The following is a 72,089-nucleotide window of genomic DNA, read 5'->3' on the forward strand; positions in this document are numbered from 1 at the left end:
AAGCAGATATAAAGTCAGCGTTTCGCCTATTGCCAGTGAGGAGCGAATCACAGAGGTGGTTATGCATGCACTGGGAGGGCAAATATTTTGTAGACAAATGTCTCCCTATGGGCTGCGCCATCTCTTGTGCATATTTTGAGAAAGTGAGCTCATTCTTACAATGGACTCTTACAAAGGAAATGAAGGGGGCACAGGTAGTCCATTACCTGGACGATTTTCTATTTGTAGGACCACAGGGTTCCGAGCTGTGTAAAAATACTTTGAAGAAATTCACGACATTAACAGAAGAGTGGGGTTTTCCGCTTGCAGAAGAAAAAACAATGGGGCCAACTCAAGTAATACAATTCTTAGTCATTGAAATTGACTCACGGGTCGGGGCGTGCAGGATCCCGGAAGAGAAGGTGGCGGACCTGCTAGGTACAATCACGGATCTGAAAGGGAGAAACAAGGCCACAGTAAGAGAGTTGCAATCACTAGCAGGAAAATTGAACTTTGCGAGGAGGGTCATACCGCAAGGCAGGATATTCCAGAGGAGGGTCGAACAAAGAACAAAGGGTGCTAAGGTGGGGCACCACAGGGTGCGGATCGGTGGAGCAATAAAGAAAGATTTGGAGGTATGGGCAGAATTTTTAAAGTCATTCAATGGTTCAGTGATCTGGCGCACACCGGTAAACGAAGAAAAAGAAAGGGTGTTGTTCACGGATTCAGCTGGGGGTTTTGGCTTTGGTGCAATATTGGGTACAGAATGGTGCGCAGAAAGATGGCCAGAGGCATGGCATGAGGCAGCATGGACAAGTAATATTACACTTTTAGAGCTATTTCCGATCTGGGTAGCACTGTGCGCATGGGAAACAGAGCTGAACAGCAAAGAGTTAAATGTGTGGTCAGATAACATGGCAGTAGTACATGTAATAAATAACGGAAACGCATCTTGCCCGCTGGTCTTGGAGTTAATGAGGGCAATAACGCTGGCTTGTCTGAATAATAATGTGAGCATAAGGGCGAGACATATCGCCGGAGAAGCAAATATGGTCGCTGACGCCTTGTCTCGTTTTCAGTGGAGCAGGTTCAGAGAACTGCGGCCGGATGCAAGAAGGATGAAAACGCCCACGCCAAAAAAGGCATGGGTACCGCTAGAAGCATGGGAAAAAGGTTGGTTAACAACAAGGTTGACTCAGAAGAGGAGGAAGACCCACGTGAACAAGTATTAGAAAGATTGGCCAGAAACGCCATAACATACAAAACTGGTGAGCAGTATAAAAAGCATGTGAATAATGTGTTGAGAGAAACAGGAGTGAAAGATGTGGGGGATATCACAGTCTCCAATTTGTGTGACTTTTTGGGGAGTGCATTTACACAAGGAAAGAGGAAAAGCTGGGCGGCAGCACATTTGGCCGCAGTAGCATATACGGCAAAGGTGGCCGGGTTGGCAGACCCAACAACGAGCCCACGGTTAAAATACGCAATGAAGGGGTGGGCTAGGTTAGAAGGTAGGAAACCAGACAGCAGGAGACCCCTGAATTTTTCGAAGGTAGTGAAATTGTTACAATTATTGCATAGCACATGTAGCGACAGTTATGAGAGTATGCTGTTCAGGGCAGCATTTGCATTGGCATACTATGGAGCATTCAGGATCGGGGAGCTAGTAGCGCGTAACACGATGGCAGGGGACGGGCTAGCAAAGAGCGACGTCAGCATAGGGTCTAAGGGTATGTCCATACTACTAAGGAGGTCAAAAACGGACCAAAGAGGGAAGGGGCGAACAATTGAGCTAAATTGTATTAAGGAAAGGGACCACTGCCCTAGGTGCATTACCGAACAATTTCTCAAGGTACGACCTGAAGTTGGGGGGCAGCTATTGATACTTAGGGACGGCAGAGCCCTCAGCAGATACCAATTCCAAGCAGTGCTGAAGAAAACCGTAGCGAAAGCAGGGTGGGATGCAGCTGAGTTTGGGACCCACTCCTTCAGGATAGGGGCAGCCACCTCTGCATGGGCAGAGGGCTTAGGGGCAAAAGGAGTAAAGAAAATTGGGGGGTGGAAGTCACAATGTTTCAAAAGGTATGTGCGAGAGTATTTGATATGATTCATCTCCCATCCACCCATGCAGGTGAGACCCCCTACAAGTCGGCATGGATAGTCGGCCATTCGTTCGTGACACGAGCAGGCAGGTGGATCGAGGAATTCAGAGAAGGATTGCATTTTAAACGGACAATAACATCCTGGTGGGGCCTCCCAGGAATGCATTGGGAGGACATCCACGATCGGCTATCGGATCTGATCGGGTTCAGGGATCCTCCTGAATACGTGGTCATCCACCTCGGGGGCAATGACTTGGTTAAAACAAATAGGGGCGAGCTGATGCGCAACATGTGCGAGTCCTTAAGGGCAATAGTACACTGCTGGTGGAAAACTGAAATTTTCATGTCTGAGATAATTACCCGCAGAATTTGGTATGGGGCACGCAGGAGGCAGGCTATTGAGACGGCACGGAAAAAACTAAACAAAGCTGTAGAAAAGTACTGTAGGAGCACGGGTCTCCATTTTATAAGGCATGGGCTATCACAGAATGACCCAGAGTGGTTTCACCAGGACGGGGTACACTTATCCAACAAAGGGATGGGCAGATTTACGGATAACATCTTTCAAGCATTAGCAGCACAGGGATGCAAATAGGGTCGCTGTTTGGGGGGACCTGAGCGGGTTAGGCAACACCCACTCAGGCGTGGCGGCACGTGTCCAGGAAGGGATGCCACAGGGTAACGAAAACTAACCCATGGGAAGGCTGGGCATCCATAACCCCTGGACACGAGGTGCCCAAAGCGATTGCTAATGTTTGGCTGTCATGATTATTGTGTGGCATTACTTTCTGTAGAAAATAAAAAGGCCTACGGCCACAATTTTTTCCACGAAACAAAAATATGGTCTGCACTATCATTTAGTTATCCCAGGTAACAGGTATCAGGTACAAGAGCAGGGGGGAGCCCACACTACTCAGCCTATGCCCCAGGCCCCGTGCCATACAAAGTATGACACGATGGAGGGCCTGGGGGGTTAGGCGCGGGGTGGGGGAGACGAACGGCGGGAAACAAAGAGGGAGGGGCAGCCAAAGCGGCGCCCCCACCCTCGGCGTTGCCAGAGGAACGCACCAAAAAGGTGCGAAAGAAAACAGCAGGGGGGCAGGAAGAAGCCCGGCCCCCAGCAACACAACAAAGGGGGCAGGGGGTATAAATAGCCCAGAAAAATCCAAGTAATGCACAAACAGGTCCGGAGCTCACCTCACTCGGGTAAGCTCCCCGGGCCTGGAAAAGGGGGATAAGGAAACGTTTTACCACCCAACCCACCCGGCAAACAAGAAGAAAGAACCAGGATCGGGAACGCCAAGTACTCTTCATCGGTACATGGTAGAAGAAAAGTCGTAGGCAGCGGCACGTGTCCAGGAAGGGATGCCACAGGGTAATGAAAACTAGCCTAAGGGAAGGCTGGGCATCCATAACCCCTGGACACGAGGTGCCCAAAAGCGATTGCTAATGTTTGGCTGTCATGATTATTGTGTGGCATTACTTTCTGTAGAAAATAAAAAGGCCTACGGCCACAATTTTTTCCACGAAACAAAAATATGGTCTGTACTATCATTTAGTTATCCCAGGTAACAGGTACAAGAGCAGGGGGGAGCCCACACTACTCAGCCTATGGTTTACTGGGGCCAGGGTAAGTTGCAGCCGGACAGGAGAGTTTGTGAATCTGCACGTATTGTTCCGGGGCGGCGGGAGGACGCATGTGTGGGCTGGCGATGCTTTCAATGTGGTAGACGGCTCAACATACAAGCATGCTGGTGCCACATACATCGCTCAGACCTCGGGGTCAAAGTCACGCCAGGGGTAGGGCCAGTTTCTGATATGGCTGCTGCAGCTCCTTACTTCCTTGGAAACTAATCCGCGCTCTTCGCGGTATAACCCGTTCCTCCGGCGCGCTGCCTGCCTGGCGAGGGTGGCACGGAGCCCGGTATGCGTGACTCTCATGGCCACGGCGGTGTGCGTCGCTGTGGGCGGGAAGCTGGCCGCGGTGGCATTCCTGGCTGTGGAGTTCACCTGGCTGAGCCCCGTGTGTGTCGAGGAGTGGTGCACGGACTGCATTCCCAGGGCAGCGTGGGCGCACTTTGCTCTCTGTGGGAAGAAGGCACGGGTCACCCCCGCGCATGAGCTACGGCACGAGAGGATTGAGCCGCCCCTCCCTCTGCTGGCTGCACAACTCCACACCAGACTCGCGCCGGCGCTCCACACGCTGGGTCTAGTTGAGATATTTTAGTCTCTGTGGGATGCACGAGGGCGGGAGTGACTGGGGCAGACACACCGTCTTGCTCCGTGCCACGTACCATGAGGGCGCGGCGAGACACTCTTGGACCCCCCCCCCCACCATACGTTCTGATCTTTTTTAAGCATCCTTCTCTTTAATTAAGGTTGCCCGCAGAGGGCCCTGCCCAGCAACCACAAACCCAGCCAGATGCCAGGGCATTGGGACCCAGCCATTCAAGGGTTCCCTGGGCCCCCAATGTACCGCCGGTGCTGGGCTTTGCCGGAGAGGGGGTGTCGGCGCCTGTCGCCCCCCTCCCTCCGCTAGGTATGTGTGCCCTTAAACTTGGGGCCTCGCCCAGTATTGGCCCTGGCGAGGCGAGGCGCCCCAGGCTGGCACAGCATACCTGCCGGGCCCGCCTGGGAGGCGTATATGCATTCCACACATAGAGCCTGCCTGAGTCAAGCTGACATCACCGGCTGCGGTGAGAGGCGGAGAACACTCCCCAAAAATAACCCAGGTGAGGAGACCGAGGCAGGTGGGGGCAGAGAGAGCCGAGGGCCTGGACTGGAGACCGCAGAGGCTGGCCACAGAGCAGAGGGAGCCTTTAAAAAGACCCTGAACCCGAGAGAGAGAGGCTGAGAGACGGCCGGAGAGTGACAGAGCCTCAGGAGGAGACCGAACAGAAAGGCCGAGGGACAGCGTGAGACTGACAGGAGGAAGCGAGAGCGAGCCTCGCATTCACACCAGCCGTGGTCCAAAAGAGGCAGGCGAACTCAGATGAGTCCGGGTCAGGGGTGGCAGAATAAGAGCCCAAAAGCCCGGAAGAGGCACTGGCCCCGGGGTCTGAGAGAACCCTCTGGAGAAATCCCCGGCTATTGCTCACTGGGCGCGAGTGCGTCACTCCCGGGGAGGCCGCCTTCGAGGATTTGCTTCGCGAACACTGATACCAGAGAGCTCCCTGGGCGGCTGCCATACCGAAAGCACGCCGGCGTCAGACGGGCGTCACGCTCGCGAGGCTGCACGAATCCCGGGACTGTGTCACTCACTCTCCAAAGATTGGATAGACACCCTTCAGGCATCCGGAGGCTCAGCCATCCACCAACCAGAACCGCGCGAGGGAAACCCTGACCAGAGGTAAGGAGTGCCCTCAGCAGACCCTCCACTGGGTGGATACCCAGACAATCAAACTGGACGAAAGAGAGGCAGGATCATACCAAGGGAGAGGGTACTTTATTTGTGGGGGCGTTGGCCAGGGCTCAGTCCTTCTTTTCTCAGACTCGTCAGATTATGAGGAGGCTTTTTGGAAACGTTATTATTTTAACTCTCTGTAGTTGTTGCACAACAAGGAACAACAGTGTGCACTTGGCACAGTCTCTTCATTCTGGGCTGGTTCATTGGTATTCCTGAACCTAATGACCTAGATGGGCAGGACAGTGCTAGTTTTCATCGATAACAAGTTGGAAGGTGACTCCTTGATCCTGGATCGACCCTCCCAGGTCCAACTTGGGTCCTTTCTCTTCACCACCCCTCTCTCCACGTGTGGTGTTCCCCAGGGCTCTAAACTCTCACCCTGACTTTTCAACCTTTACTTGGCCCCTTTGGCCCACCGCATCTCTACCTTCTCTTCTAACTTTCAGTGCTATGGTGATGACAGCTTTCCTTCAGGCTTCCCTCAGCCTCCTCCCTTCTCTCTCTCATTCCTGACAGTCTATCCGCTCGCTATTCAGAAATGGTGCGCCTCCAACGATCTCTGCCTTAATGGTAGTAAGACTGAGATACTCCTCATCGGGAACCCTGCTCCGGCTTTCCCTCTTTCACTCTGGCTGCCCTCTTTGAGCCATGTCTGTGCGCCTTCCTGTGACGCAAAAAACCCTGGTGTCATCTTCAACTCCACTCTATCCTTCTCTCCCCAGATCACAGACATCTCTAAGAAGTCCACTACCAGCTGCACCTCCTCAGAGGTATTCTTCCATTTCTCACTTTCCCCCAGAAGCTCACTGTCTCCAGAGCCCTGCTTCTTTCTAAGCTGGACTACCGCATCAGCCTCTTTCTAAATCTTCCTGCCTCTACTCTTTGCCTTCTGCAACTAATCCAGAACAGGACTGTGAGCCTTGGCCTCAAGCCCAGGGATTGTATCTCTTCAGCCCTGAAATCTGTCCACTGGCTCCCGGTGGCTGCAATGATCAAGTTCAAGACCCTCTGCATTGTCCACAAGGCTTTCAGGGGCCGGGGACCACACTACATCCAATTATCTCTCCCTAAGCACCTACCTTCTCGAGCTGTCCGCTCATCCACCTCAAACTCTCTGAGGGTCAGACGCTTCTCCAGGCAGAGAGTGGAGGGTAGATCTCTGTCCTCGGCTGGTGCCTCCCTCTGGAACGGCCTCCCTGCCTCTGACATACTTGAACAGGACCACCTAAAGTTCCAGAAGCAACACAAGAGCTTCCTTTTCGCTTCCATTTTCTCTCTCGAAGTACTTGGCTAACTGGTTACATGGCCTCTCTTTGAACCTTAATGGGCACCAGGCTCCTACACGACCATTAGCCCCTTGCACTGCCTCCGGGCTTACCATGCACTTATGGACTGTATCTGCAATCCTTCTGTCCCCTTCCTCCTTACACTTACTAGAGCTGGCTACCCCAGCAACACTTACTTGAGCTTTGCCTATTGCACTTCCCCCTCAGTCCCCTTGGAATTTCTCCGCTCCCTTGCACTTGCATGATCTGAATGACACAAGGCCTGGTCAGATTGTTTTGTCCTCCCTTTGTCTCCACTTCCTTGTTTTGTCGCACCTAGAAACACTTGTGTTTTTCCGGGCGCATTATAAATGATATATCATATCAATGCTGGGTGCTCCAGTCATCCTGCATGACATGGTGCAACTCTGCTACTGCAGTGTGGGTTGACAATAAGAGGACAGTCACCAGCCAGCAGCACTGCCATGGGGACAAAGCCTGGGGAAAGGCCACGGCCTAAGAGGAGAGGCTGCCATGAGCGCCAAACTATACACAACCATTTTACTGCAGTGTTTGAGAGGCAAATTCATCAGTTCAGGAAGGATTTTTCCTGCATTTGTCAAATAATTTACCACGTGGGGTAAGTATACTTACTTTGTTTTCTGTGGATAGATGAGCAACATGTTTCACCTGCCGCCTACTGAATCCGAGCAAAATGTTAACAATGATGATGTGTTTAAAGAATTACTCATTTGCCTTAAACTAATATGTTCTGTTTTATGTCGATTAGTATCTATAAATTGCACATCTGCCATGAGTAGCGCATCCATCACCCGCCATAGCCGCTAGGAGTTGCAGGTTATACCCTAAATATGCGGACACTTTGGGGCACAGCCGTGGATGGTGGCACCAGTGATCCGGGAGTTGCCTGCCCCGATGTGTCCCAGATGTGCTAGAAAATATTTGGGCCCTGGCACATACTTTTTAAAACAAATTAAGCACTGGAGAGGGACACAGGGCTGAGAATAAAATGGGGTGAGTGAGGGGGACTCCAGGGCGTTGGGACCAGAGACCACATGAATACGGGAGAGCTTGAGCAAGGGGATGGTGTAGAAAACAAAAACACTGACAATCCCCACATACCTTTTGCGTTCCTAGGATTCCTTTATCTCTTCTACTATAGATTTTCTCACTCATAATATATGTACTCTCACTTCTGTTACTTCTCCTGTTACATGTTGCATTCTGTTAATTATATTCCTTTCTCCTCTTTCTGATACATTTTCTATCATGTTTATAATTTCCTCTGCTTGCCCTGGCTGTTAATTGACTGTTCATTGAATGCGCATTTGATACCTTCTTCTCCCCATCGTGCCATCTCCCCTCGTCTAGTCCTTCCCTTCTTGTCTCTGAGCACTTCCTTTCTCTTTACATATCTTTTCCTTGAACTAGGTGACCATCTGACAGCATTATAAGGTGCTGGCCTCATTATATGTTGACCGGTGCAGTAATAACGTGCCAGTAATTACGTATAACGGCACGTTACCACACCAGCCAACTACGAGTTTGCCGGTGGGGTGGAGGAATTGCCTCCAGCTAAGAGCCAGAGGTCATTCCGTCATCCCACCAGAAAAAAATGTCAGTATTAAAGGCAGGGCCGGCCTGAGGCATGGGCAGTGTGTAGTCGCTCTGGACCCTGCGCTCTTGGGGGCCTTGCAGCTAGCTGGTGCCGTGAGTATAAGAAGTAACGAGGGCTGGGCTTCTTTCAGCCACAGGGCTTTTCTTTCCGCATGTTTTAGTGAGACTGTGCTGTCAGCTCCCAACCCCCTGTGACACACTTCTAGAGACAAATACCTCCCAGCGGCCTCCCCAGCAGCCAATCAGACCCGTGGGGCCTCACAGGGCATATCACGCTCTTTGTTTTAAATTAATGGTCCATTTAAAAACCTTTGTTTTGGACAAGGGGTTGAATGGTGGCATTTTATTCCAAAAGCACATGCATAAAAACGAATTGCCGTCCAAATCTGTCTTCTTTGAAGACAATTAAAATATAATGACACAACAGAGTTGTGCACTTTCTCGATAGAATTCATATGTCTGCATTTGGTGTGTTAAATACATTTTTTGGGGGGAAAATGTCACATTTCACTTACATCATATAAAGCATGCCTCTGTCAAATGATGCAAAATGTTAACATTTCACATTATCTTTTGTTATGCTTAGCTCTTGAAAGACAGGCTACAAGCCATTTTTTATAATTTTGTGGAGTTGCATTCTGGTATTTGTAGTCTTGAAGATGGGGTGAAAATAACGCAACATTTGTACTCTTTTTGTTTAACACATTTCTAAAAGGATTTGTATATTGCCGGAGTTCTATAATTATGATGTGTGTACTTAAGTCCGATTTATAAAGCAGAGTATTGTTGAAAACCAAATGTCATGGTGAGGAGGGGAAAGGATCAGAGGGCAAATTTGGGGTGATGATTTCCCAGGTCCCTGGATGGTACTACGTCTTTTTGTGGGGTTTTTTACTGCACATTTTTTGGTGAAAAAAATATCGCATTTTTTTGGGCGGGTTAGAAAAAAATATAAATTGGGTGTGGGTTTTCGGGAATATATAAAAAATTAAAAGGGATGGGGCATTGGGGGGACCCCCAAAAAGAAAAAAATGTGTTGAGTTTTTTCGTTAAAAAATGTGGTTAAAAACCCTGCGAAAAACATCCCGCGATGAAATGACATGGAACCCCCTAGATGTGGGAAGAGAGTTTGCTGGACTGAAGATGTACCCGGCCCTGTGCTGATTGTCAAGGGACAAGTTGAGATTACATGTGGTTTGACAGCACCCACCCACTTTTTTCACAGTGCTGACTCCATTCCCCTTGTGTGTTTTCTAGACCAGCATGCAAAAAAGCTGGTTTGCCCAAGTTTTCGCCCACCAGGATTTGAACCCGGGTCCTCAAACTTGCAGGGCACCCACAAAACCACATGAAAGTGCCTTCAAAGCACACGTTGTGTATTGTTATTTTGCTTTCCATATCATATTTCAATATAGATTCATGGGTTAAAAGGGTGCACACCCTTTATACTCTTCCAGCAGTGTTCTAGGAAAACCTCTCCTTGCTGTGGTTTTTCCGGGTATTGTTTCATTTTGTGAAAGGCAATAATAATTTCTATTTAGAATTTTTTTTTTATTAGGAAAGTCTAGTTGCATTAAAATGTGTTACTTCAGGATACGTTCATTCCCTGAAGACCTGCGGAATTACTTACTCTGACTGCCTCAGTATCTTGCTGGTAAATAGGCTTTGTTGCGATTGCACTATCCTGCAGCAAAAGCTCTTTGCCCTGTCTGGCCCAGGGCCAATCCCTTCCCTTACATCCTTAGAACGTGCAGTCAAATTAGGTATGTTTGGATTACTGACTGGTGATCTTCATTACTTTTTGTCCTTCTCTTCCTCGTCACAGTACTTTCTCCTGAGGTACCCATCTCTACAAATGATTCAGCTCACTTGGTCGGCTACTCCAAAATAAGCCTCACTCCTGATGTTGCTGCAACCGTAATATGAACAGTTAAAATTCAGATATTGAATGTCAGTTTATTTGATCCCCGCCAATATTAATGACTCATTTTGGAGTTTGCCGGTAATACTGGCAAACTCCCCCTTGGAGTCCAATAGTCTCCATGAAATGGGGAGTTACACCATCACCCCGCATTCATAATCCGGTGGACAATCCACCGGACTGATGCCGGTAACAGTAATTCCATTTTCCAATAACCTGGTGGATTTACTGCCAGGATACCAGCAATGTTTTTTTTTCTGGATGGTTTGCCCTGACAGATGCAAATGGGCTCATTACAAGTTCGGCGTTGCAGGGAAAAAGTGGAGGTAATTCCGTTAACCTCCATTTTTCCTGCACCGCCAAAATACACGGTTTGGTGGCATTTCCGCCAGTGGTAATTCTGTCAAAAATCCTTAATGGGGTCCACTCCATTAATGGGGGCTAACTCCACCATACCCCACTTGTAATCCTGTGGTAACTCTAAAGGATTAAGGGGCAATCAAGTGGTGCAGTCACACAGGGGCGCCGCAAATAAAAGGCTGCTGCCAGCTCATGGCACTTTACATTGTGCGAGCTGGTGCTGCCCTTTAAATGACACCGTCCTGTAAAGTGCCAGTCAATAACTTTCTATGAGTGAGTGACAGCGGCGAAGCACGATTCTTGAGTAGGCGCGCTGGCGCGCGCACCTCTGTCACTCACTCAATCATAGAAAGTCATTGACTGACAAAAGGGCACCGCCCCCCTACTGTGACTAGTCCACACAGACCAAGAAGAATCCACGACTACATACTCAACCCGAGAGGATGGAGTAATGAGGCACAAGCCTCATATCCAATAATCACAGCTGATGGATAAAATACATCAGGAAGAAGAAGACAGAGAGAGGACACTGCCAGCTCACACAATGTAAAGCGTCATGGTGTGAGGCGGTGGCGCACTGACCATAGGACAGGGATTGGGCGGAAGAGGCTAGAGGGCAGCTTTGGCCACTTGGCCTTCCCTCTGGCGTGGCTATGGGTCCTGAACCTGAGTCATCCCACTGCCCTTTATTATGAGTCCATTCACTGTTATGCAGACCTACCTACAGGCCGCAGCTAAATTCCAGTGAAGCTGCTTGCCCCCTGCTGATACTGACGCCGCTGCATCAATGACACACCTTCCTCAGCTGCCGGGTTCCCATGACAGCTGAGAAACAACCTGGCATTCCTCTCCACCAGGCACAACGACACTGCGAAGGCCTAAAATGACATTCTTCCATGCCCGCCTCCACCGTACCTAGAACGAAAAAAAACACACGAAACAAGATTATTATGGTTGTCATTCATATCAGATGCTTTATAAAAAAAAAGATTTTAAAAACACCTGGTGAGAAGACTTGCATTTTGTAACCTTGTCATACACTTGAAACTCTCTCTTCGTGCATATTGAGGAGGAATTACCACCGACCCCCCTAATAATATCATCATCTTTATATATGTATATGATAGGTTATTTATAACGCGCTTAATACCCAGAGGTTTCTAAGCACGGACCCGGGGATCGAACCTGTGCTGCTCCACGTCGTCTTGTTTCCCAGGCGAGCACGTTACCCTTGAGCTATCCTCCCGATATAGCACGTTTTTGCTGGGTTACTCTCATATCTAAGCACTTCAATAACAGGGGTTATTGACCAACGTAATGGTCGGGACTGAGGCTGTAGGGCGGTGGTGGCACTGCCGGGATTCGAACCTGCGATGTCACATTCTAGACAGACGGCTCTAGCGAGCATTGAACTCTCCGTCTTCCCAACCAAGGGCCACCAGCTCCCTTGGGCACCTTTTCGGTTCGCTTGGGCACTGGTTGCGCCGGTGGACCGCAATTCCTCTGCGGTCTCGGTGGTTTGGCCTCCTGGTCTAACTGCCATTCCGCTGAAGCTATGGACCCCCGGTTTTGGGGGATCCAAACCAACGCGCCCGATTGTCCTCTTCGGAATGCTGCTGAAGGGTGGGGGGGGGGGGTTCTGCCTGGAGGCCACATCTGCGGCGATGCTCAGTCATCGTGGGGACCTTCTGGGCACCCGCATTTGACAAGACCGTTCCTTCGCGTGGCCCCCCCAGGATACCCATGGACCCCTGCCAATCCGGTGAGTTTTCCACACGTGAATCAGGATTTGCAATCTAGCTTCTTCCATTGCGCAGGACACCCCGCCGCTGCCCGCCCTGAAACTCCTAACTCTCTAGCGCCTAACACCTGCCTCTGTGAGTGTGAGGGGCGTGTATCTAAGCAACACTGCGTGCCACCCGCACTGCTCGGGCGATGTGTTCCTGCCAGTGGCTTCAGCAGCGCCGCTGCTACAGTGCTGCCTGTTATAAAGCCGGACTACATGATAAAAGCTACGTTTTATTTACAGAAGTTTCACCGGGACAAAAGCACTTCACATGGGCAGGAGAAAATGGCCGCAGTGTCCCGTGTCTTTTCTCTAACCGTGGCCAATCCTATCTTTTCCAAGCATCCTTTCGGCCGCCACTGGTAAAAGTCACCGCTGCTACCCGTACCCCCAATCCGGGATCTTCGGCTCACATTTTCAAGTGGACACATGCCCTTTCCTCGGATACCCCCCTTTCGTGCCACTGCTCAAAATCGCGGGCATGCACATGCGGCAGAGAGGGTTATGGAGGGAGAGCGGGTAGATCACTTTCCTTTAAAAAAAAATGCTCTTGCTGTCCCCCTAGAGCAGTAACTTCAACCTGTGGGCCTGCCCCCTCCCCCTCTCTGAAGACTCTCCAGAGGGGGCGCGCGGTTCTTCCAAAGTGGAGTACAATGACTGTTTTATAGAAAGTATAAAAACTATTGGTATCTGGGGGTCCCAATAACAATATGTTTGTTCAAGGGAGATTTGGCATCAAAACAAATGTCCAGGGGAGGGGGCAGCATAAGAAGTTTGAATACCACTGCCCTACAGCAATTCTGCCCTCGCCCTATAATCGCCCAAGGCCTATGTGTGGCTTGTGGCCGCAATATGTAGGGCCCCACAACGCATTTTGTAGGGGGCAGGGACGAGGGGTTGGTTACTCCACTGCTTTTGCCCCAAAGTCCCCTATCTGTAAAAACTGGGAACATTTAGAAACAGGCGCATTGCCCTTCTCTGCCCCAAACGCTATGGAAACTGAATGGACGCTGCTCTAGGCTCTCGGGAGGAGGCTGCAGGAAAGGAAGGGGGGGGGGGGAAGAGGGGAAACAGTAGGCGACGGGCAGAGGAACCGGAGCCTGATTGCGACTTCGAAAGGAGGGGGCACAGCTGTCAGCCCACTAATATGGCCCCTCTCTTATCTTTATCCCCTGCCTGTGATGAGAGAAAATCGGGGCCTTTAGGGCTACTACTACGCAGCACTCGGTGTGGCTGCTTGGGGCTATTGGAAGCAGAAACGCGCCCTACTGTTGAGAGAAAGCGCTCGCCTAAACGGCTCCCCAGGTGGCTGCAATGGTGCTATGTCATTTGTATTCATCAAAGGGGTTTGGAGCATGCACCCGACGCGAGGCTGACAGGGAAGGGCCAGCGACAGGGCCATCAGAGGGCGGGGGGGGGTGCGGGAAGGGTTCTGCTTTCTTGTCAGCCCCCCTACCTGTGCGTGGCGGGGGTCATTGGTGGCACCCAGGCTAGAGCTCCAAGTATTAAACAAAGTGACAACTGAATCACCCGCAGACGGGACATGGCGGGATGAAAGCCCGAGTGCAGTGGGTCAAGGGGTGACTTAAGAGAGTGGGGTATTATGCAGGGAAATGGAACCTGAGTATAAGCCAAAAATCTGAGGGTGAAGGTGTGAGTAATCGGGCCTGACCTTGTAAGGGATTCTTGTCGTCAGGCCTCGCTTGTTTTATTCCCCCCCCATTCACTCACCTTTTGTCATTCCCCTGCACTACCAGAAATGTCATCAGGCCTAGTACTATAGTCGCTTGTTTTGTCCCCCCCCCCCACGCTCCCCGCTTCCCTCACCTTTTGTCATTCCCCTGAACTACCAGAAATGTTGTCCGGCCTAGTACTATAGTCGCTTGTTTTGTCCCCCCTCCTTCCCTCACCTTTTATCATTCCCCTGCACTTCCAGAAATGTTGTCAGGCCTAGTACTGTAGTCAGGGCCGGCCTTAAGGGCAGCAGCGCCCTGGGCGAATTGGCGCCCCCCTCGCCCACAGCGCGCCCCTGGTTAACAGGGGGCAGTGCAGAAGGGGGTGGGGCCAGGATGGGCCACTTTTTTTTTTTTAACTCCCTCGGTCTGGCGAGGAGGTTAAATAGGGCGCGTTAGCACCCCATTGTCATTGAATGAGCCTGCCGCCGTGGGTTCATTCAATGACAATGTGGCGCCTGCCACTACGCCAACTCGGGGGAGTCCTTGAAAGACTCCCCCGAGCTGGCGTGGTGTGGGGCTAGTGGCGCCTTTTCTTATGAAAACTGCCTGCGGCGGAAGGGGCGCATTTAAATGCACCCGCCGCTGTGGGCACATTTTACAATAAAAGGCCGCCTGCTGCGCCTTCTCACACAACGCCCTTGAAAGACTCCCCAGAGCTGGCGTGGCAGGGGCTTATTATGCCCTGGGGGGCGTGGCGCCCCGTGCGGTCACCCTGCTCGCCCCTCCCCTAAGGCCGGCTCTGACTGTAGTCGCTTGTTTTGTTCCTCTCCCCCCCCTTCCGTCACCTTTTGTCATTCCCCTGCACTACCAGAAATGTCTGATAGTCGCTTGTTTTGTTCATCTCCTCCCCAAGCCTCCCTCTCCTTCACCTTTTGTCATTCCCCTGCACTAGCAGAAATGTTGTCAGGCCCAGTACGGTAGTTCATTTCACATTCTTAATGTCTCAAAAGAATGTAATTGCATTTTCCCTTGCTCCCTCCCTTGCCTTGAAGCGCTTTGAAACACTTGTCTGTATAGGCGTTATACAAATAAACTATCACTATCAATGTCTAAACCAGAAAACAGAGGTAGGGTTGTCAAGGGATAGATTTAATACTACAGGTGCGCCTGGAATACCATGGGACTGCGCCCACTCCCACCCCAGGTCACACATGCTCAGTTTGACAGGGAATTGGGCATTTTACTGGGAGTAAAGAGGTGCCTTTTCAGAAGCTCTGAAATGTGCAGGCCGCCTTATTCACAATGGCGGCCTGTGCATCCCATGGAGATGTGCACTGGTACAATTCGTGCGCCACGTTGGCCGAACCTCTTGAATATATCTGGGTTGCGTGAGCAACCGCGGCGCTCATTTCGTCATAGGCCTCCAGCACCCAAGCAATTACTGGCTCCGCCTTTCACCGGGGCGGCCTTAATGGGCCGGTCATGACATTTTTCTGACTAGAATAAATGCCTCTCCTGATTGAGGGGTGGAAATGGAAGCGGGGCAGCAGCAGTTCAAACAGACGCCACAGAAGAGTCGCGGCTGACCCTTCTACGCACTCTTAGTTATTTGCCCTTTCATAAGACGCTTCCTGTGTGAACAATACTTCAGGGCGCATCCTGCTGCACCTGTTCCACACAGGGGCTAAGGTTGCTTTCATTTAACCTTTCAGACATTTTGTGACTTTGAAGTGCTTTTGAAATGCAGGACCCCCATCCTGTGTAGCACACATCATTTGTGAATTGGGGAGGCCTTTTTTGGGGCACCACTGAAGCAGGTGTGGACTGGCCTATAGGGAACTCTGGAGATTTCCCGGTGGGCCTCTGCACCCTGGGCCTCTTTTGTGTGGTATTTCCAAATGTTCTCATAGGAAAAGCATTGGGCTTGCTGAAAATGTGACACATGGGGCCACTTTGAAAATTGTTTCCAGGGCCTCTTTTGGTTCCCAGTCCTCCCCTGCACTGAAGGTATTCAATCCGTGGGAAAAAAGTTTGTGTCCTGGGCCCATTCTCTGTAGACTGGCCCTTTCTCTAATCTATGCCCTTTTACCTGAGAAGAGGAGGGGAGAGAGCTGGAGGGGCTACCATGCACGCGTCTGCACATCCTCATTTCCTGAGGCGACCTGGGCTCCTGGGAATGCGGAGACAGGAGGGGTTATATTCCCTACCTGCCTTTCTGTGTAATGGCCGGATTGATGACGTATCTGTGTAGAAATGTCCACTGCCTCCCTCGGCCTCTTAGTGCGCAGAACCGTCCTTTATCCCTGTCCCGTGAGGGGCCAGGAGATGCTGCCGGCGATCCCCGTATGTGCTGGATATGAGCAGTGGCGTTGCGAGGAATCAAATTTAGGAGGGGCACAGAGGGGGGCACATACAAAACTGTGGGGGGGGGGGCGCCTATGAAAGGTAATGTGAGACATCACAAGCACTCCTGCAGAAGGCTTTTGTGCACGCCAACTACACACACCCCACTGCACCTCCCATCAGAATGCAGGCACGAAACTATTCAGTGACTAATGGCCCATCATTAGCAGTTTCTTTCTCGACATTCTGATGGGAGGGGCTGCAAGCTGCTTGCACACTATGGAGGTCCCTGTGCAGAAGCCGGGCAGGAACACCTGAGAAGTGGCTCGTGCTCATGTTCAGACCAAGATCAGTGCTAGCTTTGAGACAAAGGGAGAGTATTTGCCGTGTGATATGCAGCCATTTGCCTCTGTGAGTGTCACAAATAACACCACGAACAGAGAACACAGTCACTGCTCGCCACAGGTAGGGGGGCAAAGGATTTCAGAGTGGGGGCACTGCCCCCCCAAGCCTCTCGCTGGCGACCCCACTGGATACGAGGCAACCATGATTTCATCACATATCAAAGGTAGTTACCCCACCCCAGGCCATAGCACCTTTCTCATCCATCGGTGGTGGGCAAGGAACCCTGCAGCATTGCACCACACTCTGGACCAGAAAATACAAGGACTCATTATTAATAGGTGCGTCATATTGACATCACTCGCAATAACTGCCCTGGCGAAGAGTAGAACGCGAAACACGTGCTGCCAGGGCCTGACATGTGAACCATATCATAAATGACAGCATACTCCGAAGATCACATTGCAATATCTGTATGCTGCAGGTGGGAATGTGACCGAACATTCAGACGTGCACCTCGAAGGGCCCTCCGTGCCTGCAGCAACGCCCCACTCCTTCAGGGAATCTGACTCCTGGGGTGCATGTGTGCAGTTTAATAAAGTGCTTGGCGTCAGGGTTCTGATCTAGCGATGACTTTGGGGTATTCCTCAGGCAGATCATAGCTGATAAAGAATCATGTATGTTGTCCTTCGCCAGGGTTAGTAGACGTTATGAATGTGTCCTGCTGGCTGCAAAAAAATCTCCTGTCTGTAGTCTGGTCAATTACTCTCATTAGCCTGTGAAATTCCCTCCCAACTAATAGAAGCAGCACACAATCCCTACCAGTAATCACCCTGGAATGGTGTAAGTCATTTGTTGGCAGGGAGATCCGTGAAGGTAGCGGTCATTTGCATAAGCAGTTGCTTGAACAGTTTCCTAGCTACTTGCTGTTGTCCCCACCTATCATGCCCACCCCTGTTGGTGCCCACAGCTGGTATGTGTCTGGCTTCGAATTCTAAGCTTCGCCTCTTTTTTCTCTCCCGCTCTGCCATAGGACTGTGCCACCTCTGCCACAGGGTGTTAACGCTCTTCCATTGCCCCGATGGCTTCCAGCGATGTCCAGCCGGGCAACGGCCACGCACCACCACGTCCTGCCGAGGAGAAGACCCTGATCTCGCCCGGTTGTCCAGGTGCAGCAAACCCCCACAACACCAAGACCTGCAAAAAGCGTGGGCCACGCAACATTGCCATCGCCAGCATCGTCTGCGGCTTCTCCTGCATTGGCATCGCGGCCCTCATCTATGCCATGAAGGTAAGAACACTGCCCTCTGTGTGGGAGTGCCACGCTGAAAACAAGTCCACACTGACCCCTAGAAAACAGCCTCACCCCTGATCCTAGAGAACACGCTCATACGTGGCCGGCAAAAACAGGTTTAGAGTTCACCCAGAGAGGACATTTTCACCCCTGACCTCATGAGAGCTGATTCACCCCTGACCCTTTCAGAGGTGGTTGACATTTGTCCCCAGGAGAAGTGCTACACCGCTAACACCACAAGAACGGGTTCGTTCCTTACCCTACGAAAATACCTAGTATAACCCCAAAACCTGACAACCAAGTCATCCCCCACCACTACAGCAAGATTCCTCCTACGAGCAGCACACTCCTTGCCCCCTGAGAAGCGGTTAGCCCCTTTCAAGCTGTGCAAGCAGGCGCACTGCTGACCCATTAAGGGTGGGCTCGCCTCTGACCATCTGGGGCTTTGCATGAGGTACTATTAAGTTAGACCTAACTCTTGTTATGTTAGAAACCTTCCCTATTGCGCACAGTCACTGCCTTAGTGGCTTCACGTGCTAGTGTATTTGGCCGCCGTCAGGCGAGTGCACGCCATGGTTTGTGGAGGGGAACGGCCTGACGTACTGAGACACGCAGGGATGAGGGAAAGGGGAACGGCCTGAGGTCACTTAAATAGAGATGGGGAAAGAAAATGAAAAGAAAAAATGTTAAAAAGAAAGAAATGGCCAAAGGGTAGAGAGGGACTGTTAAGGAGGGACGGGGTGCCTGCGACGGGTCCCCAAGGACCCAAAGTGGCGGAGGGGGGGGGGGTGGGGGGGGACAAGGATGCTATTGCTCAGCGCAGAATCCTGAGGATAGCGGCAAAATGGAACCCCTGTAAGCTAACTCCTGACTTTATGTATGTAACAATGTTTGCTGTGGCAATTTTTCTCCCACTCATTCAACTGGTCATGCCTCTCATTTGGGGCTGTAAGGGGGTTGGGCTCCGGGGGAGGAGGGTAGCAGTTAAAGAACGGGGGCAAGAGGGGGGGGCGCATTGTGAACAGTGGCTGACGACGTGCCTCCCACTGAGAGTGTCGGCGCTACGGTCTGGCGTACTGAGACACACAGGGATGAGGGAACGGGGAACGGTCTGATGTACTGAGACAGGCAGGGATGAGGGAACAGGAAACAGTCTGACGTACTGAGACACGCAGGGATCAGGGAAAGGGGTAATGCTTGTGGACTTTTGGAGGCATGTTGTTCCAGCAGGTAGATGAAGAGAGGGTGCAGTGTGAGGAGTGTGAGTTCTATTGGGCCTGTGCTAATGAGGAGATTTCATGAAGGCAGTTTCAGAGTGATCCTCTCGTGTTTGGGTGGGCCTGTGTGATGGGCTCGAGACATGCTCAGGGGGATCTTTGCAGTGTGGAGGCTACATTTGTTGGGGTGCTTGTGGGGCACACAGTGGTGCCCAAAGTAGGAGTTTATGTTGAGTGATCGGGGTGGGGTTTCTACTGTGTACCATGAAGGGTAAACATACTTCCGTTTAAGATGGGCATCAAGCTGCCACATGAGCCCTCGTGCTACATCTTCTCTAAGGAGAGGCCTACCATCTTTCTCTTAACTGTTGGCGGTGCCCTGCAGTGCCCTGGCATCTGAAAGTTGGATTTTGCCACCTAGTTATTGAAGCGGGAGTCCTCTTCTGCTGAACAGGATTGTTTCTATAATAAGGCAATTATAAATAGCTGGCTGGGGGCAACACCAGTAGAGGGGCACCAGGTGACAGCATTGAACATTAAACTATGCCCGAAGGAAGGAAGGAAGGAAGGAAGGAAGGAAGGAAGGAAGGAAGGAAGGAAGGAAGGAAGGAAGGAAGGAAGGAAGGAAGGAAGGAAGGAAGGAAGGAAGGAAGGAAGGAAGGAAGGAAGGAAGGAAGGAAGGAAGGAAGGAAGGAAGGAAGGAAGGAAGGAAGGAAGGAAGGAAGGAAGGAAGGAAGGAAGGAAGGAAGGAAGGAAGGAGAGCCAAAATGGCGCTTTGATTGGGGCAGCCTAAATACTTGCACCCTACCCACATGCCACCTGGCCTGGTATCAGCAGACCCTACTCTGTACATACCTACCTCTGGAGAGCCAGGGGGCCAGCGGATGTTATACTGTTGCTATTTCTTGTATAGACTCGATTCCCTGGTCTCACAACTGTTTATTTTCCTGTTTGTTTCAGGCGGAGGGAGCTGAGGACCCTGAGGCCGCCCGGCCCCTGAGGCGAAAATCCCGCCGGCTGTCCTTGCTCAGCATTGGCCTGTGGGTGGCTGCCCTGATTTTACTGCCACTCTTTATGCTCTTATTGTCCTACGTCATTGCACGGGCTGAGTGAGGGCCATACCGGTGAACGTTCTGTGCACAAATTACGTCCAGCCTAGCTTTGCTGCCAATGCCTCCTCCCTTCCCTTCACTTTGCCTGCCATAAAGCTTTGCTTCCTTTTTGGGTGACCCCCTGTCTCTCTCTGTTGTTATTACCTCCTCGCTTCACTCACTGCAGCGGCCTTACAGCTTCCCTTTGTCTTTGGATGTCTCTCTCCGCTGGCAAGGCCTCCTCGCTTCCCTACCCTTCACTGCAGCAGCCTTACATCTGCTCTTCCTCCTGGGGTGTCTCTCTGCCTCTTTCTGCTGGCAATGCCTCTGGTCATCTCGTCAGAGCTAGCTCACCAGCTTGTCTTGCGGCTCATGCATCCCCGCTGCTTCTCTTCCCTGTCAACGCCTCGCAGCTTCTGTTGCACGGCTGTGCCTGCCAGACACTTTTTGGTGGCCAGGCCCTCCAGACACTCTTCTTTCTGGGCACCTTCCACCCTCTCTCTGATGGTAATGCCACCCTACCTTCCTGGGGCTGCATTTGTCCTTTGGTAGATCTCCTCCAGCTTTCCTTCTCCACCATCAACTTTTGCTTCCACCCGCCTTCCTGACTCTATTTTCTTGCCATGGACCTCCCCAGCATCCCTTGGGGAGAAATGGCCAAGCGTATCTGCGCTTTATGGAACCAATGCTGGCTCGGCCATGCAGCGGCAGCAGGGCTGGGGATAGGCCAGGACGCCACTACCTCAAATAAGATGCACAAGTCAGAAATTTCAACGCGGAAGGCAGGTGCCACCGGACGATTTCTCCTGTCCCTCCCCCAAATAAAAAGACTGTGTCCACGTTGGAGTTCAGGCCTACAGCAAATCAGACCCAAGAACTATTGAAACATTTGGGCAAAGCTACGTGTCTGACCCATGCTGGACCACACGGACACATAATGGACACGTGGACAGGTTGCGAGCGGACATTTTCTCAGGATGTTTTGGAAACCAGTGTCTGGATCTGTATCTTCGCAACCATGAGAGAACCCTGTTTCAGCCATGGTGGTTTCTACCTTTTAAATTTCATTCAGAGCTTCTTGACTACGCAGGAGCGGGTTTTACCATAAAGTTGGGTCTGCTCTCTGGAGGGCAGAATTCAGTGGAAAACCCTGGTACCTCTGGGGGGCGATAGAGGGATGGGGGTAACGCCTTCATGTGCTTCCCTCCAAGCGTACCTTCATTCAGTTTACAATGTACAGTTTTTGTTAAGATATTTATTTTATGTTTGTTTCTTTGTACTCTGATGGCGTGTAATGTTATTTTGAAGTCATAAGTAAAATTGTAAATTTCTCTGGAATGCCACTTGTGCTCGAAGCTCAGTCTGTGTCGTAGGAAGCTGCAGTGTTATACTTTGGAAGTTCGGGGACGGGGTTACATGGTGGCCAGCCGCCAGTGGCGGACCCCCCCTTACTGACCAACAGCACTTGTAGGCAGGTGAGTGGCTACCATGGCTCACAGGAAGGCGGCGATTGGCCAGTCACGCAGGTGCAGTATTTGCATGTCCTGTGAACACGCGTTATTATCTTCGGTGTTGTACGGTATTGAGAGATGTGCGGCGTTGGCGCATGTGTGGTCTTAGTGTGCGTGTGGTGGTATGGGATGTTTGCCATTAGTGCTTGTGTATAGTAGCACACGTTTGGCATTGAAGCGTGAATAGTATTAGTGCATAGAAGTTATGTTGCAAATGCACAGCGCATTCCACCTGCCACTCTCTCCCCCAGTCCAGCGCACCCCAAAATTACACCCCAAACCATTCACTAATTCAAAATTGCACATTTTCTATAATGATGCAAATTGAAGCTTCCCCCCAATCATTATCTGCAAATCAGAATGAGACAAATTCTTTTAGCATGAAAAGCAAAACAATTTCCTTCCTGCAACCTAACCCTCTGGGTCAAACTCTCAGACAAATGTTGGCACAAATCCTGGGATTTGGACCTCATCCTATCATTGCTCCAACAAAAGATGTGCCACATTCACAAAGGGCACGTGGATGTGTGCATCACTCTTTCTCATCCCCTTTGCAAATGTGCATGTCGCAGGGGGCACTTCTACGCATTATAAAGCGCATCCCTTCTTCATAAATGGGATAGCTTTAAAATGCACAGCAATTAACCACACACCCCAGGGCCTGTTTGGAGCTGGTCCCAGGGGATGTGCAATCGCTGCTGCTCCACTATCCCTCAAACAGGGATAGAAACTGCATTCTTGTGTTGACATTTCACAAAGACAGGACCTTTAAGTGGCCCACGTGGCTGCCGAGAGCCTGTAATATATTATAATACTGGGACTGTGCACTAAAGAATGAACGGGGGTTAGCAGGTGCATCCCTTGACTGCAGCACGGCTCCCTGGAAATGTGCAGGTCAGCTTTGAGAATAAGGTGACCTGCGCCTTTCCAACAATGGGGCATCCATCGCCCTCTGTCATTTTTGGATGCCACATTTCCTTTGACAATTGGGCCAAAGCAGTCCAAAATATGCGCAAATGTTCCCATTCTAACAGGCGTGAGCATGCTGCTAACAGGCCTAGCCTGCTGTGAAACTAATGCCAACATGACTCCTAACATTAATTGCCATTTTCCGATTCCTACCGGCCCCCCTCGGACCCAGTAGGGAGAACCCCGAACTCCTGTGCCACCACTCTGCGTATCTCAAATCGGGCAATCCCTCTCAACCTCTGGCCGCCATGTCAGCAGGTGTTGATTGGTGCAAGTAAGCCCGCTCCCCCGCCCCCCCCCCCCCACAAGTGACGTGCCAGCCGCTGGCCCTGGGAAAACGTTCACAGCCTCGCGTGACCTTGAACATTGGACTGCCCTCCCTTGTTATAGCCACACGGAGGAAGGTCCCACCCAGCTGTTCGTCCTCTCACCGCCACCATCGTCTTTGCACATGATTTGATGTCCTCTATACTAGACCCATGCCCCATTTAGAAAGGTAAACACCGTCTCTGGGAAGCATGAGATCACCTTTTATAAATCCATGATGCATCCTGCTCGGCTTCCATTGCGCGGCATAGTCACCTTGACCATGTCGCCATGGGCTTCCTCACCGAGGCCTCAATAGCCTTTTCCTCGGCCGGCTCCCTCTAGTGCCCCCACAGGACCCTCTAGGACCATGCAACTACAGTCCTCGAGAAAGGAATAGAGGTTGAGGGGAGCTCTGCCAGCAGCAGGAAGTCCCTGACCCCTCTTCTCCCCAATGGACCGTGTCATTCCCACATAGTTGCCACCGCGGTCAGATAAGGAGAACGAATGTCCATGTGCACTACGTCATCGGCCGCAATTCCTCTCAGGTGCAGGGGTCTCAAACCCCCAACCAGTAGTGCACACCTGCCCTGACGAGAGCAAGAAAAAAGATGGTCAATAACTGCCCACCAGTTGTGGGGGGTGGGGGGCATATACAATGCCTAAAGCAATCAGATGCCCCCCTCCCAATCCTCTGGTGCTCTCCATCTCCCTGGCCACTGTAGGCTCCTGTCATCGCCTGCCCTGTTTTGGGTCTGTCCCCACTACTCTCAGCGTCCTAATCATTATGGCAGGAATTTAAACAAGCATTGGCAATGCCAACAGTTTGGGTTTTTGTGGAGGCATGGGAAAGGCACTTGCCAGGCTCTGCCGGAGTGTCATTAAATGGCTATTGATGGAAGCAGGTGCAAAATGGTGCGAGTACCTGGGCATCTAATAACAGTGTCTGGCAAATGCCTAATACTTATACACAAGCCAAAATTGTTGGCTTTGCTAATGCTGGTTTTTATCTGGACTTCAGTGAAGGACACGTGTAGTGCTTATAAATCGAGTGGCTGAAGCCAGACCTGCTTAAGACATTTTATTACACCCGGAGCGCATTTACAGCTCCAATCAAACCATTAACTCTCAGAAGACTGCTTTGAGAATACACTGGCAGGCACTTTGAGTGCAAAGTTTGATGGCAAGGCTTGATTAAAGCAAGCTCAAACAGTCCCCATGAGGAGGTGTTTTGGGCAGGAACTGGGTGGGAATGGCCATGGGGATTAGCTTGGCCATCAAACTTTGCACTCAAAGAACCTGCCAGTGTGTTTTCAAAGTAGTCTTCTGAAGAGGTAAAGACTTAGGGCCTGATTCACAGAAGTGTTTTATAAAGGCGCAATCCCATAGGAAAATGCTCTGTGAATCGGGCCCTTAATTGGAGCGGTAAACCCACTACTGGGGTAATACAAATGTCTTAACCAGAACTGCCTTCAACCACTCAATTTATAAGTACTCCAGCTGTCCTTCACTGAAGTCCTGTTAAAAACGAGCATTCACAAAGCCAACCGTTTTGGCTTGTGTATAAGTATTAGGCATTAGCCAGGCACTGCTACTAGATGTCCAGGTACTCGCACCATTTTGCACCAGCTACCATCAACAGCCAGTTAATACCACTACGGCAGTGCCTGGGAACTGCCTTTCCCATGCCTACACAAAAGGGCAAACTTTTGGCATTGCCAATGCTTGTTTTTTGAGTCAGTGACGCCACAATTAGATCTTGGAGCCAGGGAATAACCTCCAAAGTGTTCCGGGAAAGAAGTCCTTGCCAATGTTGCAGTCGGGTAGAACCTCTGGAATTCGTGCATCATAAAACAAGGCCAGGCATCTGCTACAACATTCAAAACGGCAGTTATATGCTTCACTTTAAAATGAACATTATAACAATAATCACACACCCCTTAGGTTTCACGGGCTGGAGGCCAAGTTACAAACCCGTAAAAACCGCTTGGGGTTGAGGGGTGATTATTGCTTTCAGCACCCTGGGTTTAAAATCCAGGGTGCAGATAGCAATATATTTGTTTGGAAGAACTAGTCACATGCTTGCTTCACCTATTTTTAACCAAATACTCACCCAACATGGCCACCCTGGAAATGAAAGACTGGACTCCATAGGAAGCGTCTCTTCCATTCCTATGGCACCCCTGGAGCATTTAAGGGGTACAGCACCAATATTGCAAAACTGACTGGTAAGTGAAAGGGGCGCAGATGGGAGGCAGAGAGGATAGTTAAGCAGACCGTGGGTGGTAGGGTGCAGCTGGGAAAATGGTGGGCAGGTGTCAGCAGCATGCAGCGTGCTCTGAACCTGGCTGATGCCATTAGAAGCAGCCTGGAATTGGAGCAGCTTTTTTGGCTGCCGCCCTAGTTTCTAATGGCTTTTTAGCAAGCCATTACCCAATTCTTCAGTAAATATAGCACCATTCCACGGGTAGCCCTTTGATTGTTGATTGTTAAGACGTATTTCTCAACTCTGTCCTGGTGGCGGAGAAGTTCAGAAGGCCAACCTAATTACTTGGAACAGGGTAACCTCTGGACGAGCCAGACCAATCAAGGTAGCGATCGCGGTGGTCAAGACTAGGTCTCAAGAGGGGTGAGGGTGACTGAAAGCCCGCAATGAGCACACAAAGCAAGATCACTTACAAACTACTCCAAACAGTTGTTATATTAAAAATATATACACATTTCTTCCAAGGCCTTTAAAACAATGACCGTAGCGAGAAAATCACAATATAACGATAGTAAACCAACACATACCATATCAACACAATATATATACAAATACGACAGTCTCAAGCGTTAGATGCACGAAATGGGTAGTCCACCTAAAAGGGAAGGAAGACAGGCAGTGCGAAATAATGCTTAGACCCAGTTCGCCTTCAGAGGCACCTAACTAGATGGAAGTCCGAGCCCTGCGAAGAGTGAAGCCTTGTGCTCAAAAGTACCTGCACGCGCTGGTGCCAACGGGCAAAAGGAGAAGCTCTTCGAGGGAAATCAGGCAGTTCAGTTTAGTGCACAAAAGAAGAAGAAGAAGTTCAGCGACTCAAGCGCAGCCTCCACAGTGGGCAGAAGCAGAGCGCGAGTACGGAAAAGGGTGCTGTTTGACACAGCGGGGAAAAGCAATGGGCTCCTGCAGGAGGGCGACCAGATCCTAGCTATGCTACTCACCGGTCCCCGATGCAAGCAGACCCAGGCTTCTCCGCGTCAGTTTCAGCAGCTGGCAGGTTCAGAAGAGCAGGGAACGCCTCGTCGTCGTGTTGAGTAAAAAGACGTCCCAATCGAAGAAACCCGCACAGTTTGTTACCACAGCAGGGCAACGGAGCGGCTGTGTGTATCTGAGCCAAATGTACACTACTCACTTCAGACCTGGGAACGCCAAGTGTACGAAGCGTGTGAGAGTGACAAGGACTCGAAATACTACACAACCTGGCGGAGGTTACAGAGCAAGACTCCCGTGTAAGCTGGTCAGTCAGCTGGATGGCTCAGAGACGCTTCCGAAGGCTTACTGGCAGGAGATGGTGAAGATGCTGAGAATAGCTGTTCCCGCTATTCCAAGGGTCGAAGTACCAGTACAGGCCTTCTGGTTCGATCAAAGGTGAAAAGGGTTTCACAAGGCGACAGCAGTGCAGAGGAGAAGTCCTTTAGCGGGTCACCAGCGATTCCTGGGTCCAGCCTCTTGGTTGCAGGATACTTGGCTCCTGTATTCCTTCGTTCGTGAGAACTCAGGAGATCGACATGGTAGTGGTGTTTCCAGCCCCCTCTTATCCACGGTTCCCTTCACGCCAAAACGGAGGGGACCCAATGGGAGATCCGCTCATCAACACTCACACCATTCGTGGACCAATCACGGACCACGGTGGTCCCAGGCATTCACACCACCCTAGACTCTCTGGCACACAGGATGTGTATTGGTACCAGACATCCCAGCCCACATCCTGGAGGCACACACAAGACATGTAGAAGCCCGCGAAAGCATCTGTGTTTCGCGGGAAAGTACATGCCCAAATAAGGAAGGCCCCGGGTCGGCTCGACCTGGGGAAGGTGAAGGGAGCAAGATGGTCAGCAGACAGGACAAAGGAGCCTCGTGGTCTGGCCATTTTGGGAGCCAGGCCACCATTTTGGGTAAAGCGCGAGAAACGGGCTTAGAACGCCAAAAGGAGCTCAAAACACAAGAAACGATCGCTGCCACCATTCCCGTCCCTGAATCACTTGCACCGATCAGATACAATCCTAAACGAGTATCTAGGGCCTGTAGAAGGCTAGAGACCCAAGAGAGCTGTAACTTAGCTTACAGTGCCCTCTTGTGTCATGTTGAAAGAAAGCCGCAACATGATAAAAGAAACTACGGGAAACAGCGTTCCCCGGTACTGACAGTCTTAAGGGCATGTCAGTTTCCCCGTAAGAAAGGAGCGAAAGCCCAGAGGAGTGCGGCAAAAGGCTGCACTTCTCTGGCAAAGTCGAGAACAAGGTGAAAAACAACAGCAAAAAGTTTAGGGATTGCCACATGGAAGGAAAATTACCTACAATTACGAAATCTTTCCTAACACTCGCCCCTCCCAGACTATGGACAGGGGGAACTAATCCACCCCTGGATGAGTCTCTTGTTCAGGTCGGTTAAACATTCTGGACAACCCATCAGCATTGCTATGTTGGACACCTGGCCTATGCTCAATAGTGAAGTCGAAGCCTTGTAGACTTATGGACCACCTAAGCAACTTTGGATTCTCCCCCTTCATGTTCATTAGCCACTTTAAGGGCTTATGGTCAGTTTGCACAGTGAAGTGGGTCCCATAGAGGTAGGGCCTCAGCTTCCTTAGGGCCCACACAACAGAGAAACATTCTTTCTCTACCGTGGACCATCTGAGCTCTCTGTCCTTAAGCTGGCGGCTAATAAAACCAGTAGGGTGTTCCTTACCCTTCTCATCTACTTGTGATAGTACAGCTCCTATCCCAGTGTCAGAGGCGTCCGTCTGCACGATAAAAGGTCTTTGATAATCAGGGGCCCTGAGGACAGGGGCCTGGCACAAGGAGTCTTTTAAGCCATTGAAGGCCTTCTCACACTCGTCGGTCCAAGTTACCTTCTTGGGTTTCTTCGGAGTTGTGAGGGCAGTCAGAGGGGCAGCTATGGTGCCATAGTCTGCCACAAAATTGCGGTAATACCCCGTGAGTCCTAAGAAGGCTCTCACTTGGGTTTGCGTAGTGGGGGTAGGCCAGTCTTGTAATGCTTGTACTTTACTGGGAAGAGGCTGTATCCTCCCTCCACCTACTTCATGTCCAAGGTAAACCACTGAGCCTTGTCCAATCTGGCATTTACTAGCCTTTATGGTCAGGTGTGCTTTCTGAAGAGCCTGGAGCACAATCCTGAGGTGTTTCACATGGTCTTCCCAGGTGGCACTGAAAACTGCTATATCGTCCAGATATGCAAGACAGAATTCGTCCAACCCATTCAACACATGATTCGCAAGCCTCTGGAAAGTGGCAGGTGCATTCTTCAACCCGAACAGCATTACCCGGAATTGGTAAAGGCCGTCTGGAGTAGAAAATGCTGTCTTCTCCTTGGCATGTTCTGCTAAAGCTATTTGCCAGTAGCCAGCAGTGAGGTCAAACGTGCTGAGGTACTTGGAGGCACCCAACGTATCCACCAGCTCATCTGTTCGAGGCAAGGGGTGTGCATCTATCTTGGTGACAGCATTCAGAGCCCTGTAATCCACGCAGAACCTCAATTCAGAAGTGCCTGCCTTTGGAACCAAAACCACAGGGCTGGACCAAGGACTACTAGAGGGTTTAATCACCCCAAGGTCTAACATCTTGTTGACCTCGGTCTTAATATAAGACCGTACTTTGTCTGACATCCCCGTATCCCCTACTTTTGGTAGGTACACTGTCTCCTGTGTCAATGTTATGTTTGCACCAAGGTGTCAAACCAGGCGACTGTGAAAACAGGGGGGAAAACTGCCTAAGCAAACTTTTCACCTCAGCCTGCTGATCAGAAGTCAGGTGAGGGGCCACTCGGACACCCTCAAAGGAGCTATCTGAAGGACCGCTTTGGAACAGGTCGGGGAGAGGTTCAGACTCCTCTTCCTCAACATCTGAAGCAAGTAGCAGTGCTGCGATTTCGACTCTTGGGACGAAAGCCTTCAGCCTATTCACGCGAAACACTTTTGGAGCCTGTCCAGGCCTTCCAAGCTCCACTAAATAGTTAACCTCACCCAGGGACTCCACCACTGTGTAAGGGCCTGACCATTTGTCCTGTAAAGCTCGAGGCCTTATGGGATTCACGATCAGGACTTGCTGACCAGGTGTAAAGTTGATGAGGGAAGCTTTCTGGTCGTACCAATGTTTCACCAGCGCTTGTCCTGCCTTCAATTTATCACTAGCCAAGCCCATCAGAAGTACCATCCGTTTTCTGAGCCCTAGCACATAATCAACTACGTTGGTAGTAACAGGGGGAGTGGGCATCTCCCATCCCTCTTAGACGATGGCTAAGGGTCCCCGTACGGGATGACCGAACAGAAGTTCGAAGGGGCTGAAGCCAACACCCTCCTGTGGTACCTCTCGGTAGGCAAACAGTAAGCATGGTAAAAGAAGATCGCATTTTCTTCTCTGAGGTTCCTCCAGAGCCCCAATCATGCTCTTTAACGTTCTGTTGAAACGTTCCACCAGACCATTGGTCTGGGGGTGGTATGCAGAAGAGAACTTGTAGGTGACCCCACATTCTTTCCACATAGCCTGCATATACTTCGACATAAAGTTGCTGCCACGATCCGACACAACTTCTTTAGGGAAGCCAACCCTAGTAAATATGCCAAGTAAAGCTTTTGCAACTGACTTGGCAGTTACAGTTTTCAATGGGATGGCCTCAGGATATCTGGTTGCATGGTCGACCAGCACCAGGATAAACCTATTGCCTGAGGATGTTTGCGGGTCAAGGGGACCAACAATGTCAATCCCTACCCTTTCAAATGGTACCCCCACAACTGGGAGCGGTACCAACGGAGCTTGGATTGTCGCGCCAACCTTACCAGACAACTGGCAGGAGGCACAACTCCTGCAGTGACTTTCTACTTGCACCCCCATCTTGGGCCAGTAGAAGTGCATGGATAACCTTTGCTTGGTCCTCTTCATACCAAGGTGACCAGCAAGGGGAACTTCATGCACCAACTGCAGGAGGAAGGGCCTAACAGCAAGGGGAACCACCAACCTCCTATGGTCTCCTTCTGTAGACTCTGTGGGCTCACTATACAGGAGTCCACCTTCCCAATAAATCCTATGCGTCCCAGGAGGTTCACCCTCAAGCTGGGAGCAGGCCTGTCTCCTTAGGCCTTCCAGAGATGGGCACTCACGTTGGCCTTTACTGAATTCGTCCCTATCAGGACCTCCTTCAACTAACAAGTCTTTTAGTTCAGGATGATCGTTGGGGTCAAATACTTCAGGCATCGCCACCTCCTCGTCAGGCCTGGGCGATTGACCAACTTCCTCCACCGCAGTGGTAGGCGAGCTCGGGGGAATATTCTCTTTCCCTCGTCTTGACATGTCGACTCCTTTCGCCTTGGGTTTCCCCTTCGGCTGGGGCAGCGTATTGGTCTTGGCCAATGCTGCCCGTGCTTGAGACCGTGTGTAGGGTCTTTCGGCAGTGTCTCCTACGAGCCCTAAAGCTCTGAGATCATTACCTAACAAGACCTTTCCCGGGACGTTTCTCTGAATGCTCACTGGAATCCTGACTGCTGTACCATTTAAAGTAAGATTTACAGGTATTACTGGGAACATACGGAGTGGGCCGTCAGCCAAGTTAGTGGGCATCAGAGTAGCTCTGGCAACTTCCTCTGAGTCTACCAAGGTAGAATCCACTACAGTGCGACTGCACCCACTATCCCTAAGAGCTGGAGTATCTACTCCATTGATCAGCACACTGTCTTTAAAGTAGTGCTTGGTAGTATCCGGAATCCTAGCATAAGCCTCTGCGACTTTAGGCTCCCAGGAACCCAGGGACACTAAAACTACCTCAGCCTCTATCCCGCTGGGAAATGAGTCAGAGGAGAAGGATGCTCCTGTAATCTCTTCTTCCTCGTAGGAGGAGAAGGCCTGATTAGCGGAGTGGACCCCCAAAGGTCTAACCTTACACCGGGGATCCCCCTTCACGTGGTCAGTTGCTCCACAAGAAAAACAAGATCCATTGGGTCTGTTTACATAGGGAGGCTTATTGTAACCAGAGTTCTGTTTCGGAGGCTGACCTCCACTACCCTGTGAGTTCTCTTGTGTTTTACCCTTATTTTTCTTTTTGTGGCCCTTATGAGGAGAAGATTTATCAGATTCTCCACCCTCCTTATCTTTGGACTTTTTCCCTTCCTCCTGCTTACCAGGATGGTAAGCAGGAGGAAGGGAGAACTGCCCTTTAAAGAACTGCCTTATGGCAACTGCTGGACCTCATTCTCGTTCTGCCCCTGAGCTACCTACTCTACCTTCTCTACCATGACATAGACAGTCCCCGCCCATCTCTTTCCCATTCGCTGTCAGTTCTCCCTGCTGACTACTAGCAGAGCCCAGTATCTGGCCTGCCCCTATTACAGGCCGGGGTAGCATCCCGTGTTGACCAACCACCGCCTGCTGTGATTATAGCGAAAGTTGCGTTGGGTGTAGAGTCCAGCGCTGCATCGCTCGAAAATATGGTGCTCCATAATTCACCCAAGCCCACGACACCAGTGGACAATACACGCGGCTACTGAGTCCCAGCCAGCCTGGCACCTGTGCAGAGACTGGTCTTGTGCTGGGGTGGGGACTGGTATATGTTGCGTAGTACGCAATAGTTCTGGGCATGCGCGAGCCTCGTTCTGGCTCGCGCATGCGCTCCTGAATAAACGAGGTCCCGAGATGGCAGTTGCTCCCGGGACCCCATACCAGCAAGACATTTCCTGCGTATTATTACCTGGCATATGAATGCGTGTGTGTGGGGCTACCTCGAGCTACAACGCTACTCAACACAGGCGATGAGGCGGCGATCGCGTGTATGTGTGAGTGGGACACTTTATCCGACGATCGGATTTCGGAGCGGGTGATCCATTGCACTACGCGATCACAGACCCGCCGCACAGAGAGCCGGCGGCTATCTTAGATTCGGCGATCACGATGGTTGCGGCTTGAAAAGTTGCTTGTGTGCCATCTGTGACGAATTTACAACAATTTTTGGACATTCCACGGCTGTGAGAGGTCTCATGGCAGTGGCAACGTTGTGCTGAAGGTGCAGGAGGCACCCCAAGCGTGCTGGTTTGCACACAAATCACCATTTGGTAGAATCTCCATACTGGACTGCGAAAATCCAGTCTTCCTGCTCATGAAAGGTCAGTGAAAGAGAGTCATCAAGTGATCTACGGACAACACAAAGCAGCTGACACATAGAGAGCTGTGATGGGGGAACAGGAAGATGGTGATGGTGTACCTGTGCCAATACCACGCAGGCCACAAGGTACTCTGGCGCCCATGCCGGAGTTTGACACTTCAGGGCCACTCTCCATACTTGGACCTCGATGGCTGCTGTGGGTGAAAAAACTGGAAATGTTTTTCAGGGCCACAGGAGAGACAGATGATGATGCAAAGATGGCCACACTGGTTTACTCAGCAGGAACGGAGGTACACAAGATATTTGACTCTTTGAACATTCAGGTGGTCACTTATGATGCGGTCAAACAAGCCCTTCAAAACCACTTTCTCCCCATGGCAAATGTGGACTTCGACAGATTCGTAATGTGTGCGGAAAAGCAGCGAAGAGTCCCTAGATCAGTTCTTTGCGAGGCTAAGGCACCTGGCAAGCACCTGCAGGTGGGGGAACGAAGAAGAAATGGTGCGTAAGCAGCTAATACAAGGGTGCAGCTCAGGGAAGCTGCAAAGACAAGTCCTTCGAGAGCCAGGCCTGACGCTCGCACAAATCCTAGACACAGGGCGTGCATATGAACTGGTTGAGAACAGGGGTGCCAAGATGGACGCAGTAGTGCACCCAGAGAGGAGCGTTGATGCTTTCGCTATTGGTCGCCCAGTACAAGGAAAGACACGCTGGGGCCAGAAACGTGCAGAGGGCCTTCCATCCCTTGGGATCACACATTCATGCCAGTACTGTGGGTATGACTTGCCACATACAGGTGAATGTCCAGCTAAATCCAGAGTTTGTGGAAGGTGCAGCACGCCTGGACATTACGCTAGGGTGTGTAGGGCTGCGGCTCTGATGGCCACTTCAAGGGGGCCGGCAAGTGTGAGCGCGGGTAATCCCAGAAGATTCAGGAGTGTGTCGGCTGTTGAGCAAGGGGTACAAAAGCTGGACATTGTTGAGGAGGAGGAAGACGAGGAGGAGATCTTTTTCATCTCAAACATTGCCGCAGGTGCCAAGAAGAGAAGACAACCCACGTGCACGGTGAACATCAAAGATGTGCCAACACCTGTTTTGATCGACACAGGGGCGTCTGTCTGCATCTTGACAACGGAACACTATGAGGCTCATCCAGGTCCTCCTGAACTGGCACCGTCCAAGGCCAGATACACCTTTGGAGGAGATACCCTGCTACCAATTCATGGAGTCTTGGCACCTGTCTCACAAGGGCAAAATACTATCAAGGCAAGATTCTTTGTAACCGATGTGATCCCGCACTCCTTACTAAGCTGCGCCGCTTCCGAGGCTTTGGACATTGTACACTTCACCATGTCGGTGTATCAAACAGACATTGATCACCTTTTGAACTGATTCGAGAGCATATTCCAAGGGTGGGCAAGTTAAAAGGAGACCCGATTAGACTGCACATTGATGGGTCTGTGAGGCCTACAGCCCTCAAGCATAGAAGGATTTAGTTCCACTTAAGGGCGCAAGTAGAAAAAGAACTTCAGTCACTGATCGACATGGATATCATCGAAAGGGTGGAGGGCCCAACGCTGTGTGTGTCCCCGAAAGTAGTGGCACCCAAGCCAAAACAGCCAGGTGCAGTCCGCATCTGTATAGACATGCGACTGCCTAATGCTGCCATCAAAAGGGAAAGACACCTTACGCCCACGTTGGACGACATCGTGGGTGAGCTGCAAGGGGCCAGGGTGTTTTCCAAGCTTGATTTAAGATCAGGATATCACCAGCTGGTTCTCCAGCTGGAGTCACGTTATATAACATCATTTACCACCCACGAAGGGTTATACCAATGTAAAGGACTTAGCTTTGGAGTCTTGTCAGCGGCTGAGGTGTTCCAGAACGTTACCCGTGGAGCCCTGGTGGGACTCAAAGGTGTCATCAACATGTCAGACGACATACTGGTCTTTGCACAGTCAGAGTCTGAACACTTGAAAAGGCTGGAATGGGCACTGGACAGACTCAAAATCCTAGGCCTGATGCTACACAAAAAGAAATGCGAATTCATCAAGGACCGCATAGAGTTCTTCGGGTTTATCTTCCACGCCGGAGGCATCTCTCCCGACCCGAAGAAGGTGCAAGACATTCGTGAGGCGAAACCCCCAGAGTCACCAGCTGAGATAAGAAGCTTTCTTGGCATGGTAAATTACTGCAGGAGGTTCATTCGTGATTTGGCATCATTGTCGGAACCCCTGCAACCGTTGAAAAGAAATGATGTGGCGTGGTCGTGGACATCCAAAGAACAAAAGGCATTCATGGATATTAAGAATGCACTGTCAGGCCAAGAGACAATGGTGTATTTCAGCCCAGACAAGGAATCGGAAATTGTCATAGACGCCAGCCCCGTGGAACTGGGTGCAGTCCTGATGCAAGCAGACCCACATGGACACGAGTGCCCGATAGCATACGCGAGTAAAGTGCTCACGGACACTGAGGGCCTCATTACGAGTTTGGAGGCAGCCATGGTGCTAATAGCACCGGGTCCGTGGTCTGTGAATGAGGAATTACCGGGTCATTCTAACCTTGGACGACCCGGTAATTCCTCAGTCACAATACCATTCCCCATTCCCATTGAGCTCCCATAGGGCTCAATGGGGATGGAGCTAATAACGGGCCCGTTAATAACATGCCCGTTATTAGCTCTTTGGTCCCCTCGCGGGACACGGAAAGGATGTCTGGTTTTACCACATGTCTGTTCCGGGTCCTGCAAGGGAACCTTGTAATAGGGCGGAATGGGTTTACCGGCACCGGCACCATTACCGGTGCCGGTAAACCCATTCCGCAAGGGTCGTAATGAGGCCCTAAGAGAAGATACTCTCAAACTGAGAGGGAGGCCCTCGCCATACTGTGGGGGTGCACCATTTCAGATTGTACATCTTAGGGAAACCTGTGGTAGTTGTCACCGATCACAAGCCGCTCATACCAATCACGGCGGGAGCTTCCTCCAAACCATCCCCATGCATCGAGCATTGGATGCTGTCGTTAATTGAGTATGGTGTAACACTGTAATATAGACCTGGCACTCGTAATCCGGCAGACTACCTGTCCAGACACCCAGGAGCCGGTCATGGTCAGGACAACGTTGAGGTGGTGGACTGCATTGATATGGTCCACAACGTGGTGGAGGCCGCTCTGCTGGTGGCGATATCACAACAGGAAGTAGCTGAGGCATCCAAAAACGACAAAATATTCCAAGTCATCAGGGCGGTGATGAACAATGGTGAGTGGAAGGAGGTGCTCACTAATAACGCCCAACGAGAGACTGGTGCACAAAAGGACCTACAGGCTGATGACTGATGATGGGCTCCTGTTGCAAGGGCGACAGATCGTCATCCCGCAAGTTTTGGTGGCCAGGGTGCTGGAACTCACTCACAATGGGCATGAAGGAGCCGCCAAAATGAAGGCACGCCTTAGGCTAAAAGTGTGGTTCCTCGACTTGGAGCAGTGGGTGGATGATTTCGTGCGTACCTGTGTCCCGTGCCAAGCAGCCAGTCCGGTGGAAACGGGCCCACCGATAAGGTCCGTGGAGAGGAGCGAACTGCCATGGGGGATGGTGCACGCCGATTTTGGATCCACAGGAAGAGGAATGTACTTCCTGGCTGTTGTGGACCAATGGTCAAGATACCCAGAAGTTGAACTGGTAGACTCAATGGCGAGTGACCACACCATTTTAGCGCTAGAAAAGATTTTTGCCACTCACGGTTTCCTGGTGGAACTATGCTCCAACAACGGACCGCCGTTCCAGGGACAACAATTTTGCCAGGTATCTGTAAGAAAGAGGCATCAGACACAGCAGAGTCACCCCGCTCTGGCCTGGCCAAGGGCAAATGGGGAAGCCGAACGATTCATGAGAACACTCAAGTCTTCAGAATCTCGTTGAAGGGGGGAGGGGAACTGCGTCAGAACCTCTTCGAGTTCCTCAGAGAGTATTGAACGACCCCACACCAGTCCACAGGGGTCGCACCGGCCGAAGCACTGTTCAGCCGCTGCCCCAGAGGGTTTCTGCCGGAGGCAGAAGGGCGGTCACCAAGGGTGATCGATGACAACCGAGTCTGCCAAGAGCAACGGGCCAAGAATGAACAAGAAAGTGCACGGAGGAACCTCCAGGAAAAGACAATCGGAGTTGGGGACACAGTGTTGGCGAGAAACAGATGTCCAGAGGGCAAACTGTCCCTCACATACGAGACACAGCCGCTAGGAGTGACCCACGTAAAAGAGTCCATGGTCACAGCGGCCAACGGGCGAGGGACTATTACGAGGAATGTATCATACTTAAAAAAAATAGAGGCCAACGCGCCAGAGATGAATCCAAGGGCCCATGAGGATGTGCCCTCAGGAATTACCCAACCGACCCTAGCACCGGAGGATGAAGCGGCTCTGCACCACCAGAAGTTCGAGTGCCACCCCTCGAAGGCGGTAGAAGGTACCCGAGCCGAGAGGGGCGCCAACGCCCGTCGAGGTTCCGAGACTATTTTATGGACCCAGTGTCATAAAGGGCCGATGCCCGTTTGTGGTAATTCATGTTGGGTTGTTATCATAGTTAATGTTTACTTGTGTTCTTGTTTGGGGGAAAAGGAGGGATGTTGCGTAGTACGCAATAGTTCTGGGCATGCGGGAGCCTCGTTCCGGCTCGCGCATGTGCTCCTGAATAAACAAGGTCCCGATACGGTAGTTGCCGCCGGGACCCCATACCAGCACGACGTGTCCTGCGTGTTATTACCTGGCATATGAATGCGTGTGTGTGGGGCTGCCTGGGGCAACACCGCTACTCAACAGTATAGGGTTCACTCAGGTGATGGAGTCGCGACACAGGAGTGCTCACTCTGCCCCCGAGGAGTTACTGGTGTAGGCCCAGGCACCCGAGCCCCATCCGTGGGCTGGAGTGAAAGAAGCCTTATGGGCAGCCCCAGCCTCCCAAGGCACTCTTTGCTGAGACCAGGACATTTGTGCCACCCTCTTGGCCACTTCCCCTCCTGGACAGCAGGTATCAATGCCCCGGTCCATGGCCATTCCCAGCAGCATCTCCATGAGGTGCGCTGACACATGCGGCATCTATTCAAATCGGGTTAAAAAAATAAATTTAAAAAAACAGACCGCAAATGAGCGAACCACTCAATCAGCACCAACGTTCTAATGTAATGGCACACAACTGTATTATCCTAAACTGCAAAGCATCGCGGGTGGGGAAAGAGCCACTCCCCAGCCTCTCAGGCCTGGCACTTAACCTCCCTCCTACCACTTACATTTTTAAAACACCCAACGGAGAAACATACAACCAATCACTCAGCACCTAACTTCCGCTCTTCTGCTTCAATTTCTCAAAGCAACTGAACCTGCAAGATCCTGTGGTGCAACAAAGATGGCCCTTAATGTGCATGCATCATCCGAGAAAAAGACATTACGGGCAGTGTCATCCCAGTCTTTCATACTCCAGCGCATTATGGGAAATAATATTACAAGAGCTACCACGAGTAAATAAACAGATTAATAACTTTGGCCTGCAATAAATTAATCGTCAATATTACCCTTAACATATAATTTTCCCAGATTGTCTGTGCATTAGGGGCTGAGCATGTGCAAGGCGCTACTTAAGCAATACATCCGAGCTGTGGGGCATTACGAGTTAGTAAATGCGCCGTGGCGTAAATTAGAAGCCCGAGCAAAGTACCGGAACACTAATCGTTTTTTTTCCTTAAGTTGAGAAACAGTGTATTTACCGTTTCTCAACTTGAAAAAAACTACAAAACAAGATGACCCCCATGGATCAGAGAGAAGGGAACTACTGCACGTAGTCTCTTTCCATGGCACTGGCAGCCATTGCCCGGAAGCAGATAGGGCAGGAATACAGTGTTCCCAGAGAGGTGAGGGACAGAGGAGTGCAAGGTAAGTGGGGAGGGGGCGGGAGTAGGTGGAGTATGGGGAAATTGAGGTTGGATGGTGGTAGGAAGGAGGGGAAAGGGGGCGCGGTGCACTTACCTGATTCCCGACATGAAAGATGGCATCCTCCCGCTTGCGAGGAAGCTTGGAGTGGGGTTTTACCATGTGGTAAAGTCCCCGTTCTGAGCCTCTTGATTGTCTGGGAGGCCGCCACACCCTCCCCAACGGGTACACATTTCCCTTTCAGCCTCCACAGCTAGAATTATGCAAAGCTTACAGTTTTGTGGAGAGGAAACATCTCTCCTAAAAAGGAGGGTGGCTTGGACCCTAATGGAGTGACAGATTTCACAACCAATTATCCTCACATTCATATGATATGATAGGGCATTGATAACGCGCCTGTACACAAGTGTTTCTAGGCGCAACTCGACAAGGAGGGTGAAAAATGGGGAGGACTAAACAACGATCTTACTAGGCCTTGTCATTCCGATCGCACAAGTGCAGGGAAGCGAAAGGGGAGAAGTGCCAAGGGGAAAGGGAGAAGTGCAGGTAGCTCAAAGTGGGGCCAGCGTGCAAATGAGAAAGTACAGCCAATGAGTGGCTCATAAGTGCAGAGAGAAGGGGCTGTAGGGTTGCAGATACAGACCACAAATGCCGGGGGAGCCAAGAAGCAGTGTGAGGTGCAACTGGACATGCAGGGACCTGGGCCCAAGTTCAGAGGGTGGCCAGGTGACCAGTGCATGGAGCAGTCGGGACATCCGCGTTCTCTTATCCTCCCCCTGCTGAAGTGAAGATGAAGGTCTTGAGTTGCTTCTGGAACCGGAGGTGGTTCTGCTCAAGTTTGAGAGAGACAGGGAGGCTATTCCAGAGGGAGGCCCCAGCCGAAGAAAGAGCTCTTCTCCCAACTCTCTGCTTGGAAAACCGATTGACCCTCAGATAGTTGGAGGTGGATGAGCGGAGAGCTTGAGGAGGGCGATGATTATGACGTGATAGTTGGAGGTAGTGTGGTCCCCGGGCCCAGAAAGCCTTGTGGGTGATGCAGATGTTCTTGAACTTTATCCTTGCCAACACTGGGACCCAATGAAGAGAATTCAGAGCTGGAGAGATACGATCCCTGGGCTTGAGGCCAAGGACAAGTCTCGCAGTCCTGTTCTGGATAAGTTGAAGAGGACTGAGAGTAGAGACAGCAAGATTTAGAAAGAGGCTGTTGAAGTAGTCCAGCCCAGAGAGGACCAGAGCATTGGAGACCTTGAGCTTCTGGGGGGAAATTAGGAAAGGAAGAATACCTCTGAGGAGGTGCAGCTGAGAGTGTGACTTCTTAGAGATGTCAGAGATCTGAGGAGAGAAGGAGAGGGTGGAGCCAAAGATGACCTCAAGGTTCTTAGCATAACAGGTAGGAGCAGGAAGAGGACCCAGAGTGGGCCACCAGAGAGAGAGGGGAAAGGAGGGAGCTGGTGATCTGATGAGGAAGATCTCAGTCTTACTGGCATTAAGGAAGATATCATTGGTGGCACACCATTCTCGAATTGCGGCCAGACAGTCTGGAATGAGTGAAGGAGAAGAGGCAGTCAAGGGGAGCCTGAAAGAGAGCTGGATGTCATCCGCATAACACTGAAAGTTGGAGCAGAGAGCAGCGATGCAGTGGGCAAGAGGTGCTAGGTATTGGTTGAAGAGCCAGGGAGAGAGGTTAGACCCCTGGGGAATACCACAGGTAGACAGAGAGCTAGAAGAAAGGAAAGACACCAGTCGGACCTGAGAGGGTCGATCAGTCAGAAAGGAGGTCAGCCAGGCCAGGGCCTGATCAGTGCTACCCAGGTTATCACAGAGGCGATTGAGCAGGGTGGCATGGTTGACTGCATAAAAAAGAGAAGAAAGATCGAGGAGAAGAAGGACAGAAGGAAGGTTATAATCAAGGTTAGAGAGCAGGTCTTCATGGATGTTCAGGAGAGCTGTTTCCGTGCTTCTGGCTGCTCTGAAGCCAGATTGGTGGCCGTGGAGGTAACCAACAGATTCAGTGTGCAGATTAAGCTAGGAGATGGCCAGCTTTTCCAAGAGTTTGCCCAGGAAAGGAGTGATGGAGATCAGGCGATAGTTACCCGGAGAGGAAGGATCGGTAGGGGCTTCTGTAGGTAGCGGGGGTGCAAAAGGAAATGCTAAAGGGGGGACAGGGGATTTTCCAGTGGAAAAAGAGTGATTGCAGAAATCGGCCGAGGCTGGAGCAAGGGTGTCGATGTGGTCCTTGATGGTTCTGGATGAACAGGGAAGAACCTGTTTTGACAAGACTTTCATTGATCAAATTTGTCTAGAAACATTGTCTGGGGTGAACAAAGGAAAGAAAGAGAATGGGGAGGAGAGTTGGCCACAGGCATGCCAGGATTGGAGGAGTAGAAGGAGAGGATGGACAGGGTGTCCTGAGTTTTAGTGATGAAATGAGAAGCCGAGGCCGTTCAGAGGGCCTTGTAGGGATCAGGAAAGGTAGAGACTGCAGCAGGATTGGCCAGCTCCTTGCAGATTTTGAAGAGTTCGGCTGAGTTGTTAGATGCCGCAGAGACGCGGGCTTGGATGTGGACTCTCTTCTTAGCGAGGAAAGAGAGTCTGTAATGCCTTTGGAGCAGGCGGCAGGCCTGTTTATCAGAAGTGCACCTGATGCTCTCCACTTCCTCTCAGCCACCCTGCACTTGGATTTGGGCTTTAAGCGGCTCCTCATGACAGGGCCAAGTACATCAATATTGTTAGAGATAGAAAGATGCAGGTTAGATAGGGCTGTGTCAGGATGTGAGTCAGCCAAAGGTGCAGAAGGAGAAGAGAAAATAGCAACTGACACACGTTTCATGGGTCGGATGACCGAGAAGGTAGGTGGCAGTGCTGGAGCCGGCTTGGCCTGAGGGGTAGAGAGAGAGAGGTGGGAGGAAAGGAGAAAGTGATCACTCCAGGAGAGAGGACTGGTGAGACAGTTGGAGAGGGGGCGGTCTGAGGAGATCAGAACATCCCGGGAGTGCCCTGCAGAGTGAGTTGGGCCAGAGGGAAGAATAGAGAGAGAGAGAGAGAGATAGAGTCGTAGAGGTTGCGAAAGAGGTAGCATTCAGGTGGATGTTAAGGTCTCTAGGGAGGAGAAGTTGAGAGGTAGAGGCGAGGCGGGAGGGGAGGTCTGCCCACTCAGAGAGGAAGGAGGCGACCTGTCTGGGCGGCCTGTAGATAGTGGCCACAGTGAGAGAGAGAGAGGCCAGGAGAGATTGAAAGCCTGCAGAGCAAGCATTCAAAGGAGGAGTAGCCCTGCATAGGAATGATAGAAGCAGGGATCCACTCCAGGAAGATCAAGGCTACACCCCCACTGGGACGTTTCATTCTGGGTGCGGAAAGGATCTTGTAGCCATCAGGAAGTAGCATGTCAAAGCTCATGACAGAGCTGGCCGTGAACCACGTTTAGTACATCCAGATCGAGTTCTTCCAAGAGACGGCTGATGTCAGCGGAGTGCTTGACAGCTGAGCGAGAGTTAAGAGTAGCAATGTGGAGCAGGTTGCCCCCTTTGAATGACTTCTGTGGAGGGGTACAGGTTAGAGGTATGTCCTGCGGAAGTGTTGCAGGTGCCCGAGATGGACAGAAGAGGAAGGAGTAGAAGGCAAGGTAGCCTAGGAGGAGGAGCTGGTGGCGGAGGAAGGAAGCAACAGGGTGGCCGGAGAAGCAGAAGCGGCAGCTGCAGAGGAGCCAGAGAGGGGAAAGAAGGGACCGCAGGAGGAAAAAGGAAGTTGATAAGGCAAGGGAAGCGTCTATCAAAAAGTAGGAGGTTGGCCCGAGTCTCACCAAAGAAGTAGATATGGCAATAGTTACAAACACTTTAATGTTAGGGTGATTGTTGTAAATAATTAAATGAGCATGAAGCCGAGTGTGATACAATTATACAACCATTTTATCACATACTTGTCAAATATAAGAATCTATGGTCATTGTTATGCGGCCAAAATGATCTTTGATTTTATGCAAAGCAACCAGGATTTCTGACTGGTGCTTTTTGGCCCCCCTTTCTAATAAGGGTATTTTGAAACAGTATAATATAAAATAATGTACATGGTACATGGCTATTCTATGTTTTGATAATGTGCTTTGCCAAGTGTTACTATAATATATACTGAAATTAGCATAATGCAATTTTAAAAACAGACAGTTTGCCAATTTGTGCCCAATTCATGTCTCTCCGTATAGGCAATGTGCCCTAAGTGTGATGGCAACATTCATTCTGCAGGACACCTGTGATGACAATGTATGCGCCCAAATACAAACAAGATGGGTTCCTGTGATGAGGGTTTCCTCTGGCATTGCTTCTATTTATTATATAAAAAAAAATAATTGTGTATTCATTATTTAATACTAATAACAAACAACATAAATGATTAGATCAATATATCAGTAGGTATATTATAAACAAAAACTGAAGAAGAGAAAAATGTATAGTGATAAAAGTTTGCAGAGACCATCTAGAATGAGAAAATAATAACAGTGTGGTATGCATACAGTAGTCAACAAGATTAACGATCTAATCATCATATGAAGATTATGATGGGACAGACAAGGGTAGACAAACAGAGAGTGGAGGGAAAAGAAGTTGAGGGAGCCATTCAAAACAGTAAGAGTTGGGTAAAAGATATAGGGTAAAAGGAAATCGGTAAAGGATATAGGGTAAAAGGTAAAGGATATAATTGTACACATGTAATCATTAATTTGAAGTAATGAAACAGTTGATATTCATGAACCATGGGTGGACATATTGTGATAAGAGAGATACTCAGTAAAAAGAGACCATTTAACATCACGTTTGGATCTATCTAGCATTGAGATATATTGCCATGTAGTATTCCAATCTGTGAATGTGACATATTTTGTTCCACCAACCTTTAACAGATAGGCTTTTATAGTCTTTCCAGTTGCCTGTAATTAGCTTGATAGCAATTGCAATAAATAAGTCACATGAACCATAGGCGGGGTGTGTTTCTTTTCCTACTTTTAAGGGCTAAGCTCCCCAGGAGTATGTTCGAGAATCTTAGGGGAGGATTGACCTTAAAAATAATATTCAAGAGAGACCACACCTCTCGCCAGATTGATTGAACAAAGGGGCACTGAAAGAACATGACTGTAGAATCTGCAGATATTGCCATAAGTCCAGCAGTTTCCATCCGTTCCAAATTTGGTTTTCAATAGGCCCATTGGAGTTAAGAAGGCCCTGTGAAGAAAGAAAAATAGAGCAGTGGAGACAGTACAGACAGTACAGACAGACAGTGCTTCTCCCTTTTACATAACCAACTTGATCTGATTTAATTAGTTTGGGAAGGTATGATTCAATTCTATTAGCAAGTATCCTTGCAAATTTCTTACACCCAACGTTTATTAGGGAAATGGGGCTATAGTTTTTAGGAAGGTCAGGGTCTTTTAGAGCTTTAGGGAAGAAATTCAAGGTGGTTTCGACAAATGACCCGCAGGGGGAGTTTTTGTTAGCAAAGTAGGTAAAGATTGATTGGAGTTTAGGGGATAGGATACTAGAAAAGCAATTAAAGAACTCAGGAGAGAGGCCATCAGGACTAGATGCCTTGCCTTTCTTGGCATCCTTAAATGCCTGAATGATTTCTCGTGTGCATATATTAGATTCATGGCTGCTAAATTCTACCTGGGGATATGAATCTCTCCTAATGTTTTGGAGGAAAGAGAGCAGGTTATCTTGGGCAATGGTGGTATCTGGGAAGTAAATGTGAGAGTAAAAGTTTTTTAAGACATCTAGAATCTCATTAGAACTAGCAACAGTAGTACCCACACTGTTCTTAATATGTGAGATGAAGGTTTTCTCTTTTCAGGTGTAGGTCCACTCCCCGACTTACACGTTAAAAATACAAGGAATAAGGCACACCCCAGCGGGGAATAAGACTAGGAGAACAGGCTGCAAGAGTTTAGTTGTTTATATGAAATTGGCATCCAGAGAACTCTGCTGCCCGAGAGCGCTTTGGCAGACATTACAAGTGTGGCAGCTTAAGAAAGCAAAAATCGTCACAATTGACATCATCATATAGGGGACTACATGGACACAGGATTGGGTAAAACATTTGGCTACATATATCTTTGATGATGTTGCTCCCGCTAGATTGGTTGTTCAGTTGGCGGGAGGGCGCGTGCCACAAGGTACAGTTGCCTGTGTCCGGGTGTGGTGAAGGTCAGGTCACGATGAAGCAGAGCAGGCACTAACTAATCTAACATAACATATAGTTTTGAGCATGCACTAAATAACAATCACTAAGGCTCCTTTGAGCCAATCATTATACTCTATAAATTCTAGATTTGTGATAACACCATTATTCACTGGGGGCTTGTGGGGTTTATCAGGACTCGGGGGTCGTAGCCTAGGTGGGATCATTGGTCATGGGGCGGGTCTGGGCACATCAGAAGAACTAGGGGGCATGCTGACATTTGTTATTTCTAAGGTGCAATATACTGTGACAGAGGTTGGCTTTTGTTAGTTGGGGCACACTGGGGTGGGCAACACACCAAGGTTACACGTCTGGCACATCAAGAGAATACCTAGCGGGACCATGGAGTTATACTGGCAGTAATTTTCCAACAGTGAGGGTAAGAGGGCACAAGCAGGTTTGTGGAGATGGATGGCCTGCAAGGCCTGGTTTGAGCCGGTTCACGCACAGGACAGTGATCTCAGAGGAAGGGTGAGGCGTTACATTTATATTGTTGCAATTGCCTCCGGCCCAGGCGTGAGAATGGAGCTGCAAAGCTTTCAGGCTCAGGGAGAAAAGGTGGGGACCTTTGAGCGTGCTGTGCGCGGTGCTGCAGAGGGGAGAGAAGCTTTTTCGTATTATCACAGTGAGGCCTAGTCCAAAGATGGAGTCGAGAGTGTCCAAAATGGGTGCCAAGTGTCTCTGCAACAGCCCCACCTATGTCGTCGTCAGCACGAGGGCTGGTTATGAACACAGGGGCGAAGGAAGCGTCCCCCACTGTTGGTTGAGCAAGTGATGCATTTTAAACTGAATGGGTGAGGGCGGGGCCCGAATGGCCCGCCACTCCCACACATTCCCCACTTTCGTTACATCTAAAGCAGAGGTCGCCAAACAGTCGATCGCGGGCGTAGCTCGCCTCAGCCTTTTCAGTCGCCCGCGCTGAAGATACCGAAAAATAAACATTTTCCTAAATTATATTATTTAATGGTGCGCTTTGCAGTTATTTTCATGTTCAGGATCTGAACCCTGGTCGTCCCAATTGCGAGAGCTTTGCTGCTGTAACACTTAGAGCTGCTTGTGAATCCACTGACAGAGGTCAGTATCACGTTCTGCTTCTGCAGGACGCCTGTAGTACCACAGTTGGCCTTGTGCGCCCCCACGACACTGTGTTGCTTAAGCAAGCTGCTCTTGTTTGCCAGAGATATTGGAGGGGTTGGGGCAGGATCAGGATCATTGGGACCACGTAATGAAAATATCACAGCAGCACTGCCGCTCGCCTGGAAATGTTCAAAATAATATTTATAAAATGGTGCAATTTCTTTCATGTGGCTTCTTTCCAAATTCCACACTGTACATTTCCACTTTAAATCACTTCCATGACACAGGTACACCCACTTTTAGTACATTAAGCGATCCATAGACACGCTGTACAGTAGAAGCCTACCAGGGTAGCTCAGCAGGTTGACAGACTGATGCTGAGATGTTATATATTCAAAACTACAGGTTGTTAATCGTATGACCTTTTGCAATGCCTTATAAAAAAAGTGCTATACAATGTGTTTGGCCAGGGTATGGGTTGGGCTGGTTGCTTCCTTGCTTATATTCAGGGCTGAGGTTGGGATATTTCTGCCCCTGAAGTGAAAATCAAAAGTTGGCACACATGAACCCACAGTTTAATTTCCTAAAAACTGCTGTCAGCATAACAGAAGCATTTATTTTTGATTAACCAGTTTGATAAGCATATAACATCTTTATAAATATAACTTGTGCTAACACACAGAGTGGTACACAAATAATGATGTGTTCTTTATATAGCGCCTTAATCCAAAGTGCTTTACAGAGCACATATTTACTTGCAATATCACCCAACCGAAATTGGTACTCTTATCGACCTCAGAAGGATGAAAGGCTGAGTTGGCCTTGCCGAGATTCGAACCTGCAATCTGCAGATCACGCTCAGTTCGCAGCAGCGAGCGCTCAACCCGCTGAGCTATCTTACCGGCAAATAACGGAGTATGTGTGGTGTCTGACAATAAAAAATGTCAAAGAAAACTCGTGAACGCAAGCAGCATTTTTCAATTAGGAAATTACTTTATTTTTATTTTTTATTTTTTTTGGAAGTGTGAAATGCACATTTGGAAAACAATAGTGTGCCTAGCATGTAGAATGCCTGCATAAAATGCAAAGGAAGGGGCACAAAAATTACAAGATATTTGTGTGGTAGTCCAACAAATATCTGTCTTTTTGAGACAGCTAGTAATAAATAATAATGCAACAAAGAGGGTTTTGAAGTTCTTAATATATTCGTGAAGGCATATGTTAGTCCATCTGTTTATGGAGGGGAAATAATCGAGCCAATAAAATATTGGTAAAAATTCTGAGGTTTATAAATATCCCCACCCCGATATCGCCCGCTAGTAGCTCCCCACTGTTGGCCTCTGCTACAAGTAGCTCTAGCTAACGTAAAGGTTGGAGACCCCTGATCTAAAGTAACAAATTACTTTTTTTTTTCATTATTTTTTATTTTATTGGTTTATCACAAACTTTTAAATTTTTTACAACAAAGCACAACCCATCAAAAGAAAACCAAAACGACAAAAGATTTTTGACATTTCCACCCTCCTATAGAAACACCCCTCCCATCTGCTTTATCTTATAGTCTAGTCACTCTTCCTCATTGTTCATCAACCAACGGTAAATTCAGGCGATTTTCGATTATCATCAGAAAACGTGACAATGGTAGTAGCAATTTCATGTCCGAGCCTTGGAACATATTGGCCCACCATTCGTCAGCACAAAGGGAGGGGTGATTCAGAGTCCAAGATCCCAGGTGGATTGTCCTTTCAGATCGAAGTATCATGCAAAATAGCACTAAATGCTTAAGGGTTTCCTTATCTTTAGCACATAGTCTGCACATTGGATTTATGATTTTGTTACATTTCCATGAGCCCAGGCGTTCTTTGGTTTTAAATATGTTTAGACGCAACATCATAAACACTCTCTGTGCCTGCCTCTGTGTACTTTTTATTTTTACTCTCATTGCGATAATACTCTTCTTCAGCCAACGCTTCATCCCATGCAGGTGTGCCTTTTATTGGCATCCATGCCCTACATGCCCCATGCCCTACATACACTTCCCAAACTATGCCCCTTCCTGGAGTACTCATCAGGTGTACAGGTCATGTAAATTACCCCATCGCCATCCAGGTCCACCCACACTTCCCTATACCATTTCAGCTCCCTTGGCTCTTTGATTGTAGTATGATACAAGTTATCCACCCTGCCCCCATGTTGTCGGTAGACAGCCGTCATGCAGTATTTTGGGGGGTTTGGCTCTCCAGTTTGCATTTGTGCATCTATCATGGTTGATACCGTTGCTTGTCAGCCCATTGCTACCGTCATCATTGCTGAATTAGACATAGATTTTGTGCAACATTGGATCCCAAATTGGCGCACACAGAAAAATAGTAAAATAAAGATGATGACTGGAACAAAAAGTTTCATCATAATGCTAAACCAGGATGGTACCCAATTGAACATGTTGTCAAACCAGCTGCTTGGTTCTACTCCTCCTTCTTCCCGCATTCGTTCCCCCAGGCTGTGTACCGCTGAGATAATGTGAGAGAGGGTCCCATTATCTGCGTCCTCAGAAGGTACAGATGTACAGCACACGCTCCCGATTTTTCGGCAAACACCGCCGTCCATTGCTGTGAGAAGGTCTAGGACGTACTGGGTCTGCATTGTCATTAGCCGCAAGGCACAGAGTTTTACCTTGATTACATTGAACCCTCTTCAGTGTCGTTGGCTAGTTGGATGAGCTCCCAGCGGACGATCTGTAACCATTTGGTGTTGGTTCATGCTTGGAGCCCTGGCGTTAGGAGGGACGCAAAGAATGTCTCTGCTGAGTTGAAAAGCTTGTATTTTGTAGGAATCTCAGCTAGAAGGTTGGAGGATTCTGTGGATATGTAGTTTGTTGACCTCTTTCTGCGGGACTGCCTGTCTTTCAGGTCATTTTCAGATATTATATCGTATGGGCAAGATTCTGTAGGCTCTGGTTGGGGCACTGCCGATGTGCTAGCCGATTGCCCTGCTGTCGATATGCCATCCGATTTTCCTGCTGCCGATTTGTCAGGGAACCTTTCCCCCCTTGGATGTTGCTTTCTGGGATCACCATAAGTGCGGAGTGCAGAGTTACCAAGGTGCAGGTGCCCCTCCATGATGCCGGAAGGTGCAGGTAAGCTTGTTTACCGCACACCCAATACATGTCCTTGAGCGCAGCTGTACCTTTTTTCATGTGTGAGATAATGATGGTTTTGTTGCATTGTTTGTTGGTACACATTGGCACTTTCCCTTCTCATGGAAGCAAAGTTCATGTGGAATCTCTTTTTGTGTTTTGATGGGTTTTTCAAGAGCATTAACCCATGTGAGTTTTGTAATATGTTGGGACACGACGGGGGTGCACGTTTCCATGACCCATTAGAAATGTTCTTCAGTTAGTCCTCTTAGTCCTTCAGCTTTGCACTCGATTGTCTCATCCTGCCACTTATTTTCTGTGAATCCCGTTCCAGTTATGACGAAAAATGGCTCTTTGATGCAAATCACTCCTTGGCGCTTGCTCGTGCACGGTTTCTCATTCTGCAGCATTTCTATTGTAACTGTGTGTGCCTGGAAGGTGCTCCGAATCCTACATAACACAAGATGAATTAAACATTGGGCGTCTTGCAAGGGTACTTCCTGAGGTAGAAGTATTTCAGGTGTTCCTGATGAGTGCGGTATGAGAGAGCAGACGTAGCAGCTCTCGTTAGTGGCTTGTTTTGCGGTTGCACTCATGTCTGAATACCATTTATTAGATTGGTCAGGGTGGCGGGGGTTTTCTATTTCATCTAGTCCCAGCCCATGGTAAACATCATATCCTTTCCCTCCCGCTCCCCTTTTCCGTCTTCTCCTTCCTTCATTCTTATCATTAGTTATTTTTACTTTCCGGTAGTGTATGGGAAATAACCCAGCCCATGCTGTGTTATTGGGTTCATTAGCAGCTTCCCAGGCCTCTGGGTCTGGCGTGTCTGGTTCATTAGTAGTAACAATGTTAAAGTGCATTCTAGTGCTTTGCTAGGTAGGTTCTGCGGTTGTTTGTACATTAGTATCAGGTTCATTTTCCCAAAAATAATCCCCATCATACTGATTGGTCTCATTTACAGTAACTGGCAGTGGAAAGGGAGGCACAGGATTTGTATGATTCTTATGCAGCGTGGTGAGATTTGTATTATCAGAGGGACTGTGTCTCCACATTGTTTTTACCCCGGCCCATATCAGTGTTGAGCCTTCTCGTATCAGGTTTACCCCACTCCCCCCTTCTTTTATATCCTCTATAATAAAAGACACCGTGTAATACCAGGTCATAAAAAATAACATTACAGAAAATAAAATAATCAAGTACTTTATTACGCACTCGTAACTATACCACTTGTTATTCTTAATAACTACCCTATCACTAATTAAAATTGTGTCGTCCTCAGTGAGTGCAGTCCTTTCTGCCATTGTGTCACCTGAAGGGGCGATATAAATTGGTTAAGTAATATGCATAAAAACATTTTCATTTGTACAGTTATTGTTCTCCCCTATTCTGTTACTCTATTTACTATTTTTTCTGGATGTGCACATCTCTATATTATCTTCATATCTTATTATCTTATACACAACACTTTTACTTACACCTTTGCTTCTTTCTCTATTATCATAAAATATTGTTCTCATTTATTATTTACTTAAACCATTTAACACAGAAACCTTTTAGATGGCCGAGAGAGAGAGAGAGAGAGAGAGATATCAATTGATAAATACATAGCTCCGTTTGATTCTTGATCATCTTATGTCATTTTCATTTGCGCCTTTAAAACTTTGCCCATACCTTTTCTTACCCACTTGCAACTTCATTGCTGTTAACATGTTCAGTTTGAGCGATTGCACTATCGCGTGCCTTTCTCACATCTGACAAATGCCCCCAATACTTCAATCCTTTCACCTTCACCGCCGTGGGTGTGCAGTAAATGACCTCATAAGGGCCATGGAACCTTGGAGAATTCCATCTCCGTACAAAACTCTGAACATACACATTTTCACCTGGCATTAATTGACCTTTTGGGCTGTCATGTGCTGGCATGGCAGTATCTGTCGCAGCATTCTCTGTGAATGGTGGTGAAATTTGTCTTGCTATGCTACGCACTGCGCAAGTCAACTTGGTGAGGTATTCCTTAAACTCATCCCCCAGCACTGTGGCAGCTCTGTGTGCATCCGAAGCTCCTCTTATCGGGGATAGTGGTGTATGAATGCGCCTGCCCGTGACTATTTCATGGGGACTTAAATGGTGGTCCTTGCTGGGTTGCGTTCTGAGTTGGAACAGTGCTAGTGGTAAGCAATACACTCAATTTTTCTTTAATGTGTTGCACAGTGTGGAAAGTTTGCTGTTCAGTAGGCCGTTGATCTTCTCCACCATCCCGTTAGCCATCGGATGGATAAATGGAACACAGTTTGTGCTTGACCCCCAACAATGTCGTCACTTCTTTGAAGAGGTCATTCACGAAGTGTGTGCCATTATCTGATCGTATCACATCACAAATGACCCACCTTGAAAAGACCTCCCGTACTAAAAACGTCGCAGCACATTTGGCATCAGGATGGGGGCACGGTCCAGCCTCAACCCACCTTGAAAATGGGCACACAATCACAATTAAGTATCTCGCTCCATTGTACCTTTCTCCCATGTCCGCGAAATCAATATGGAGCTCTCCGAATGGTCCTATTGGTCGTGATAATGTTCCTCTTAATGTTCTCAGTGTCATTCGTGAGCTGTATGTTTGACATGTGGTACATTCTATTGTGAATTTTGATAGTTGTTCTTGCAAGTTCGGGATGAACCAAATTTCCTGTATGTCTGCGGCAATGTGTTGTTTTGTCCCATATGTCGGGAAGTGCAACTGCTGAAATGCAATTTCTAGTAGTTCTACTGGCATTACTACCTTCCCTGTTAACTCTTGCCTCCATATTAAATCAGTCGCTGATTGTTTGCACCCTCTTTTAGCCCATAACTCCTTCTCTTCTGTGGGCGCATGCTTTTGAAGTTCTATCACTTGGGAAATTGGCGTATTGTTATATCCTTCTCCCTAGTATATCTGTTTTTGGTGTTTTTATAATACATTATGTTGTTGATAGTATATTGAAATACGCGGCATCTTTCGCTGCTGCGTCTGCCGCAGCGTTTCCTAATGAGATGGAGTCTGTATTTGCTGTATGGGCCTGGTATTTTACCAAAGCCACTACTGACGGTTCTGCCAGTGCGTCTATTAATTCATTTAACAAGGTGGCATGCTGCACTGGTGAACCGTCTGCCCTGCGAAACCCTCTACGTCTCCATCGTGATAGCCCTGAGTGAACCGTGGTTGTAGCATATGCCGAGTCAGAATATATTGTTACTGCACAGCCTTTAGCAGTGCGCAGTGCTTCAATTAGCGCTGTCAATTCTGCTCCTTGAGCCGAGTAATGAGAGGGTAGGCGTTTCTGTACAATGATCTCATATTCTTCCTCTTCGATTCTTACAACTGCCGCCCACATGTTTTTCGCCCGTTTCACTGTCTATTGATGCTGATCCGTCAACAAAATATATTTCTTCCTCCTGTAGCGCATTTTCACTGGCCTTAGGAATATCCTCCCCTTCACCTTCATATGTAGCGCAATCGTGTGTTTTAATGTCTTCCACTGTGCAGGGCTCTGTGATGAACGTGATTGGGTTTACTGACTTGCACCTGACGACATGGACATTGGGGCTTGATATGATTATTTCATAAGCTGTTGCTCTCTGAGTTGTCAATGTTGATTTTGATCTTTCCAAGATTGCAAATAATGAGTGTTCAGCATACAGCGTTACTGAGCACCCCATGACAAATGTGGTGCTATTTTCTATTGCGAAGGCCGCTGCAGCGAGAGCTTGTTCGCATGCAAAGTGACCCTGCATTACCGAATCGAGTGTGCTGCTATAATAGGCCAATGGCTTGTGACCTAATGAAGTTTTTTGAGTCAGCATTGCAGTCATAAATATGCCATTGTGAGAAAAGAGATAAAACTCCCGATCATAGTCAGGGTTCGCTAAAACTGGAGCGTGCGTGATGAGGTCCTGTAATTTAAAGTACTGTGTCATCATTTCATTCGACCACTTCATTGGGACATTATTCTTCTACGCTTCTTAAAGCACCTCTGCTAGGCAATATTGCAGCTTCCCTTTGTCCACCTTGCATCCTTTTGTGGCCGATAAATTTAGCAGTGCTATCGAATCGACCCTGCACGTCTCCTCGCTGTTACTGCAGACGAGCAAATCGTCTACGTATTGTATGATTGTGCTCTTTACATCAATGTTGCCAAGATCTTCATGCAATATTCTATTAAAAATGCTGGGACTCTCACAATACCCTTGAGGTAATGTAGAATGTTCGTATCTGTTTCCCCCCAGCGTAAACACTGTGAGGTACCGAGAGCTTGGGTCAAGTGGTATTGAGAAAAAAGCATTTTTCAAGTCCACCACTGTAAAACACGTAGCATCTTTTGGTATGCTGCACAATATGGATGCTGGATTGGGGACTAATGGGAACTCTTTCTGTATTACATCATTGAGTGGGTGTAGGTCTTTGATCATCCTCCAAGCCCCTCCTTTCGCTTTTTTGATTGGGAAAATTGCCGTGTTACATGGTGAATTTGATGGCACTATTATCCCTTGTTCCAGTAATGCATTTATTGTTTCTAGTATCCCTTCTTCTGACTCCCTTGATACTGGGGAGTGTTTTACTCTAGACGGTAGGGAACCTGGCTTTAATGTTATCCTGATTGGTGTGACCTCTTGCAACAACCTTACGTCGTGTGGTCCTGTTGTCCATATTTCTGGCAATACCTTCTCCATGTCTTTTTCAAATACAGTGGGTGGTATGTTAACACTGGCCATGAGGGGGTTGTGTTGGATCATGATGTCACATGGCATACTAATTTCCATTATTATCTCCCCATCACACTCATTATCAGTAAATACTCTTCATCAGTTAAATTGTGCAACAGTATGTTTGGGTCTATGCACAACACTGTTCTCCATTCGCATCCATGTGTGTCCAGTTCTATCACCGCAATACGCTTGCTTGATACTTGTACCCCTTCCAAATCAATGGACAAAATCGTTCCCGGGACAACATCTGTGTTTACAATTGGGCAGAAAACAAAATCTGAATGCACCTTCCATTCCTTTCTTGTTATCTCTGGCATCACCCTTGCTAGTACTCTGATGCCATAAATAAACATGTCCATATCGATGGGCACCCCTCTTACCGCAACTTCATTTGTCATGGTGCTAATCATCAACATCGCCCGCACGGGGCACACTCCTGGGGTGGAACAAACTATTCCCCTCTCAGTAAAGGATATGGTCACATTCAACTTCTCAGGAGGTCTCTTCCTAACAAATTGATCAGCGAGTCTTCATGATACAATAGGGGTGCTCGCACTGTTTTTCCACCCACTGTTATGTCAAGATCTTTTGTGTAAGGAACTTTTAAAATAGCCCCAGAGAACCCCTGTGTTTCCAAATTTCTGCCCGAGAGCGGAAACCTGCCTTCCATAAGGGACAATTTTTCAGCTCCCGAGTCCACCATAAAGATGAACTGTTTGTTGCCTATCTCCGCCCCCACTAGTGGTTCCTCTTCTGCATGTAGGTTGGTCGATAGGACTGGACATGCAAGTGCTCTCTGTGGGCTGTCCTAATCTGCATATGTCTCTGTTCCTGGAACAGAGAATACATTGTCCCCCACCACTGCTACACCACGAAAAGGTGCTGGTGCACCATTTGCAGATGTTGCAAAAATATTAGTGTTTGCATTTGCCATAGTGTTTTGTCTTGTCATTTGCTGCGGCATACCTCTCTGTTGTGCATGTTGTTATGGCGGCTGTCTCTACTGCATTTGTGGTTCGTTATAGCAATGTTCCTGTTGTCCATTCCCTCCCATAGGTAACCCATAGGGACTGCCTTGGTGTGGGTGGCCGAATTGCTGCTCATTTCCCATGGGGGGTTGCCCTTGGTGATATCCGATAGGTCTCATTCTGCATTCCTGTGAGTAATGCCCCCACCTTCCGCAGTTCCAATATGATCCATGTGGTCCTCCCCTTGTCGCAGGCCCTCCAAATCCTCTATTTCCCATTCCTCCAAACCCACCTCTTGGTCCTCTGTACCCACCTCGTCCTCTTGTAGGCCTTCCCTGCCATTGTGGCCCTCTGTACTGCTCCTCTCCGTCCCACTGCTCCTGCCCGTTTCCTGTCCATGTTGCTGCCATCCTTACTGGGCTGCTTCATCCCCCTTCTTATCTTTCCTCCTGTCTGGCTGTTGATGTTGTAGCATTCATGGCTGCAACCTTCACTAATTTATTCTGCGCCAACTTCGCTTTGTGTGCCAACCTTCGCTGCACTATCTCCTTCTCTCTTTCTTTGATCCTCCTACAATGGTGTACAATTATACTTTGAATCTTCGGCCAGCCTTTGGTTTCTATCCCAGTTATTTTATCCAAGGCCTTCTGTACCTCCTTTGGGAGCCCTTTTTTTATTATGAAATAGAACAAGGCGGTGGATTGGTTCCACGGCGTACCAGTTTCACTTCTCCACAGGTCTTGCACCCAAAGGATGAATTGCGTAGGCTCCTCCTCCTCTCCCATAGTGCATTGCATCACTAAGTGTAAATCTGGAGTATCTGGAAATGTCCTTCGCAATGCATCCCATACTTGGGCCCTAACGTTGTTAAATGCTGACCCGTCATGGCGGTCGCAATTCATAGTCACTCCTGGGAACCCCGCCTTTACCCACACTGTGTCTGATTGATCACCAAACACCGACACCAACAAGCTCTTCATATCCCCTATAGCTAGAGGGACCCCTTCCATGTGTTTTTGAAATGCGTGTATCCACTTCCCCGCCCCACCCGAAAGTGGGGGGGAGAAGTTTCAACAAGTTGTTCTTGTCCATCTGTGCCCATGGTATGTAGTTGGGCCTCCCTGCCCCCTTATGTATCAGACACATCTGCAGCTTTGTTTTTCACCCTCTCTTACTTACCGTTCCCTTCCTAGTTTTACTTACCAGCATGTTTCTGACTCTCTGTCTCAACCTCCCTTGCCACCTGGGCGGTGACCTAGCATCCACGTGATCAAAGTGGAATGGCAGCGGTAGTCCCGCTGCTGCCGCTCCCTCTTCATATTCATCTCCATACTTCCTCTACCTCCTCTTCTGACTCCCTTTCTCCTTGTCCCTCCCCTCGCTGACTGTCTGGGGTTGTAGTTCGTATTATCCTAACATGTTTGCCATTTAGATGAAACAGGAACTCTCCTGACTGCCACTCTTGTTCTTCTCCCCTTGGAATTGGCACCGATGGCGGCGGGGAGTGTGTAGACTCCCCTGCAACACTTCCCCCTGCGACACTTGCTCTGGCAACACTTAGTGGAGGTGTAAGGTCACCAGTTGTCAATGGTGGTGTTTCCCCTCCCCCTGGCAGCATTTGGCCCTGATCACACAACGCTCTCAATCGTGTTATCTCCATCTGCGCATGCGCAAGCTGTCTATCTAAATTCCCTGTTAATCGTGTGATATCCACTGGAGGGGCACCGGTTGGCCCATACACCCCTCCTGTCTCATAGGGAGGCGGGGGGGTGGGTGATGTTGCTGATCTGGGTGTGGGGGTAGTGCTCGCTGGAACATACAGGGGCTCGCTATAACCAACCGCAGGCTTTGTCAATAGTGGGTAAATTTGTGTGCACTCGTTCTCTTTTGGCGGTGTCGCACATTCTCTCCCTGTACACCATTCCCCCCTCCTGTACTGCATCCTTCTTTATAATTTTATTCTTACTCACCTCACTACTAGGTGCTACCTCTTCAAACATCTGCCACAGATCTATTACCTCCCTTCTATTCTGCAACTGCTTACCTGGGTATTTCGCCAGCAGGTGCGTTAACACCAGATTCAGTACACTCTTATCAAATGACCCTCCCTCTGGCCATATAGGTTGTACACTGTCTCCTTCTATCTCTGTCACCCACTGATCATGATATTTTAGGATTATTTCACTATATAGAGGGAGATGTTGACAAATGTGCGCTAATGGTGTGTTACTTCCCATTTTGCTGCCTGTATTGCTCTGGCTTGTGTTTAGCTCGTCTTTTTTCTATTTCTCAAAATGAATGTACGTTCGCAACTTTCTTTACCTCCCCCCTGAAAACAATTTAACCAATCCCCTTTCACTTACACCTATTACTCTGGAACTCAATTGCATCGACAATTACCATTGATTGCTCTTCAATTATTCAAAACATTTTTGGTCATAAATCACAGTTTTGCGAACACCTTCTCCTGCTGTCATGATGCCTACCTGTCAAGATTAGTCAGGCGAGTATAAAGGCAGCGAATATGGCAAGGGAAATGTGCACCCAGGAACAACGACTCAGGTATGCTAGAACCCAGGAGTGCAAATAGAGTGTGACATCAAAACCAATATATGAAAAGGGATGTGGGGTAAGCACCTGACCGCGAGGAAAGTCGGCAAGCGCCTTACCCCCAATTGCTGTTACAGGTACTGACAGCGCTAAACCCACGTGGAGGGCAAGCAATGACAGGATCTGTGTACTAACACTCTTGATGGTATTACATAAGGGAACTTAAGAACTGTACTCACGAGGACGAGAAAAACCTCTTGAATGTCAGCTAGCCCACGAATCCTGTTGAAAGAAACTGGGACCCCGAAAGGCTAGAACAGCAATGGAAGGAAAACTAAATACCTAAGTTGGAATAGTGTTTACAAAATAGTGAGGAAAACATAAGCATTCACACAGGAGCTAGCTACTACTGCACACCACACCTAATAATCAAAGGGAAAATAAATGCAGGAGTGCAGTGGAAAACATGGAATGGATCCTCTAGAAAGTAAGGATCAGGAGCAGGGAAAAACGAAATAACCTATGCAAGCTTCTCCCTACCCCTCCAAGGGAAAGACAGGAAACTAAACTAAGAGGAAGGCTAAGGCAAACGGGTAACAGCAGCAAAGGACAGAGTCAAAGAAATATAGAACACAGATAAACTGGGCTGCATCTAAAAGGGGAAAGCACTGAGAAATGCTGCCTGCAAACAGAGGAAGACAAAAAAGGAATCAAGGGAGCAGAAATCAATTAGCGCATGAATCCGAAATTCAGGGCGGAGGAAACAAGAAAACAGGAACAAGGAAGTAGGTACAAAGGCAAGGAATCAGGAACCAGGGACTAGTCAAAAACAGGAACACTGCAAACGATGACCAGCGCTGGACTGAAGTAAGACTGAGGCTTATAAAGCTGCTTAACGAGCACACGCCTCGGGTGTGCTGATTGCTGCACCTGCCGCCACAGCTGTTACCTATCCTCCACCCAACCTTGTGTTGCAAGGGTGGAGGTGGAGCAGTGGGCCAGGCATTCTGGGAAGCATAGTCATTTGGTTAAAGAAGCATGCTGGCTGCCAAAAACCTGGAATGGATCCGGAAGGGAAGTAGCTGGGAAAATAGGGATTTAGCGCTCCCAAATCATCACAGCACTGTAGCATAAAGTTCGGAGGAAAAGTCCAGTAGGGAATAAACCCCAAATCATGCCCCCAAATGGTGGGAACGGGAGCGAAGGGAGCGAGTCGTGACAGTATACCCCCTCCTATGGCCGGCTTCGGGTGCCCGCCACCCGCACGAGACATCTTCTTTCCATGATGGGAGTGCTTTTTCTTTGGAGGTGGCACTGATGGAAATGGTGGCCTGTGGGCAAAGGCAGATGGACTTCCATGATAGGAGTGCTTTGTCTTTGGAGGTGGTACTGATGGAAACGGTGGCTTCTGGTGAGGAAGAGACTCATGGTTCGAAGAAAGGCATGAAGGACTTGCAGGACCAGAAGCAGAGTTGGAAGGTCCAGGAAGCTCAGTCACTGGGAGTGGACCCTTATAAGTCTTTGAGGAGGGAGGCAGGCTGGTGCAACATGCCTTAGGCAATGGTAGAAGCTCTGTTAGCCTTTCTGCCGAGAGTGGACATGCGGGAGGTGAGGAAAATGCTGGCTTCAGGAAAGGTTTATGCTCAGCCATTAGAGAAGGTGGTGGCTGAGGTAGAGGTTCAGATTTCCTTCTGTCATCCATCTGGGAAAAGGCTTGTGGTTGAAAGTGACTAAGGTTTGACTGCACATGTTCTACGCCTTGGAGACCTGAAAGTCCAATGGGTTGTACAAGGCTAGTACTCCTGGTGACAGTCGTGTAGCCACTTTGTTTCACGTGGGATACAACAGCAGGGATGTTTGGCATACTGATAGGAGCGATAGACGCAGTACTTGGTATTTCAGGCAGACTCGCAGAAGGAGCAATAACAGACACATCTTGAACTGCAGCAGTCATTCCCTTCCTTTGGCTACTAGCACCCGACTGGTGCTTCTTGGCGGAATTCTGTTGTACAAGTCCTGTAGGTAATACGCCGGTCTGCACCACCCCTTGTGCACACCCAAGTGAGTGGTTCTGACTCACCACTTGGTCCAGCTTGATGACTCTGAAGCGGGAGCTGGCAAAAGTCTCAAACTCTGATGCTGCATCTTTAGGAGGCTCTGATGCTAAAGTGAAGCAGTTGGGAGAATCGTCTTGTGGAAAAGGCAGGCATTCTGGTGCTCCTCCTGAAGCAAAAGAAAGGCAGGCTAGACGTTCATCGACTGTAAATGGTTGGGATTCAGGAGGAATCGCTGGAGCAGAAGAAAATACAGCAGAATCTGATGGTTTTAGACAGGTATACCTCTGATATTGGCAGCGAGGCTATGCAGGATACAGGCGTCTCATGAACTGAAGGCAAATACTCAGTATACTCCGGGACTGAAGACATGCTCTTTTGATGGACTACCGGAGGCTCTAAAGCTGAAGGATGATCTGCAGGATGAGTCACTGTAGCTGAAGACAGGCAGGTCAGGGGAAACCTTGAGGCTGAAGGCATGCACGCTGGAGCAATCTCGGTTGTTGGATACAAACATGTCCAGGTCTTTGGGACTGGCTCTTGAGTAAATGGCAGACATGGCAGCGGTTCATTGGTTGAAGACAGGTGTTCCAAAGATGACTGCAGGGCCGTGGATTGAATCATAGAAGAGTCAATGGTTGTAGGAGGACAGACAGAAGTCTCAGAAGTTGACAGACCTATCGGTGGCTCAGGAATGAAGGGCACCTTTAGGGCAGTAGACTCCTTGGCACCAGTAACCAAAGACTGAGCTGTACCCTTGCAGTCCCTTTCTTTAGTGGGTGACACAGAGTCTTTTTCTTTGTAGAAGTCAAAATCAATCAGTGGAATCACCATAGTAAAGTCTCTGTTAATCAGGATTTCGTCTATTGTCCATTCCTCTGTTTTAGCTTCTGAAAGAGGCAGATTATCAATCAACAGTTCAGGAACCGCCTGACGGTTCTTTGGTTCAGTATACTGTGGAATGAGTCCATCAGAACATGAAATCTGTACTGTCTCTGACTGTTCGTATTGATCAGAAGTGGCAGAAGGAAGAGTGAACCCAGAGGTAACATTGTTTTCCACATCAGCTTTAACATCTACTTCAGTCTCAGCAGCTGTATCAAGAGCAGGGCCTAAGCCTACGGTAGTGACTGAATCTGTGTATGCCACCATTGTGGATTGTGTTTGGAAATCAGAAGCTTGTATGTGTGCTAGCTCAGAATTATGACAAACTGCTACACAGGGTATTTTTGGTAAAGGAGTGGCTTGTAACTCTTCAGCTAACTGCAATCCCCGATAAACAGCAGAACAATTGTTAGAACCTGTGGCTAGATTAAGCGCTGTGCTAGACGAAAGACCTTCACTCCCAATAGATCTAACATATCGACAAATATCATGGTTTACCAAAGTCTCTGCACTCAGGGGCTGAACAGTGTTCACTTCCTCCACATCAACAGATAAAGTCTGAGGTGTATTCAATAAAGAGTGTAAGGTTTTATTTTCCTCTTGTGCAGAAATGAGTTCTTGTCTTAACTCCTCAAGTTTAGCTCTTAGCATGCCCTGCATTAACTGTACATCACTATCAGTAGGCACAGGGGGAAGCATAGTGGCATCAGGGCTGGATCCTGCACTAGCAATCTGGATGTGCATCGATTGTACATTGTCCTCTACTGCTTGCAGGTTCTGTGATTTATACTTTATCTTTCCAACTTGGTCTGTGTTTCCCTTAAACCAACTATTGACATTAGACCTCTTGGCATTAGGGACTACAGTATGTACCTGTGCAACGGAGTATGCGTTAGACTGAGGGTAGAAAACAGAAGTTATGTAAGAAACCCCTCCATTCTTTATGTTGGTATCATGAAACTGTTCTATCTGAGGTGAAGCACAACTGGAATCATGGGGTTCAACAACAGAGGTACTCTCGTATAATAAGTCTAACAGTGTGTTGTTTTCTGCGGCTAAGGCTTGTGCTGACATAGAATCGGGATCAAAACCAAAGATAGAACTAGGATCAGGCCATGTAGGATGTGCCATCCTATGGGAAAAATACTTTGCACGTAAATGCCCATTCGTGACAAGGAGTTCATTGGAGTCAGGACTAGTGATTTGATTGTCACAGGTAAATGTAGGGGAAGCTTTCTGTACAAACTTGTTAGAGGCCTTGCTGCCTTTCTTTCTTAAACTTGCCATATTCAATGGGAATTTTGGGCTGGTCATACTGTCAAGATTAGTCAGGCGAGTATAAAGGCAGCGAATATGGCAAGGGAAATGTGCACCCAGGAACAACGACTCAGGTATGCTAGAACCCAGGAGTGCAAATAGAGTGTGACATCAAAACCAATATATGAAAAGAGATGTGGGGTAAGCACCTGACCGCGAGGAAAGTCGGCAAGCGCCTTACCCCCAATTGCTGTTACAGGTACTGACAGCGCTAAACCCACGTGGAGGGCAAGCAATGACAGGATCTGTGTACTAACACTCTTGATGGTATTACATAAGGGAACTTAAGAACTGTACTCACGAGGACGAGAAAAACCTCTTGAATGTCAGCTAGCCCACGAATCCTGTTGAAAGAAACTGGGACCCCGAAAGGCTAGAACAGCAATGGAAGGAAAACTAAATACCTAAATTGGAATAGTGTTTACAAAATAGTGAGGAAAACATAAGCATTCACACAGGAGCTAGCTACTACTGCACACCACACCTAATAATCAAAGGGAAAATAAATGCAGGAGTGCAGTGGAAAACATGGAATGGATCCTCTAGAAAGTAAGGATCAGGAGCAGGGAAAAACGAAATAACCTATGCAAGCTTCTCCCTACCCCTCCAAGGGAAAGACAGGAAACTAAACTAAGAGGAAGGCTAAGGCAAACGGGTAACAGCAGCAAAGGACAGAGTCAAAGAAATATAGAACACAGATAAACTGGGCTGCATCTAAAAGGGGAAAGCACTGAGAAATGCTGCCTGCAAACAGAGGAAGACAAAAAAGGAATCAAGGGAGCAGAAATCAATTAGCGCATGAATCCGAAATTCAGGGCGGAGGAAACAAGAAAACAGGAACAAGGAAGTAGGTACAAAGGCAAGGAATCAGGAACCAGGGACTAGTCAAAAACAGGAACACTGCAAACGATGACCAGCGCTGGACTGAAGTAAGACTGAGGCTTTTAAAGCTGCTTAACGAGCACACGCCTCGGGTGTGCTGATTGCTGCACCTGCCGCCACAGCTGTTACCTATCCTCCACCCAACCTTGTGTTGCAAGGGTGGAGGTGGAGCAGTGGGCCAGGCATTCTGGGAAGCATAGTCATTTGGTTAAAGAAGCATGCTGGCTGCCAAAAACCTGGAATGGATCCGGAAGGGAAGTAGCTGGGAAAATAGGGATTTAGCGCTCCCAAATCATCACAGCACTGTAGCATAAAGTTCGGAGGAAAAGTCCAGTAGGGAATAAACCCCAAATCATGCCCCCAAATGGTGGGAACGGGAGCGAAGGGAGCGAGTCGTGACACTACCCCCGGAGCACCAGGCCAGGCCCAGCACCCCCGGGAGCAGGCATCACGCCCCTGGGTAAAAGCCCAGCGGCCCTTTATAGGGGCTCTTTGGACTCTGTCCTGGCGCCGTTGGCGCCAGGCTCATGTTGGACATCAGTCCTGGCGCCATAGGCGCCAGGCTCATAAAGGGAAGTGTTTGGTGCACTTACCTGAAGCAGACCATGCTGCACACTCACCTGATGCAGACCATGCTGCATGAAGAACCAAGCCAAATGAGGCTTAGGAGGGACTATTTTTCTGAAGGAACTATTTTGTTACTTGGGTGGGGCTGTGGAAGAATACTCACCTGGAACTTCTTCCAAGGCTATTTAAGCCACATCCGGACAGCCACACGTGCTTTGCGTTGTTCTGCATCCCAGCAGCTGAACGCTCACCGTGTCTGCTCCTGCACCTGGACTCCAGCCACGCCCGCCTCGAACCTGGAACACCTGTAAGGGAATAAGAGAAGAGAAAGGTGAAAACCAAGAACTATTTCAACCTTCTTACCTGCATCCGGAATCTTCACACCAGCATTCCTGAAGGAAGACTTCCATTTAAAAGCACCGCGTTGCTCGCTGCAGCACCGCGCTTCACTCACCTGTTCCCGAGACGCCGCCCGGCTCCATCGCGGCTCTCAGTGCCGGTCGCCACATCTCTGCACCGCACCTAAGGGAGAGAAGAAGAGACAAAAGGTGAGCCAGGGAACACAAGAGGAAAGCCGGATTTTCAGCAATATTACTTACCGGCTATTCTTGGTGAGCCATTCCACATCTCGGGTCAGCGCCACATCTCTGGCAGGTACCGCACCCCGGCCCCTATGGGGAAAGGACAAAAGACATTACTGGGGAATTATAAAGACATTTAGAGGGGTCGCCCTCATCACTGACTCACCGGATTTTACCCCGGCAATTTAACCCCTCAACGCATCGCCTATGTTCTGCACCTGAAATAAAGGACAGAAAAAGACAACATAAAAGGAGGCTCACACTTGAACTCTTGCATCTTCCTACTTACGGCGTATCGCTCAGTAAAGTCAAGTGGATTTGCCAGCGCCATTCTGAAAACCAGTAAAGTAACTGGACGAATGCGCGCCCCTGCATCAGAAGCAGGATGGAGAGTTCATCCTTCCAAACCATAAGGTGAGCTTAAACCGGGGGTTTTGGAAGAAGTCAGAGGAGAACGAAGGGGGAAAGGGGGGAGCAAGCACATTATTCAGCAGACAGTTAATCCCCTTTCTCATCTGCAGAAGGATATTCCTACGGGCCAGACAAGCAAGATTTGGGGGTCCTGTTCAATCGGTGGTCCGAATTCTGCGCATCACGCTTGAAGAGGCCACAGCAACCCAGACCAGACCAGCGCCTCCGTGGGAGCCAGGTGAGCGTTACACCTGCTGACCATTATTTTTCTCAAACCACAAATAGAATTGTACTTACTGACAGACCAACATGTAACAGACACACAAAGAACATGTAACATAAACTCCCTTCTCGTTGTCCCCTTTTGCGTGTTTTACCATATCGCCACTCTCTCTTACTGTCTCACGCACTCCCCCCCTGTAAGCCCCCTCGGGCTACCTTTTTTCAGAAATTCTGCTCACACGGAAAAAGAATAATCTAAATTACTACTCAGAGTCTATTCAATATATATGAGACTCCTACTATTTTCACTTTATCTTTACTTATTCCCTGCACTGGACGAGACAATGCTAGGCGGCGCCGCCTTCTACCCCGTTCGGGCTAGGCTTCCTTATTTCTCTTCTACTTCTTTTTACCACAAAAACCTAATGGCCATATGAAAGGATAGATAAGAAAAAGCCTCAGTAACATTCACACAGACCCTATGCTTTGTCCCCACTCTGCTATATCTTTACCCATGCCGTTATCTTGTTCCCCTCTTCCCTGAACCTTTTCCTTCCCTAAAAAGTCTTGCAGCCAGTACTCACGTGTTCAGTTGGGTGGTCCGAGAGCCACCGGTGGGGTCAGGGTCAGGTCATGATGAAGCAGAGCAGGCACTAACTAATCTAACATAACATATGGTTTTGAGCATGCACTAAATAACAATCACTAAGGCTCCTTTGAGCAAATCATTATACTCTATAAATTCTAGGTTTGTCATAACACCATTATTCACTGGGGGCTTGTGCGGTTTATCAGGACTCGGGGGTCGTAGCCTAGGTGGGATCATTGGTCATGGGCGGGTCTGGGCACATCAGAAGAACTAGGGGGCATGCTGACATTTGTTATTTCTAAGGTGCAATATACTGTGACAGAGATTGGCTTTTCTTAGTTGGGGCACACTGGGGTGGGCAACACACCAAGTTTACACATCTGGCACATCGAGAGAATACCTAGCGGGGCCATGGGGTTATACTGGCAGTAATTTTCCAACAGCGGGGGTAAGAGGGCACAGGCAGGTTTGTGGAGATGGATGGGCTGCAAGGCCTGGTTCCAGTCGGTTCACGCACAGGACAGTGATCTCAGTGGAAGGGTGAGGCGTTACATTTATATTGTTGCAATTGCCTCCGGCCCAGTCGTGAGAATGGAGCTGCAAAGCTTTCAGGCTCAGGGAGAAAAGGTGGGGGCCTTTGAGCGCACTGTGCGCGGTGCTGCAGAGGGGAGAGAAGCTTTTTCGTATTATCTCAGTGAGGCCTAGTCCAAAGATGGAGTCGAGGGTTCCCAAAATGGATGCCAAGTGTCTCTGCAACAGCCCCACCTATGTCGTCATCAGCACGAGGGCTGGTTATGCACACAGGGGCGAAGGAAGCGTCCCCTACTGTTGGTCGAGCAAGTGATGCATTTTAAACTGAATGGGTGAGGGGGGGTTCGAATGGCTCGCCACTCGCACACACAGGATTTGATATAGGAAGCAAGAGCCTTCCCAGCTTTATTAGAGGTTTGATATATTTTCGATTTGAATTTTGGGATGGTATTAGAAGCAAGTTCAGTAACTTTCTTATTAATTTGCGTAAGCAATAATAAAACGATGAAGTTTCGATTAAGAGGGGGATTGGTAGTATATTTTCTCAGTTTTGGAGAGTTCCAGAAATAAATCATCCAATACCTTTTTGTGTTCTTTTTTCTTTCTGCTAACATACTGAATAACATGCCCTCTCAATGCTGCTTTAAATGCGTCCCATTTGTTACCCGTAGAGGTATTTTCATCATTATTGTCAAGAAAGAACTGTTGCTGAAAACTGGTAAATGACTTAATAAACTGATCGTCTTGTAATAGTGTATTATTGAAGCGCCATCTGCCGGAATGTTTACTAATATTAAGAAAGTCAAAAGGTAGTAGCGACAGGGGCGTGATCAGAGATCACAATGTTGGCAATACGAGAATCAAGCGTGAACCAAGGGTGGGTTCCCAACATGTGTCTCCAAGTTTCAAAAAGGAAAACCTGCTTCAAAACAAGACTAGAGCTTGGGCTGAGGTGGGAAACTCCCCCATCCTCTGCCTTCAAGAGAAAACCAGGAAAGATTAAGGACCTGTATTTTAATTAGGTCATGAAAAAAGCCCTTACAGATATATCAATTATCCGAATAATTAAATAGCTGACAAAATAATCAGTCTAAACTATTGCAATTTCTTTCAAAACATGTTCATATTTAATCCAAACATTTTTCGAACGTGATTCATATGTCAATACATATAGTCAATTTTGAATACTAAAAACAAAAAACAAAAGAAAATTACACAGAACTGCGAATAAATAAAAAAACAATCATGTGAATCAAACCAACACTTAATTGTTGTAAAATGCCATAGGTTCATAACATAAATTGTATAGCTTAAGAACTCTGCCGTCGATTCATGGAATTAATGTGCGCCAAAAATTCCCGCTCAGAGGTGCCAAAACGTGCGATTCACAGTAAAAGTGCGAAAATCGCAGTGCAAGTGCGAAAATCGCAGGGAAACCAGCGCACATCGATTCATGGAAGTCCGTGCGCGAGAAAAACATTGGATGTGCGCTGAAAAAGTGCGCCGTGCACGCCGGCGCACAGGTCATCCAACAGCGTGCGCCACGGCCACTGCGAAATCGCACATAGCGCGGCGCACATCACAAAAGTAGGCGGAACACGGGGCGTAACACTCGGAATGGGGAACAACGTGTGAAAATATGGGCGTCACGGGGGAAGTACAGGAGGCAAGTGCGCGGAACGCCCACACGCTCGCCTACAACCCGTATTCATGGAATCGAATAGGGCAAACCAGCGCACGGTCAAAGACGCGCACAGGGCTAAACAAGTACGCCACAAGAAAGCAGGCGGTAGCGTCCCTGCGCATGAAATAAATGTGCGCCAAAATGTGCGCTAACAAAAAGCACCCATATACAGCCATGATGAATGGTCCATACAGTGGCCCTCTGGGACAAATGAGGTGCAAAGGGGTACCGACAAACATGGACACCCGCTGTGAGAAAAATAGCGTGTGCGTATGTTTCGGGATGCGCGGGAAGTTCCACACGCGATTGGCCTGGGTACGTGTACTTCAGGGTGCGCGGGAAGTTCCACACGCGATTGGCCTGGGTACGTGTGTTTCGGGATGCGCTGAAAGTTCCACACGCGATTGGCCTGGGTACGTGTACTTCGGGGTGCATAGGAAGTTCCACACGCGATTGGCCTGGGTACGTGTACTTCGGGGTGCGTGGGAACTTCCACACACACGATTGGCCTGGGTACGTGTGTTTTGGGATGCGCGGGAGGTTCCACATGCGATTGGCCTGGGTACGTGTACTTCGGGGTGCGCAGGAAGTTCCACACGCGATTGGCCTGGGTACTTGTGTTTCGGGATGCGCGGGAGGTTCCACACGCGATTGGCCTGGGTATGTGTACTTCGGGGTGCGTGGGAAGTTCCACGCGCGATTGGCCTGGGAACGTGTGTTTCAGGATGCGCGGGAGGTTCCACACGCGATTGGCCTGGGTACGAGTGTTTCGGGATGCGCGGGAGGTTCCACACGCGATTGGCCTGGGTACGTGTGTTTCGGGATGCGCGGGAGGTTATACACACGATTGGCCTGGGTACGTGTGTTTCGGGGTGCGCGGGAAGTTCCACACGCGATTTCAGCAGGGTACGTGTATTCCGAGGTGCGCGGGAAGGTTTCACACGCGATTTCAGCAGGGTACGTGTATTTCGGTGGTGCCGGGGAGTGCTACACGTGATTTGGCCATGTGGGTCCTCCCAGGTGTTCCCTCTACACCCTCCACGGCCCCTGCAGGCAGCCCACACCACAGGGGACTACCCTGCACCCCTGCTCATGTCCCACAGGCAAGCCATCCACCATGGCCATGCCCCCCAGCCAACCCACATGTCACCTTGCGCTACTGATCACCAAAACATGTCTCCCAGCACTCCCACCCCTCAGCACTGTGGGGCACCCCCCACCAGGCCCCAACTCATGTCTCCCAGCACCCCCACCCCCCAGCAGTGCAGGGGCACCCTCCACCAGGCCCCCACTCATGTCTCACAGCACCCCACCCCCCAGCATCCAGGGGCACCCTCCAACAGGCCCCCACTCATGTCTCCCAGCACCCCCACCCCCCCAGCATCCAGGAGCATCCTCCACCAGGCCCCCACTCATGTCTCCCAGCACCCCCACCCCCCAGCAGTGCAGGGCACCCTCCACCAGGCCCCCACTCATGTCTTCCAGCACCCCCACCCCCCAGCAGTGCAGGGCACCCTCCACCAGGCCCCCACTCATGTCCAACTCATGTCTCCCATCACCCCAACCCCCCAGCAGTGCAGGGGCACCCTCCACCAGGCCCCCACTCATGTCTCCCAGCACCCCCACCCCCCCAGCATCCAGGAGCACCCTCCACCAGGCCCCCACTCATGTCTCCCAGCACCCCCAGCAGTGCAGGGCACCCTCCACCAGGCCCCCAATCATGTCTCCCATCACCCCCACCCCCCAGCAGTGCAGGGGAACCCTCCACCAGGCCCCCACTCATGTCTCCGAGCACCCCCACCCCCCAGCAGTGCAGGGGCACCCTCCACCAGGCCCCCACTCATGTCCCCCATCACCCCCACCCCCCAGTAGTGCAGGGGCACCCTCCACTAGGCCCCCACTCATGTCCAACTCATGTCTCCCATCACCCCCAGCCCCCAGCAGTGCAGGGGAACCCTCCACCAGGCCCCCACTCATGTCTCCCAGCACCCCCAGCATCCAGGGGCACCCTCCACCAGGCCCCCACTCATGTCTCCCAGCACCCCCACCCCCCAGCAATGCAGGGCACCCTCCACCAGGCCCCCACTCATGTCTCCCAGCACCCAGACCCCCCAGCAGTGCAGGGCACCCTCCACCAGGCCCCCACTCATGTCCAAGTCATGTCTCCCATCACCCCCACCCCCCAGCAGTGCAGGGGCACCGTCCACCAGGCCCCCACTCATGTCTCCCAGCACCCCCAACCCCCAGCAGTGCAGGGGCACCCTCCACCAGGCCCCCACTCATGTCCAACTCATGTCTCCGATCACCCCCACCAGGCCCGCACACATGTCTCCCAGCACCCCCACCCCCCAGCAGTGCAGGGGCAGCATCCACCAGGCCCCCACTCATGTCTCCCACCACCCCCACCCCCCAGCAGTGCAGGGGCAGCCTCCACCAGGCCCCCACTCATGTCTCCCATCACCCCCACCCCCCAGCAGTGCAGGGGCAGCCTCCACCAGGCCCACAATCATGTCTCCCTACACCCCCACCCCCCAGCATCCAGGGGCACCCTCCACCAGGCCCCCACTCATGTCTCACACCACCCCCACCCCCCGGCATCCAGGGGCACCCTCCACCAGGCCCCCACTCATGTCTCCCATCACCCCCACCCCCCCAGCAGTGCAGGGGCAGCCTCCACCAGGCCCCCACTCATGTCTCCCACCACCCCCACCCCCCAGCAGTGCAGGGGCAGCCTCCACCAGGCCCCCACTCATGTCTCCCATCACCCCCACCCCCCAGCAGTGCAGGGGAAGCCTCCACCAGGCCCCCACTCATGTCTCCCAGGACCCCCACCCCCCAGCAGTGCAGGGGCACCCTCCACCAGGCCCCCACTCATGTCTCCCATCACCCCCACCCCCCAGCATCCAGGGGCACCCTCCACCAGGCCCCCACTCATGTCCAACTCATGTCTCCCATCACCCCCACCCCCCAGCAGTAAAGGGGCGCCCGCCACCAGGCCCCCACTCATGTCTCCCTGCACCCCCACACCCCAGAAGTGCAGGGGCACCCACCACCAGGCCCCCACTCATGTCTCCCTGCACCCCCACACCCCAGCATCCAGGGGCACCCTCCACCAGGCCCCCACTCATGTCTCCCATCACCCCCACCCCCAGCATCCAGGGGCACCCTCCACCAGGCCCCCACTCATGTCCAACTCATGTCTCCCATCACCCCCACCCCCCAGCAGTGCAGGGGCACCCTCCACCAGGCCCCCACTCATGTCTCCCTGCACCCCCACCCCCCAGCAGTGCAGGGCACCCTCCACCAGGCCCCCACTCATGTCTCCCACCACCCCCACCCCCCAGCAGTGCAGGGGCAGCCTCAACCAGGCCCCCACTCATGTCTCCCAGCACCCCCACCCCCAGCAGTGCAGGGCACCCTCCACCAGGCCCCCACTCATGTCCAACTCATGTCTCCCATCACCCCCACCCCCCAGCAGTGCAGGGGCACCCTCCACCAGGCCCCCACTCATGTCTCCCATCACCCCCACCCCCCAGCATCCAGGGGCACCCTCCACCAGGCCCCCACTCATGTCCAACTCATATCTCCCATCACCCCCACCCCCCAGTAGTGCAGGGGCACCCTCCACCAGGCCCCCACTCATGTCCCCCAGCCAACATGTCATCACAATCTAGATCCCTGGCCCTTATGGTCAGCCTCCAAATGCCAAACACCCACCCGAGTATTGCATCTACCCACTTAGAAATGGCAATAACATGATAGAACCCCAATTGCAAGTTTGGAAATGAACACATGTCCCTCACATACACCCAATGGGTGTCAGTGAATGTCAAAACCCATATCATGATATGCATGAAACCAATGACATGATACTACACATTGAAGTTTGAAGAAAAAATATGTATTAAAAACAACAAATTGAAGCAAAAATAAACAAACAATAATGGAAATTAAAAAAAAATAAACCAGCATGTCCGTGAAATAATGCAAAACCACAAATCATAATCCAAAGGAAAGGTGTCCAAAGTCACAGTCCACAAAAGTAAATCCAATGGAAAATTAAAATCGAAAACCATTGCTCCATGGGTAAATCATAAAAAAAAGAAAATCCAAAAGTCAACTATATACAGATAAACAATCCAGGGTCCATGATCACAACAGAAGAAATGAAACCTATCTAATAACACTACCTAAAAAAAAGAAACTATATACAAAAATGTGGCCCATTGTCCAAAAGGTCCAAAAAAAATGCTAAACCAAAGGAAACCTACCACTAACTACAGAACTATTTACAAGGGCAGCGGGCTAGTCCGACGGCTCACTTCGGGATGTTCCAGGCCAGGGCATCATCGAACTCCTGCTCAATGTCCCGGAGGCGGTCCTCCTCCATGGCCCCGAGGGTCCGCAGGGCCGTCGACATGTTCACCCCCAACTCCCTGCGGATTGCCTCGAGGCACTCAGCCCGCCTCAGGGCCCTCCGCATGGAGTTCTCCGCCCTGACCATCGTGAGCCGTGCCTCTTCTGCCTGCTGCCGCTCCGCATCTATGGCGTGGCCCAACCGCTGCCACACGGAAGACACTTCCCGTCCTGGGTCCTCCTGTCCTCCAGCCGATGCCTGCCCCTCCGATGTCGAAGGCCCCGAGCCATCATGGCTCCCACCACGTTGCTGCTGCTGCTGTGCCTCTGCCCATGCACCGCCTCCTGCTGCCTGCACATCCTCCGCTGGCTGGGGTGTAGTCGTTGATGTGGCCACCCCTGCTGGACGTCCGACTCCCGACTGTGGCAGGGATGCCTCCTCCACCAGCCTGGCCGCACCGTCCGAGGCAGCTCCACAGGGCACCCAGGTGACTAATGGGTGGGAAGATGGCACGGAGGACGACTGGCGCATAGGGGGTTCAGTTGAGGAGGGGGTCTGAGCAAGCCCCATCAAATGGCGGAATCCGGCCTGGGTGACCTGTCCCAGTAGGCCGACGCGGTCAATGAGCCATTCGAGATGACGTGCAGTCTCCTCATGAAAAGACTGCAGGTCACCTCGCATGGCCCGTTGACGCAACGCCACGCCAGTCAGGACAGGCTCAACCCAGACCCGGATAGCCACGTCCGCAGGTAGAGGAAGGCCAGTTGTCGTGAGCTCATCCCCTGCCTGAAAACGGGTCTGGACGTAGG

The 72,089-nt window shown here is 49.8% G+C and overlaps 1 protein-coding gene across 1 annotated transcript; it reads left to right on the forward strand.

Moving 5' to 3' along the window:
• Positions 1-4,793: 4,793 nt before the first annotated feature.
• TMEM265 (transmembrane protein 265) lies at positions 4,794-21,758 on the forward strand. Its single transcript, XM_069651630.1, has 3 exons — positions 4,794-5,430; positions 17,852-18,109; positions 20,290-21,758. The coding sequence occupies exons 2-3, from the start codon at positions 17,900-17,902 to the stop codon at positions 20,440-20,442; spliced, it is 363 nt and encodes a 120-aa protein (XP_069507731.1). The 5' UTR covers positions 4,794-5,430; positions 17,852-17,899; the 3' UTR covers positions 20,443-21,758.
• The last annotated feature ends 50,331 nt before the right edge of the window (positions 21,759-72,089 follow it).

This window comes from Ambystoma mexicanum, chromosome 3p (genome assembly GCF_040938575.1).
Source record: "Ambystoma mexicanum isolate Mex_15411 chromosome 3p, UKY_AmexF1_1, whole genome shotgun sequence".
In the NCBI taxonomy this organism is placed as follows: Eukaryota; Metazoa; Chordata; class Amphibia; order Caudata; family Ambystomatidae; genus Ambystoma; species Ambystoma mexicanum.

Coding starts and splice junctions, on each gene's coding strand:
- TMEM265 (XM_069651630.1), top strand. CDS start 17,900: ATGGCTTCCAGCGATGTCCAGCCGGGCAACGGCCACGCACCACCACGT. Junction 18,110..20,289: donor CCCTCATCTATGCCATGAAG/GTAAGAACACTG, acceptor TGTTTGTTTCAG/GCGGAGGGAGCTGAGGACCC.